The sequence below is a fragment of the Nelumbo lutea genome, chromosome 1 (genome assembly GCF_056320005.1).
Source record: "Nelumbo lutea isolate HS-2025 chromosome 1, American lotus-T2T, whole genome shotgun sequence".
Lineage (NCBI taxonomy): Eukaryota > Viridiplantae > Streptophyta > Magnoliopsida > Proteales > Nelumbonaceae > Nelumbo > Nelumbo lutea.
This window is the reverse complement of record NC_142684.1, coordinates 27,066,821-27,138,909: the sequence shown is the minus strand read 5'-3', so window position 1 is coordinate 27,138,909 and position 72,089 is coordinate 27,066,821. Positions and strand designations below refer to the sequence as shown.

Genomic DNA, 72,089 nt, shown 5'->3' with positions numbered 1-72,089 from the left:
GAAGAAGAAATTTTTTATGAATAGTTAAGGGAGGTTGTTGAAGAGTTTTCAAGAATGGTCGTTTGGTATCTTGGTATCAAGGGAAGGATGAATCTTCCCTTAAGAAAGTTTGTGATTTCAAAGTTGTAATTTGGTTAGTTTATTTTGAATTGTCTTTAAGAGAATTACAGTTCCTTAGTTTGCTTGGAAGTGTTGCCTTAACACTTGTCTAGGTTGTATCTTGTTTTTATTAATGAGTTTTATTCTATTATAATAAAAGATTCAAATGAAGTAGATATTTTTGTTTGGATAATCTTAGATTGATTTTAAGGCTTAGGTTGGTTTATTAGTTTAGTTTCTAAGCTAATTAGGTAAATTCATTGATTGTAAAAGTTTGGGTAAGATATTTGGAGTTAGATATTGAATTATAAGGGTTAGGTAAAAATAATCCAATTTCGGGTGAAAAGGGGATGATTTTGTTGCTTTCAAACACTCTCATTAAACTCTAGATATCCTAAAAACCCATCCACCAAATTTTAAACTCAAAATACCAATTTTGCCCCTCTTACGAGAGAGATTCCAAATTGACTACTATCGTCATATCATCATCCTCGAAATCATAGATCTCCCTTGTCACATCTCTTTCAAGACCTCCAAACCTTGCCATTACCTTTCTAGAGTCTTGATTAACCTCTCATCAAATTTTAGACCTAAAATCTCTATTTTACTCCTTTTACGAGAAAGATTCTGATTCGACCACTCTTATTGCCTACCACTCTCAAAATCATAGATCTTCATCATGGCACCCCTTTTAGGACACTTAGACCTTACCAATACCTTCTTAAACCTCCCCATCAACTATCAGCCACAATTATCCTAATTCAAGATCTTCATTGCAACATACCTCCAAAGACTCCCAAATTCTACCAATACCTTATTAAACATTTATACTGATCACCTACCAAATTTCAAACCCCAAAAATACTCATTTTATCCTCATATGAAAAGATTTAAAATCAACTATCTTCATTAGTCATCACTCTCCTAATTCAAGATCTTCATCTTGGTACACCTTCCATACATCAAAACACTACCAATACCTCCTTAAAATCCCTGATCAACCATCAAATGAATTTTAGATCCAAAAATGCCCATTTTGCCTATTGTATAAAAGGATTCTAAATCAGCTATCCTTATTAGCCATAATTCTCCAAATTCAAGATCTTCATCATGGTACACTTTCCAAGACTTCAAAACCCTACCAAAACCTTTCTAAACTTCCTAATCTACTACCCACCAAATTTCAGATCCAAAAATACCCTATTCATCCTTTATATAAAAAGATTCCAAATCGATCCCTTTCATTGACTACAAATTCAAGATCTTCATTGTAGGATACCTCCAAAGATTCCAATACACTACCATTACCTTCCCAAACCTCTTGATTAAACATCCACTAAATTTTAGACCCAAAACTATCCATTTTACCCTTTATACAAAAAAAGAATTAAATTGAGCCCTCTCATTGGTCGTAATTATCCAAATTTAAGACCTTCATCATGACATACTTACCAAGACATCAAAAGCTTATTAATACCTCCCTAAACATTCCAATTAATCATCCATCAAAATTTAAACCCTAAAATACCCATTGTACCCCACGAATACAAAGATTTCAAAATAAATACTCTCATTGGCCACAATTAACCTAATTCAATATCTTTATTGTAGCATAACTCCCAATACCTCCAAACCCTACCAACACCTATGTACACCTCCTAATCAACCATCCATCGGATTTTAGCACCTAAAAATACCTATTTTTCCCCTTGCACAAAATGATTCCAAATCAGTCATTCTCATTTCCTACAATTATTCTAATTCGAGATAATCATCGTAGCATAACCCCCAAGATATCTTGACCTCTCCCTCACCTTTCTAAACATCCTGATTAATCATCCATTAATTTTTAGACTCAAAATACCCATTGTACTCCATCAAGAAAGATTTTGAATTGATAGCTTTTGTTGCTTGCTAACCTTTAAATCATGATTTCTTGCCCTGACACACCACTTGAGATTGTCAAACCCCATTACAACCTCCTTTGGACCTCTTACAACCCCCACAAGAAATTTCATTGCACAATTTATCATTTCACCCCTCCATAAAAAAGATTCCAATTTGTGTAATTTCATTAGTGAAAACAAACCCTAGAATCTTAGGGGTATAATCCCAGCCATTACATCCTTCACATTACATCCTCCTGAACCTGGGCTTTCCTTGCAAAACTCCCTCCAAATTTTTATTCAAGTCCCTAGACATTTTTTAAATTATCCAAATCCCCTCAATAACCCTAAAATCAATCTTGGCCTTAGATTTGAATACCCACACCTCCTCCACTCTATGATTGTCCCTATCTCTAATTAACACTCCCTAAAACCCTAATAAAAAAACTTGCCACCCCTCTCTAAGAAGCCCTCCAAATTTTGGTCAAACCAATTTGAATTTCAAATTAAAATTTTAAATTAAAGCCTCCACTCTCCTAGGCCATTAATGTAGGAAATAAAAGAGAGAGATTTAAGGGTGTATAGAGATCATTAATTCAGTTAAAGAGGAAAACCAATGACAAAATAGGAAAAAAACAATAAGACCAAGAAAGGGAAAAAGACAAAAGCCTAGGAGCTTCCCATTTGGTTCTAACTAGAAACTAGAACAAAAATAAAGCAAAACCAAACAAGAGCCCCCATTCAATTCTAACAGAACAAAAATGATCCAAACTGAACTAAAAACCCCCTCCCACTTGATCTTGATAAAGAAAAACTTATAAAAAAATTAAAAGAAGAAAAATCCTAGCCTCTTCTTCCCAATGAATCAAGACTCCCATTCAAAAAACTTCTTCTCTTAGACTTTCCCAACCGAACCAGGTCCACTATCTCTACCTTCCTCCACCACTAGAGCTCCTTAATTAATCCACTATCTTCTACCTTTTCTCCATCTCTCCACCACTGGTGCCACTTCTCTCAAGCCATCTTCTTCGCATTGAAACCCTTACTGAACCCTAACTCACACTCTAATGACTTCTCTTGAGATCAAACCTAAATCACTCTCCCCATCACCCTTCTTCCTTGCTCTCCCTTAATCCAAGACTGAACCCTAGTCCCAACTCTCCATCAACACTCCCACACCTTGAACACAAACCTGCATAATCTTCTTCCTCACTCTCACTCCCTATCTGAAATGATCTCTTTCAGACACTCCTCCATGATTAAACCAACCTTAGCCTCCTTCTTCCTTCTTCCTTTTTCCTCCACCTCTCAAGCTCTTTCCTTTCTCAACCGAGCCATCACCAATACCTTCCTTCATGAGCAAAAACCATCTCCATCACTCTCCTCCTCCCACATTCTAAAATGAAAAAGTGGGAGCACCATTTAGCAGCCAAGAGAAGAAAGTAAATGAAAGGAGAAGAGAGAAGAAGAAAGCAGAAGACGAGAGATGAAGAAGAAAGAAGAAAAGGTTGTCACCCTATCCATTTTCGGCCAAGGTAAGGAAACAAACCTTCTCCCTCTCACTAACCCTCTTCTTCCTTCCAAGAACGCCGCTGAATCTCCCTCTTTCTCACCCTCTATCATCTTCTTCCTCCATCTCACTCTCAACTAAATAATCCATCCCACTCTCTTCTCCCCATTTCCTTCTTGACACCTTAAACATCAAACCCTCAAGCTTTTCTCTGTCACTCTCCCATTTCCCAACCACCAAACCAGTCCACCATCTTCTTACTCACACACACACATACACACCAATGGAACCTAATACCTCCATCACCACGCATTTTCTTCCTCCATCAACCAAAATCTTGTAGAATCCCTCCTCTCCTCCCTTTCTTCCACCTACATAGAAAAAAAATCCCTAAACCATCATCCTTCCATCTCCCAATAGAAACCCTAGGGACACCACCCCATTCGGCCATAAAAAAAAAGCAAGAAGAATAAGGAAGAATGAGAAAGAATGAGAGTTGAACTAAGCATGACCTTAGGGATGAAGACACATCAAGTTTGTTGGTGTTTTGCAGTAATAGTTTCTTTAGAGTGTCTTAATTTCCTTGACAAGCTAGATGAGAAATGCTAGCAAACAACACCCACCATCCTTCAAACGGTGGATGAGATGCTTACAACAAAAGATAAGAAGACTGTGGCATTGATCCAATAGAGATTTAATCTCATTAGACATTAACTTTCATGTTTTTTTTCCTTTTCTAAAACTTTCTTCTGCTTTCTCTCATATTCCCTAAATACGTTGGTACTTGTATATTGTCATTGATGGTACTTTGTGAAAAGGCAACTTTTGCCATTTTATAAACTGAGAGGCTAATTTAGACTTCAAACTATATAAGTTAAAAATGCTACTGTTAGCCCCAAAACCACGGTGTTAGTGACCTCGTTCACAATCTATTAAAGAATGAATAAAAGAATGAAATAATAGGAAATGCTAACATGGCATTGTTGAAACTCAAAAGACTGAAAATTTTAAAGTTGGTCCCACTAAATAAAATAAAAAATATTTAATGTATAATTAATAAATGTTGAAAATAATAGAAAAGCGGGTCCCACTGAATAAAATAAAATGTATTTATTGTATAAATTAATAAATGTTGAAGATAATATATAGTTGGGTCTCATTTGTAATTCCTTCTTTTAAGAGATAAATAATAGATGGCCCCACTTAAATTACAAGTGGGTCCCACTTGAAATTCTTCTTTTGAGAATAATAGGTGGGTCCCACTTAAAAATCTCTCTTCTTCTTCTTCTTCTTCTTCTTCTTCTTCTTCTTCTTCTTCCTCCTCCTCCTCCTTTTCCACAATGGCATGCTCACTGTCCACCAAAGGTTACCTTGCTACTACGGGCATCCAATAGATAAACACAATTACCTAAACCCACAGCTAGTGCATTATGTAAAGACCAATCCACAAGATTCAGATAGAAATCATCTTGCAATTGAGGAGCATCTAACACCAAGAGAACATCCCAAATTAACCTCAAATGAAGAAAAAACAAGTACACAGTCAAAGGTAGAACAACAAATCTAACAAAAATTTTACCATGTAAGGTGACCTAGGAGCCTTTCGTAGTCATGGCCAGGCTAGGATTTACCCCAGGTAGTGCATCGTCAAGCCCAAACAGAGTCTTCGTAGAGTCTTGGCGAATGTCGGGTTTCCTTCTTATATCTAAAGATATTCATACTTTGAGGGCTCAATGGCGAATGTGCCCCCACTGAATCCCCCTTGAGAGAAGTTAAAATTGGTTTGTCAATTCCAGCATGTCTCTCTTTGAGACAAGTTATTTATTTATTTTCTCCATTTTTTACATTTTTTTCTTATTTTCTTTTGTTTTAAAAATATAAAGTAGTAATCATTAACTATCTTTATTAGATTAATAAGGATGCACACTATTAGAGTAAGACCTTTGGGTTTTCCAAGGCTTCTTATTTTAGTGCATGTTATTATTACATTTAAGAGAAAGAGAGAGACCTTTGGTTTTTCCAAGGCCTCTTATCCTAATGCATGTTATTATGACATTTAAAATAGACAGAGAATAGTAATAATATAAATCAAGGTTTTTAAAACCAAACCGGACAACGCACCGTTCAGAGGTCCAGTTCTTGGGTCGAATGGTACGACTGTTTGAATTAATGGACAACCTGTTCTAACAAAAAAAAATATAGAAAATAGCCAAAACTGTTGGACGATTCAAACGGTTTGACCGCCTGGGTCAGCGGTTTGCTAACCAAATGAACAATTTTTGGCGAAATAACAGTTTTGGGGTAAAACAGACTAGTTCCTAGTTTTTCCTGTCTGGTTCGGTTTTGAAAACCTTGATATAAATCAAATAATATAAATAGGTTGACATTAAGCAATGAAAAAATTATTAATTTAAAAATCCACTAAACTTTCACTAAAAATAAATATTAACAAAAATTAGTAAATATAAAATATGTGTTTCAATTCCACTTAAAAATCCAACTTAATAAAGACTAATAAAAATAAGAAATTTAAATATAAACTATTAGTTGATAGTTTTAATAATATTATTAGATAACTTATGAGTTGAAACCTTAATAAACGCTACAAAAAATAGTAATTGATAGTTTTCAAAAACCAACAATATTAAAATACTAAAAATAATTAAAAAGACATTGAAAATTAACAATATTTTATAATAAAAAGGGTATTTACTGAAAATAATTAAAAATTATAATTAATAGTATTTTATTATTAAGAAATACCAAAAATTATTAAAAATCAAGCCAGAAATTATTGAAAGTAGCTGTATTTTTTATTAACTATGTTATTTATTTAGTTATTTAATTTTTTTTTACTGAAAGCAACTATAAATTAATTTTGTAGAGACTAATATGCAAAAATAAATGACAAAAATACTGAAAATTATTGAAAAATACTCATATGCAAAAAATAATTAAAAATCCGAAAATGATGAAAAACCTAAAACTTAATTAAGATACTAAAGCCAATTAAAAATTAAATTAATTGTATTTTATTACAAAAAATACTGGATAATAATGAAATAATAATGTATTTTAATTATTAAAAGTAATATAATTAACAATAATTATTTTTAAACTATAATTAACAGTAATTATAATTTAAGCTATAAATAGTAGAAAATTATATTTAATTACCAGAAAAGTACATTTAATTAGTTTTAGCCAAGAAATTAGCAATATTTTTGAAAATATGATCATTTCCAGAAATTACTATATTTTAAATAAATACAATAATTTAATAATTACATTATTTTAATAGCTAATAATATTTTAATAATTAATAATAATAAGTAACAAATCATTTATAACTTAATCTAACCCGATTAGATTTATAAATTTGTAAGCTCAAACAACTATTTTCTTTTGAGTTAGGAAAGCCCAAGCTCGAGCCCACAAGCCTAAAATTTTGTCCAAGCCTAAAAAATAACAAGTTAGGCTGGGTCGGGCTCTTTGGCTACCCAACTCATGAATAGGTCTAATTGTATATATAAACAATTGTATACATCAAAAATCATATGAAATAAAAATTTAAACATATTTTTCATTTTTTTTTAAATGGACCTTTCATAGCTTCTTGGCCCAATCCGCAACCTAGCATGGCCTAAGTCTCGGCCCAACATGACCCGATTTACACTTCTACTTGAACTTGCCCAATATTGGGGATGGGGCAAGGAAATTTGAGGATTCCCCATCTTTGATGAGGAGTGGGGTGCCTTGCCCCTAAACTCGCCCGACATTGAGGAGTGGTTGCCTTGCCTTGAATGGATAGAGTGTCTTGACTATGGGGCAGGAACAGGAATGGGGTGCCCCACCCTGAACCCACCCCATTGTCATTCCTATATAATTGTTTATTATTAGTGAATTTTTTTTTGAGCCCCAAAATTTACTCCTGGTGGAGGGGTGGCCACCGAAATTTTATTAATATGAAGAAAACTGTGGAGGGGGGGACGTGAAACCTTACCCCTCACCCTATACAAAGGGAGCCTGGCTCTTATAAACACTAAGCGTTCAGGCAACCTAAAATCAATGAATTCTCAAAAAAGGAAGACCTAAACCATCTGCTGTAATCAAGTGTTGTACATGGGAATGAAGTGTATGTGTGCAATCATAAACAGTTTTCTGAGACTCTAAGCAACCTAGCTTTGCAAGAGCATCCGTCGGTTGATTAACCTCTCTGTAAATATGGACACAAAAGAATTCCAATCTATTCCTAAGCTCCTAAACCTGAGACAATCAAAACCAAAGTTTCCAATGGGCTGTACAAGTACCATTGAGAATATCAATAAGAAGTTTGGAATCTGATTCCACCATTATCTTCTCTAAATTAAGAGCAACCGCCAATTGTAAGCGATCCAGCAAAGCCATAGCCTCTGCAACTAAATTGGAGTTTGAACCATAAGTATTAGAGAAAGCACTAATGAAACCATTTCTTCCATCTCTGGTGATACCCCTTCACCACATGGGCCAGGATTTCCTCTAGAAGCACTATCCACATTCAGCTTAAAGTAACCCTCCGGAACAGGTAATAAATGCACCACCTTGATGTACCTATTCTTAATTGGGTGAATTCACAACCCCAAACCCTATAAAGAGAGTTGTTGAGTAAAACTCACTCAATGGGTGAGATGTAGAGGGGATGATACCTCATGAATCCATCACACAATTACCCAAATCACCATATTAGAGCATTTGAATTTATCTTCCATTCTACGCCTGTTTCTTTCCTTCTAGATTTCCTAGACTGGAAAATAAGCAATCAACCCTATTGTAACAGCCCATTGGTTTTTTCCTGAGGCTGCTAAAAACCAAACAAAGAGGAGCTCATTAATACTCGCATTACCCCTGAAGGGAAGCCTAAACAATCAGCTAAAGAAAAGCCAAACTTTTCGAGCTAGACAGCCATGCACCAATAAATGATTAACATTCTTCTCTAAGTAATCATGGCAGCAGACACATCTAGATACAAAAGGGATCCCCATCTCCTTTATATCAGAGTCCACCCCTACCTTCCCCACCATAATTTTCCAGACAAAGAAACTAATCTTGGTGGGCACTAGAGCATTACAAACTGCCTTGTACCAATCCACCATAGGATGAGCATCCTTATAGAAGGACCAAGCTATTTTAATAGAGAACTCTCCTTTCGTTTCAGCAAGCCAAACTATCTTGTCTTGGCTGTTAGAGAGCTTCACACCTGACCTTTGAATCTGTCAGAGAGCCTCATCCTCAAGAAAACCCCTAACCTGATCCAGGCTCCAAATTCCTGCCTCATCAACAACATCACAAACTCTCAACTACAAATTAAGACCATCTAGCTGAATGGCTTTCTCAATTAAAGGACCATCCATGGTCCAATTATCCAACCAAAAGCTGATTTCGCCCCTTCCCACTAACCACCTCAAGAGAAGGAGTAAATCACCTCTTAGTTCCATGTTCACCTTCCAGGTATGAGAAGTATAGCATGAGGGATGGCTGTATAGAAATGACCACCCTTCAGCACCTTGGCTCTGAAAAATTCTGCCCACAATGAATTTTGGAACAGCACTCGCCATAGAGCTTTCAACCTGAGTGCTTTTTGGACATCAGATAAGCTTTTAATGTGCAGCCCACCTTCAAAAAAAAAGTCTCACAATTTTCCTCCAAGCTATCCAATGGTGATGACTACCTATCTCCGATTTAGGCCAAAGGAATCCTTTCATCAATTGATTCAGGTGTTTGATAACCTTCTTGGGAGTTGCAGTTGCCGACATCAAGTATATGGGAATATTGCTCAACACATGTCTAATTAAGACCAACTTACCTCCTGTTGAAATCATTTTCCCTTTCCAGCCCGAAATTTTTTATGCCACTTTCTGCACAATCCCATCAAATGCTTCTGCTTTCACTCGACCCTTATCAATGGGGATCCCAAGGTAGGTGAAGGGGAGCGACTTATGCACATAGCTCGTGACCGAAGTTATGATTTGGATTTTACTACAAGAGACTTTGTTGAAGTGAAAAAATAGCTCTTCGCCTTGTTCACCAATTGACCCGAACATTGCTCGTACCTTCGGATTATTGACATTACTTTCTCTAACACCTGCTTGGACCCTCTTGTGAAGATAATGGTGTCATCAGCATAGAAGCTATGGGTGATAGGAGGGCAGCCCCTGTAAGTCACATAAGCATTTTCAGGATACTGTACGCCCAACTTGGACAAGTTTCTATTAAGTACCTCTTCTGCAATGATAAACAAATGCAGTGAAAGGGGATCCCCTTGCCGCAAACCTCTGGTTGACTGAAAAAATCCTGTGACTCCTCCATTCCAAAGAACTGAAAACCAACAATTCACAACCATTTTTCTAATTAAATCAATCCAATGTTCACTAAAACCGAACCGTCTCAAGACTTTGAAGAGGAAGTCACAATTCAGCCGAACATAAGCTTTGGCCATATCCAGTTTCAACACAACGTTTCCCCCCACAACCTTTCTATCAATAGTTGTTATCATTTCCTGTACCAAAGCTACATTATCCATGATGTTCTGCCCCTGAATAAAAGCACCTTGCTCTAGTGAAATTAACTTAGGTAAAATACCCGCCAGCCTTTTAGTAAAGATCTTTGCAATAAGTTTGTAGCAAAAATTACCTAAGCTGATGGGAAGAAAACTTGTGAAACTCTCAAGGACCTTGCATATTGGTATCAAAGAAATAAAGGAGGAAGTGTAACTCACTGGAAGCTGGCCACCATTAAAAAAGAACTGGACAGCCCCTACCACATCTGCTCCAACAATGTCCTAGTACGAGACAAAAAAAATGTCCTGTAAAACCATCCATCCCCAATGCACTATCTCTGTCCATGGCATGGATCACCTCTTTAATTTCTGTCTCAGAAGGTACGACCAAAAGATTGGCATTGTCTTCCTGATTAACCACAAACAGAATGATATCCAACAAATCCTCATCACCAACTGCTCCTTCCTCTGAGAGAACACTACAAAAAAAATTTACAGCACCTTGTTTTAATTCTTTTGCGTCAGAAACCCAATCACCTGTGGAATTTTTAATCTTGCTAATTCTGCTCCGCATTCGGTTCAGCTTAACAGACATGAAAAAATTTTGAGTTTCTATCCCCCTCTTTCAACCATTTAATTCTTGATTTCCACCTCCAGAAAATTTCCTCCTGTTTGTGAACTTCATGAAGTTTCTTCATTTCCTCCCTTAACTCCGTGAGGCTAGTTGCAGAGTTCATCTATAAGTGATTCAATTCAGCCTGTTGGACCCTGTCTTCTGCCTCCTTGAAAGCCTAATGAACATTCCCAAAGACCTCCCAGTTCCATTGCTTGAGTTTACTCCTTAATTTATGTAGTTTGAGGAATAAACTCATCAATGGATTGGCGTGAACCTCCTCAATCGAACAATCCTTGACCATCATGTGAAAAGATTGATGAAAGAGCCACATCTATTGAAACCGAAAAGGTTTAGGACCTGTCTATCTTTCCTCCTCCACAGTAAAAACTAGAGGGCAGTGGTCTGAACAGGTGTGATTAAGATGAGTCTCAGGCTTCAAAGGGAAGGATTGTGCCCAGCTTGAGTTAATCAAAACTCAATCTAGACGAGCCCAAACACAATCCAAGCCCTCTCTGTTATTGCACCAAGTAAATCGGCTTCCAGAGAAACCCAAATCAACTAGTCCTACAACATTTCTTAGATCCACAAAATCCTCCATTCTATCCCAAAGAAACATTCTTTCCAACCGATCACATTTAGCATAAACCACAGAAAGAATGAAACTCTCATTGGCAGTGGTGATGACTTTCACCGATAGGATTTGATCACAGTCATTAATCAACTGTACAGAGAAAAGACTATTCCAAAAAATAACAATTTTGCTACTGATATTCAGAAACTACTACTACCCCTAACTTATGTAGTTTACAAACTTTTTTCAGACGAGTGATAGAGGGATCATTTGCAATCCCTTTAATATTCGAAAAAAGACCATTCATTGAGAACATTTAGAAGTAGTCATACCTTGGCCAGTCCACGATCTAGTAATTGGTTTGTTCTCACTCTGAACATATTTTTTCCGAGGCTTTTTTCTTGCGAACCACCTGTGTCCAGTTCGCTTCCACTTCTAGCCCGGCTTCATCCTCAGATAAGGCGCAAGAAGAATTTTGATCTCTCTTAGTAATTTTATCAAGCAACTCGGCATCAGAACTGAGGTCAGTGTTGTACCCCCTACGAGAAAGTCTCTCATCCAATTCCAACTTGGATTGTCGCAGCTCCTCTAGACTCCAGATCCTGTCAGGTTTCCTAGACGAGAAAGAAATTGTCTCTAGACTGATTGGCCGAACAGGCTTCCAATTGATATCATCTTTAAAAGCAAAAGACGTCCGCACCCCCTCTGCAAGTAATGTCAACTGTTCTGGGATTTCAGGTTGCTGATCTTGGATCTCTTTTGTATTTGTGTTTTCTATCACTACAGCTTCTGGTACCGGTGTTGGGGTTCTTCTAACCTCTTGGTAAACCTGTTTCTTAGTTTGTTTTTTTCTGGGTGCTTCAGGATTATCAGGAATTTTAGCTGAAGAGGGTTTAGACTTGGCGACTTCTCCCTCAGATTTTAAATTTCTCTTTAGTTTTAGTTTGCATTCCCCTTCAGCATGACCATTTTTGAAGCAGAAAGTACAATATTTGGGGAGGTTCTCATAAACAATTTTCTGCCAGAAACCTTCCTTGTCGAGCCCAACCCAAACACGACTAGGATTTTCTTTCAGCAGGTCCTCCACGCAAACCCTAGCCGTGGTTGTTCTAGTCAAATGAGCAGTAGTCGGATCAACTTTTAGCACCCTTCTTGCTAATTGTGCAATTGATCGCAAGTACTTGTCATTGTACAAATTAATCTGCAATATTGGTAGAGAAATCCAAAGAGGAACCACTGATGGTTCACAACCTAACTCCAACCTAGGCGTCCATTTCAAAAATCTTAGCAGAAAATCCTTGATGATAATAGCCTCTCTCAGCCAAACCCTAAGGTATTCCTCCTCACTTTCAAATCTACGAAGCACATGTCTTAGATCTAATGTAATGACCACAATGGCTTTTATTGAGTCTAAAAGTACCTACCAGAAATTCCTTGATCTCCGCTAGGGAAGGACGATCATACGAACATTTTCCAACCAAAGCAAATTGGAAAGGGGAGAAAGATCTTTCAATATCTTCTTCTGAGAACAGCAACGCTGGTTGTCCCCATTTGATCGAAGGTACCTTCAAAGGAATATCCACCACCGGTGGATCAAGAACAGCAGGAAAAGGATTCACGGCAGCAGCAACCACCGAGGCAAAGGAAGGAGCACCTCAAGAATCCCCGGGCGGCTCCCCCATTGGATGCTCCAAGTTGAATTATTAGTGAAATTAATAAAAATATTAGCTTTTGTAATTACTTTTATTTATTTAAAGTTCATAAAAATTTCAATTAGAAATAATAAAAATAACAACAATTATTAAAATTACTTTAAATTATTAATAAAACTAAATTTATTAAAAAATATTTGTTCATATTAAATTAACAATAATTATTTTTTTTTTGTAAATTAACATTAAATGAAAATACAATTATTAAAATTTTAGATATTAACAATAACTTTGAATACTTTTAGTTAATTAACAACAAAATTTGATTATTAATTTAATATTAATTAATTGTAACCAAAATTATTAAATCTTTCATATTTCCCCACGGGTGTCTCTGCTAGTTTTTCTCTTAAAAGAAGAAATTCAAATGGGACCCACCTATATATTACTTACAACATTGATTACTTTATACAACCGATAGTTTTTATTTTATCCAATGAGAACTACTTTTATATTATTCTCAATATCTATTAACATTAAATAGTTTTTATTTTATTTAGTGGGACCCACTTGCAATTTTTCATTTTTTTGAGTTTTAACAGTGCCACATCAGCGATTACTATTATTTTATTTATTAGTTAAGGGATTGTGAACAGTGTCACTAACACAGTGACTTTTGGGACTAACGGTGGCCTTTTTAGCTGTCTACGATCTAGATTGGTGCCCTCAGATTATAAAATGGTGAAAGTGGCATTTTCACAAAGTATAGGGTTGTTAGAGCCAAAAATCCTCAGTTTTTTGGATATGATGTTTATGCTATAATATTGTATATTAATATTAATAAATTTAGTTAATATGCATAATTTACAACATTATATATATATTAATATAAATAAATTTAGGTCCTTGCGGAGGTTATATAACTCTTATATCAGGTGCAATGCCTAGCCAATCCATGATCTTCCCAACTGTAACATCTAGTGAGTAAAGCGTAGGTAGCATCTTGTGAGCAATAGATCCAGACTCCGGTCAGTCACTGTTAAAAGGGTCTTGGTGAAGCCGTGAAGGGCTGGGCTGTCGTTGGTTTTACAGCCCCCACAACCGCATTGCTCGTTCAGTTTAGAATCAAAGAAATCCACAAACAGGATTTCCTACTCACTTTTTCTTGTCTATTCTCTACTCGTTGTGAATTGCAAAGTCAGATTTTCTGAGTCTAGATCTCTTGTTCACATTTGCCCACATAACATCGCAGCCACACATGGAGAATATCTATCCTCCTATATAGTATTATGCAAAGGGAGATGTTCCCAATACATGGGAGTAGTGTATTATAAGTAGACGTGGGCAGGAGATCCGGACTCAGATTTACTACTCACTTTTTTTATCCATTCTCTAATTGCAGTGAATTGCAGCCACAGACCTCTCGATTCATAATAGAGATGTGTGGCTGCAATTCATGGCGGTTAGAGAGTGGATAAGTAAAGTGAGTAGGAAATCCCCTTTGGTGAATTTCAGCCATACATCTCTATTATGAATTGAGAGATGTCTGGTTCAAAGCGGGTAGAGAGTGGATAAGAAAAGTGAGAAGGAAATCTGGGTTCTTTGAAGCAGCTACTATAAATAATCATCGTCAAATACTCACATATCACACTTATCCGCCGAATGACCCCTTTTCTTTCTTTAGCTGACTTCTGTCTATTTATTCCTTTACAAGGCATCGTAAGGCGTAGTTGGTGATTATTATTTGCATTGTAATATAACGAAGTGCTAACATTAATTTTAGATTAATAAAAATGGATCATTAATTTGTTTATTTGGATAAATTACTTAATTAGAAACAACAACAACAAAATTTTAAAACAAAATCATGCCAGTACTACACAACCCCTTGGTGAGCGAGGCCGATCTCAATCCACTCAACAATTGCATATCTTTAGACAGTCGGCGAAGAAAGTTGTGAAAGCTTCCAGTTTGGGCTTAGGCAGAGCCAACCCCACCTCAACCGCATCTTCTCCATCTCTACCATCAAAAACAGAAAAGTTTCTCTCACCCACTACTCCAAGCATTTCATATTTCTTTGGTTTTCCCCACCCAAAATCCATCTCATAAGCCCCAAACTTGGGTGATCCAGACACCCAAATCATTCCCTCTTTCTCTCGCCAAATCACTCTGATGGCCACTATTGGCGTGAGCTGTAAAACTAGGAGATATCCCTTGAATTCAGGAATAAATCTCATCCTAAGCTTGAATGTAACTAGGAAAGGTAGAACCAAAATTTATATATAACTAGGAGAGGTGTGTATTATGTATATATATATATATCTCATTCCCTGCAAAGGAAGAATGTAAGAAAAATGAAGAAGAGTTTCTCATTCTACTCGAGTTATCATGGTATCAGAGCATACCGATCCGTGATAAAGTCGATGACTTGATCGCTGCGAAATCCTGGTCGCCGGCAGTGGCTCTATCCACTACGAATCCTGGCCGCTACGAAATCTTGGTCATCGGGAGGTGACCGCTGCTATCTCCGTTGCAGGTCTTGATCGCTGCGAAATCTTGGTCGTTGGGAGGTGACCACTGCTATTACCGCCGCAAATCATGGTCATTGCGAAATCTTAGTCATCAGGAGGTGACCGCTGCAGGTCCTGATCGCTGCGAAATCTTGGTCGCTGGGAGGTGACCGCTGCTATTACCGCTGCAAGTCCAGCAGTGGCTCTATCCGCTGCTATTACCGTTGCAAGTTCGGCGGTGGCTCTATCCCCTGCCATTACCACTGCAACTCCAGTAGTAAATCTATCCAGAACTATCAACCCCACTGTGGACCCCGGTGGTTGGCTACTATTACTGTCGTTGCAAGACCGACAGGTGCTCTGTTGCAATCTCGCTGCCTCATCATGGTCACAGGTGGCTGACAATTGTTACTGCCGCTGCAATCCACCTGTCTCTTCGCGATCTGCAACGAATGAACACCGTTCCTCGACACTCAGCGTTGGGGGTGATTGCTGACTTCCTTCTACTACCATGACGCCATTGGCAAGAACACCCTTCGGCAGGCACAATCATGTCTGATTCGGAAACCTCATATCTGTTTGGAGAACAATGGCCTAATCCTCCTCTCACTGAATTGACCACCAGAATAACTAAACTCTTGCACAGACCAATCTAAACTGCAGAAACCTCCGCCGCTCAGATCGGTATTAAGTTGGACAGCACCAACTATGCCCTTTGGTCCCAAGTTGTTGAGATGTATACCTCTGGCAGAGACAAACTTGGATATATTAATGGCGAACTTCCTCAGCCTCCATAGACTGACCCAACCTTTCGAAGGTGGTGCACCGACAACGCTATTGTCAAAGGTTGGTTAATTAACTCCATGGACGTATCCCTAATTGGTAACTTTATTCGATTCCCTACAACAAAGATGGTGTGGGATTCTGTGGCTACTACGTACTTTGATGGCAGTGATACCTCGCAAGTATACGATCTCCGATGCCGTGTGACCCACTTGCTCTAGTCTGGAGGGCCTCTTGAAAAGTACTATAATGATCTCCAAGGATTGTGGAGAGAAATTGATTTTTGTCGTCCGAATCCGATGGAGTGTGCGGTGGATATTCAACAGTACAATACACTCCTTCAAGAGGAGAGAGTGTATATCTCCCTGGATGGCCTTGATGACAGATTAGACAAGATTTGGGTAGATGTACTCCAAATGCATCTGTTTCCCACTATTGAACAGGCTTACACACATGTTCGGAGAGAAGCTATCTGACAGAGGGTCATGATAACCGGCAACCATATTGAAACTCTAGGAGCAGTTTTGGCCTCTAAAGGTGTTAAGACTGGGCAAACTACGCCCTCTTCAACGGGCTCTCTGCCTGCAAGCAGTGAAAAATCTGGTACGTCCTCTAAATCTCGAGCATCTTCTAGTGGTACTAAATGTTCTCATTGTGGCAACTCAAAGCATACCCGGGAGAACTGCTTCAAGCTACATGGCTATCCCAACTGGTGGCATGAACTCCAAGCTCGAAAATGCCAAGACAAGGTTGAAACTATAGGTAAGGCTGCAATAGTTACAACAGAATCTCAACTCTCATTCACACCATAGGGAGAAGTTCACCTCTCGGATTCAGGTAACAATCTTCCCAACAAGACCATTGATAACAAAGCATGGATATTTGATTCAGGAGCTACTAACCACGTGACGTATGATGCTACTGACTTTTCAAAGACTTCACCACCAAGACGGACTACAATTGCTAATGCTAATGGGGCAATCTCTCAAGTCACAGGAGCAGGCACTGTGACCTTGTCACATGCGATATCCTTAAAAATCACCTTGCTTGTTCCCTCACTTTCCCCTAAATTACTATCTATTAGTCAAATCTCCTTTGATCTGAATTGTGTTGTGCTCATTTATCCCACTTTCTGTCTTCTTCAGGATATTCTCACCAAGGAGATAATTGGGCGTGGTACTAGGCGAGGGGGGCTCTACTACATGGATGATCTTAGCACGGGTCAAACGCATCATACACATCATCAAAGTAATACCAAGGAATAACAAATTTGGATTTGGCATCGCCGGTTAGGACATCCATCATTTAGTTATATGAGACATTTATTTCCAGAGTTATTTTTAGTTATACAGCCGCATGTTTTTCAATGTAACACTTGCATCCTAGCTAAGAGTCATAAAACCATTTATCCCTTAAGTATGAATAAAAGTCAAGTTCCATTTGCTTTGATTCACTTGGATGTGTGGGGGCCATCCCCAGTGACTACAGTTTCTGGATTCCGATGGTTTGTAATCTTTGTTGATGATTGCACTCGCATGACATGTTTATATCTGCTAAAATATAAAGATGAAGTGATAACTGTCTTTCAATCCTTCCACTTAATGGTGAAGACTCGGCTCAAATCACAGATCCAGGTACTCCGGTCTGATAATGGCGGGGAATACATGAATCAACGGTTCCAAGATTATTTTCGAGTCCATGGATTACATCATGAGACTTCATGCCCCCAAACTCCATAGCAGAATGGCATTGCTGAAAGGAAGAACCGACACATACTCGAAACTGCCCACGCCTTGTTACTTGGAGCACATGTACCTAACCGACATTGGGTTGATGCTGTTGCTACCGCCATGCACCTCCTTAACCGAATGCCATCACGGGTTTTACAGTTTAAAACACAATTACAAGCTCTTTCATCTCATGTCTCATTGCCCTCTATTTTGATGATTCCACCTCGAGTTTTTGGTTGTGTGGCGTTTGTGCATCTACATCCAAATCAACGTACAAAACTGGATCCACGGGCAGCTCGATGCATATTCTTGGGGTATGCGCTACACCAGAAAGGGTACCGGTGTTATGACCCAATCACCCACCGTACCTATGTTACCATGGATGTCACCTTTTTGGAATTCGAAGCCTTCTACTCTCCTTCCACAACCAATTCTTCTCTTCAGGGGGAGAGTCAGAGTGAAGAACAGAACTGGATTTTACCCGACTGGCCGAATACGAGTGCTTCAACAGAAATGGTGGTCAATGAAGCACCCGGTAAGACACCTACAGAAACTACACCAGAAATATCTACAGAGACCTCAATGTCGGCATCGCCTCTCCCAGTAGAAAAGTAGAGACCCCAACCTCACCAGTACTAGAAAGCCCACCTCCTGAGGATATCCTGGAAGCACGTGAGAGCATCCCTGAGGTAACCTCCCCTACCACACCTTCAAGCTCTAACGATACTTCGGTTGGCTACACCTTACCTTTTAGGCATAATTGTGGCAAACTGCCAAACAGATATTCTCCAAATGTTGAGGATAGGAGGACAAATTATCCAATTGCCAACTATGTATCAACGAAGAGACTCACCAAACCCCTAAAATCATTTGTGCAAGAATTGTCCTCTAATCATATTTCCACCAGTGTCTAAGAACCTTTGACAAACCCGAAATGGACTCGGGCCATACAAGAAGAGATGGAGACATTACTGAAGAACAAGACATGGACTCTAGTCACCTTGCCTGAAGGGAAAAGACTCGTAGGGTGTAAATGGGTATTTTCCGTCAAATACAAGGCAGACGGGATAATCGAGAGATACAAAGTAAGGCTGGTCGCAAAAGGATATACCCAGGCACTAGATGTAGATTATCAAGAGACTTTCTCCCCAGTAGCCAAACTGAATACGGTCAGAGTCTTATTATCTCTTGCAGCAAATCTTGATTGGCCACTACACCAGTTTGATGTGAAGAACGCCTTCCTCCATGGTGATCTTAAAGAGGAGGTATACATGAATATCCCACCTATTTATACAACGAACTCCAAGAACCAAATTGTGTATAAGCTACAACGAGTATTATATGGATTAAAACAATCTTCACGGGCATGGTTTGGGAGGTTCAGTCTTGCGATGAAAAAATATGGCTTCCAGCAAAGCAATTCAAATCATACACTATTTTTGAAGCACCAACAAGGAAAGGTGACAACCCTAATAATATACGTGGATGATATGATTATCATAGGGAATGATTCAAGAGAGATAGCAACACTACAGAAGCAATTGGCAACTGAGTTTGAGATGAAGAACTTAGGTGGTCTCAAGTACTTTCTAGGGATTGAAGTTGCTAGATCAAAGGAAGGCATATTTCTGTTCCAACGGAAATACACCTTGTACTTATTCTCCGAAATGGGACAGTTGGAGTGCAAACCGACAGACACACCAATTGTTCAGAACTATAGACTTGGAGAATACCCAAACCAAGTACCTACCAATAAGGAGAGATACCAAAGGCTGGTGGGTAAACTCATTTACCTTTCCCATACTTGTCCAGACATCTCCTACGCCGTCAGCGTAGTAAGTCAATTCATGCACTGCCCAAGCGAAGATCACATGAATGTTGTAATGCAAATTCTTCGATACTTGAAGTCCTCACCTGAAAAAGGACTCATGTTCTCAAAAAATGATCATCTAAAGATAGAAGACTACATAGATGCAGATTGGGCCGGAAATGTCTCAGATAGAAAATCCACCTCGGGATACTTTACATTCATTGGTGAAAATCTGGTCACATGGAGGAGTAAAAGACAGAAGGTTGTAGCCCTATCAAGTGCTGAAGCTGAGTTCCGAGCAATGGCTAAAGGGTTGTGCGAGCTACTTTGGCTGAGAAGACTGATGATTGAAATTGGTTTCCCCCCAACCTCTGCAATGGACCTATTCTGCGACAACAAGGCTGCCATTGACATCTCTCAGAATCCCGTCCAATATGATCGAACAAAGCATGTGGATGTGGACCGGCATTTCATCAAACAAAATATCGAAGACAGAACCATTCAATTTCCCTTTGTCAAATCTGAAGACCAACTGGCATATATACTTACAAAGGCTGTATCCAGTAAAAACTTCTACAGCTCACTTGGCAAGTTGGGCATCCAAGATCTGTATGCACCAACGTGAGGGGGAGTATTGGCGTGAGCTGTAAAACTAGGGGATATCCCTTGAATTCAGGGATAAATCTCATCCTAAGTTTGTATGTAACTAGGAGAGGTAGAACCAGAATTTACGTATAACTAGGAGAGGTGTGTAGTATGTATATATATATATCTCATTCCCTGCAAAGGAAGAATATAAGAAAAAGGAAGAAGAGTTTCTCATTCTACTCGAGTTATCAGCCACCTCTCTGCACCTCTCAATATTCCATCTTCCAACCTCTTTATTGCGTCTGCAATCGCCTTTGCTGCGATAACGATGCCATCTTTTCCTACTAAATCTATCTTCTTAGCATCCACGAAGCAAGGAGCAAGACAATTGCCAAAGTATGTAGGTTGCACCGGAGGATCCCTTAGGCGACCCCTACAGTCTACAAGAAGTAACAAGTGCTCCATCTCTTTACTAGGAGAACTTATAGTCACTCCTGCTTTAATCAAGCAAACCCACATGACAGCGCACGTTACAACGAATGCCGAGAAACGTAATGGTGGTTCAATCTGATCTTCGTCCTTCCTGTGTTGTGCCAAGACCCATTGCTTTAGTCGATTGATATCCCCTCGGCTCAACCCAAAAGTGGTTTTAAGAGCACTAGTATCAGTTGGGACGACTTCAGAACTTTGAGAGGAGTCCGTGGGATTGAATTTTTCAATCTCCTTGAGGTAAATTGCTTTTGTAAGACCCTCAGGTTCGTTAATTATTGTCCTGTCATAGAATGGAAGGGACCCAGATGACAAAGATGAATCCCCTCCTTGCCTACATATGGATGCTCACGAACTAATGAAATGAAAAGTGCTTTTTCCATCGGCAACTACATGGCTGGAGGTGATCCCAATGCTAAATCCGGAGTTGGGAAGCAAAGTTATTTGCAAGGCTGGAGTTGGACTACTTTGGAATCAGAGAATGATGGCAATTTAGGAACCAAAGGGCGGAATCGATTTTCATCACGAGGATGGTGGGCACAGAGATAATTAAAATCGTCATTAGACTCGGCGATGGTTAGCGAGACTACGTCACCATTGACATAACAGATCTCAGGTTCAGTGGATGGAGGCAGCCACGTTAGGTTTCCAGCAAGAATGTAGAAATGTTGGAGAGTGAGGGAGAGTGACATTTTGAGGTTTGGAAGGATGTTTTCTCTGAAGTGGGTAATGGGATGAGGGAATTCATAAAAGAAGATACTGGATGGAGGAGGAGTGTAAAGCCAACATATGTCTAAGAAGGTAAGATCAAGAGATTTTTTAGGTGATGGAGAGACTTGGCATTTCTCCAGCACCTTGATGGAGTTGATGGCAGGCATTTGAGAGAGAGAGAGAGAGAGAACTAGAACGAGAGGGAGTGAGAGAGAAACCACTAAGCTACTGGTTTCACGATGGACGTGTGGGATCCAGTATATTCACTACAACCCCAAAAAAGTTAAATTAAAATAAAAGCTTTTGAGGACGTTAATTAGAGCGGGATGAGATGGAAAACCACTTTTAGCAACGGTTCTTTACGGCCGTCCAATTTCCACTTTTTTTAGTAACCGTGGTAAGTATGCTGGTGATAGTATAATAATGTATACACAATTTTTTTATTTTTTTTTATTTTTTGCGTTTTTATTATTCAATTATAGCTTCATAGGTTCAGCCATTTGACCGGTATGGTTGAATTGTTTAGTTGCCGCAAGGATAGAAGGTTTTGTTTTTTGTTCTTTTTTTAAATATAAGTTATATATTATTAAAAATATTAGATATATATCTAATTATTATAATTTATTTGTGAGAATAAATGCTTTAAATAGAGAGAGAACAATATTTAATATCTTATATTGAAAAAAATGCTCACTGTGGTCTAAGAAAAATTAATGGAATAGCGGATATATGAAATCCTAACATTAATGTCAATGATGACGTATTTTGTATAGTAGGTTAAACTTTCTATCCTTGCCACTAAGGGTGTCAATGGACTGGTTTTGGATTGGACACCATCTAGTTTAAAATATGTAGAAATGTGAGATTCATCATATGGATGGATGAATCATGCAAGATGGTTGGGCGAAATTTCAAAACTTTCTTCCTTACTTCCATGAATCGCATTCCCAAGATTTAAAAAAATTGCATTTTTTGATGATCATTCTTGCACAAAAACCAGATCAGATTTAAACCAAACAAAAGAGAGAAGCATACTTGATACGGATTAATTCCACAAATGTAGCTCCCAAAGTGGTAGTTCACGCCCAAATTGAATCCCAAAACCTGCCTCCACTGAAGATGGCGTAGCTTTGAACGAAGCCAATTCAGTAACTTAGTTTTCAGCAAAACTACAATCCAACTCTTTTGATCAAACAAGGGAGGTGAGAATGAGATTTTTTTTGAAATTTTCTTGCAAAAATCAGAGAGAAAGAACTGATCTTTAATAGCCCAAAGTTGTAGTCGATTTGGGAGAAAACTAGGAGACAAAAAGGTGTAGAGAGGACCAAAAACTATAAAAATATGAAACTGTCTTAGACTAGTCTGCCCTTCTTCTTCTATAATCTCTTATGAAGCTATCTCCTAATCTAATTAGGAGATAATCCAGATCTAAATCAGATTTGGACTCTCTTTAGAGATAGACCGTATCTTCTTATAAGTTTATGTGCTCCATGCCTAGATTTGCCCCATGGCAGTTTTGTTTCCCATTAAAGAGAGTGTAGTCCCAATCATTAATTTTGTTCGACAAAGGGGTTGATTCTATCACTATGATCACCCAATTGAGTGAATTCTTAGACTACCCCAACATACACAGGTTTTGACCCCCAAAGTATCTCACTAAATGGCATATCAAAGACAACCCAATCCGATACCCAATGCCATACTGTAATCAAATCTAGGGGTTAAGTGTAACTTTCTAATTTTGCCCATCAGTCTTCAAGGTCTAGGGCATAACTGAAAATTGGTATGGGCTTTGCGTTTCAATCAAACACACACTACATGTGTTTCGGGTCTAACCCTAATAGTTGAGACAAGCTGCCCCAACTTCTTTGGCAACACATTAGTGTTAGCTTTGGCAGGATAAACTCCCAAAGTTTATCCAACGGCTAAGAACATTCTAAACTAATACGGGTCTCATAAGTGTCCAGTTTAAGGGATAATTATATAGAAACATACAAATCATAACATGAAACAATTATGTACTTTTATTCATTTACAATAAATGTATATGTACATCAACTGATTAGAACTAAGGTCATATATTGTCTAACAGCTCCCACTTGCACTTAGGTCCAATCGGGTATAAGCCTCTATGCCATAATGTCCATGTGTTTCTCAAACACTTTCTGTGTCAACGCCTTAGTGAATTGGTCTACCACATGTTCCGCTAATGCTACTTTCTGAATCTGGATGTCCCCTCTACCAACAATCTCCCATAGATGCAGTGTTGTCACACAACAATGGAATGGGTGACAGTAGATTCCAAATTTCAACACGAATTTCTTCATCCATACTATTAGGTAGCGTCACCTATGGCAATGTTCTTGGCCTCGGTCATGGACTATTTTTCTTACTACACAGGACCCCATCGTAAAGTTGTAACCAAATGTAAACTTTCTATCATATGGATCTGATTGGAAGTCAGCATCAGCATACCCGACCATCTGTAGTGAACAACATTCGGAGACAAGACAATAATCTTTAGTCCTCTGTAGGTATTTGAGTATGTTTTTCACAGTGGTCCAATGCTCTTGTCCTGGGTTTGATTGGTATCTACTTACCACACTCATAGCCTGAGCAATGTCTGGTTGAGTGCACATCATGGCATACATGATGCTCCCTACGATAGAAGCATAGGGAACCTCTCCCATGCCCTCAATCTCCTTAGGGGTCTTGGGACACAGACCCTTAAAGAGAGTGACTCTGTGTTTGAAAGGGACAAATCCCTTCTTGGATTTCTCCATGCTGTACATATTGACAATCTCATCAATGTAAGTAAATTGGGATAATCCTATTATCCTCTTTGAACTATTTCTATAGAGTCAAAGTCCCAAGATGTAGGAGGCTTCTCCAAAATTTTTCATGGAGAATTACTAGGAAAGCCATACCTTCACCGTAATCAACATTCCTACATCACTCCCAATGAGTAGAGTGTCATCTACATGTAGAATCAGAAATATAACTTTATCTCCCATTGTTTTCTTGTAAACACAGGGTTCATTCAGATTCAACTCAAAGCCAAACTGTTTGACTATAGAGTCAAATTGGATGTTCCAAATTCGGGAAGCTTGCTTTAATCCATAGATGGATCTATTAAATTTGCACACATGTTCCTGACCAGATGCAATAAAGCCTTACGACTATGGCATATTGACATCTTCAGTAAAATCTTCATTCAGGAATGCAATTTTGACATCCATATGCCAAATTTCATAGTCATAGTGTGGAGCTATAACTAACAGAATCCGTATGGATTTGAGCATGGCCATAGGCAAAAATGTTTCATCATAATCGATTCCTTTCTAGGTTACCCTTTTGCTACAAGATGAGCTTTATAGGTCTCAACCTTTCCAGCATGACCCTTCTTCCTCTTGTAGATCCATTTGCAACCAATTGCTTTCACCCCAAGGGGTGGGCTTACGAGAGTCCAGACTCTGATGGTTTTCATTGAGTCCATCTCGACTTTCATAGAATCTACCTACTTTAAGAATTTATATCCAATATAACTTCCATATAAGTCATGGGATCTTCCTCACTGTTCATGGCTTCCATTAGGGCTGGTAACGAGTTGAGCTATTCACGAGCTGTTCGAGTTCGGCTCGTGAAAAGCTCGACTCGACTCGGTTTTAGCCGAGCTCGAGCCTACTAGAGCTCGGCTTGTGAGGCTCGTGAGCCGGCTTGAATATATATAATATATATAATAATATATAATAAAATTATAGAAAATAATATATATATAAAATAAAAATATTATAATTATGAATTATTATAATTGTTAATTTTTAAACATAAAATAAATTTGTTTATATATAATTTTTTATTTTTATAATAAAATATATAATAACTATTTTTATAAAATATAAAATGAGCCGAGCTCGAGCTTATGAACTTTTGACTCGAGCCAAGCTCGAGCTTAAGGTTCTGGCTCGAGCCGAGCTCGAGCTCAAGCTCGAGCCGAGCTCGAGCTCAAGCTCGAGCCTTATAGAATAGTCTCAAGCCAAGCTCGAGCTTGAATCCACCCCTAGCTTCCATCAAGTAACTTTCTTAATCATAGCCATAATGAACTGGAGGCTTAGATACCCGAGTAGATCTTCTAAGTTGGGTGTTATCTAGAATCTATAGGACATCTCTAACTACTCTTGAGCTCTCTTTGTCAAGAACAATTGATGGTGTTCATTCAAGATGTAATCATATTCCAAGAAGTAGGCATTTCGACTAACAAATACCTTCCGTTCTTTTGGGTAATTGAAAAAGTACCGTACAAAACCCTTGGGGTAGCCTATAAATAGGCAACGACTGGTCTTAGATTCCAATTTGTCTACACTTGTTTTTTCAACATGTGTCGGACAACTCCAAATCATCAAGTGTCCCACACTTGGTTTCTTGCCAATCCATAGGTTATTTTTTTTATGATAAATGTATTTTCAATAATTATGTATAAATTTATTTTTGTTTTTGTTATTTAACAGAAAACTTTCAATAATTGTTGGGTCTAAGCTACTATTATTAAAATTTTTATATTTTCTTTATCAATACATTTACAATAATTATGTATTTTTGCTATAAATTTTTAATAATTATTGGAGATTAAACTATTGTTATTTATCAGAGATGAGACTATTGATTTAGCTAAAATTATGAGTGTTTATGAGTTGGTTCGGCTTTGTTGTAGGTTGTTTGGCTAACCAAATTGACATGGTCAAGTTGGGGAGTTGGTTAGTTGAAACCGATTGACCATTTGTGAAAACTAACCCACTCAGGTTGTATCGGTTTAGGTTGACTTTTTGGTTTGGTCAGTCAGTTCAAAAGATTTGAACTTAAAAATTAAATTTAAATTTTAAAAATTACAATACAATTGTTAAAAAATAAATTTATGATACAAAATGTTTTAGACTAAGAAATATGGAAAATTTCCCACTTTTCCATATTAACAATTATATTTAAAATATAAAATATTAATATATATCAGTGGTTAGGTCATCCGATTTTGGTTGGTTTATAAATGGCCAAAGCGAATCTGATCAAACTTGGTCGAGTTGAGAAATTTTTGAACCAAAGCCAACCTAAAATATTAGAAAACTGACCAACTCTAGTTGAGTTGATTAGGTTGGTCAGTTTGATCAGTTTGATGAATAAACCTAACTAAAATTAATTATTGTTATTTTTATATTATAAAAGATTTATTAAAAGTAGTATATAAAATATGAATAATTATTAATTATTTAAAAAAGTTGAGAATATAAAACAATTATATACTCTTATGTGTTTCTATTAGGGTCATTTAGTATAACATACCAAATAGTTTTCATTTTACTAAAATATCCCATATATTTTACAACTTATTTACTTAATCAACCTTTCATTAAGGAGTGTTTGTTTTGTCATTAGGCCCATGATATTTTATTCCAAAAATGCCTTTAACACCTTTTTGTACAGGAAAAAAAATTCACCAAATATAGCCAATAGAGTGGTTGTCTGTGTCTCATTAGGGGTAAAAATGGTATTTTTTTTATTAAACTTATTTAAATGAACATTATGGTTGATACTATCATCTAATGGAAGATTGATTATACCCATTGCAAATTAAAAGTGGTGTTTTAGTAAAATACAAATTATAGGGTAGATTTTAGTAAATCCATGAATCAATAGGGAGTGATTTAGTAAATGACATTTTCCATTATTTAGCTTTCGTTTAATAAATCCCATGCATTGCACGGGGGCCCTCCTAGTCCCTTTTAAAAAGGATTTGTTTAGGTTTTATCAAGTTGTTTACCTACCCTTTTAATAAGTTTCATGTTCTACATGAATGCTTTTCTAAGAACTACACATATTTTTATGGGTTAAGTACTCTAAAACAAACGGACAGCTAGAAATTAGAGCCATCAAAATCAAAATGTTGATTAAGATAACATAGGGAAATTAGGTGAGTTGAGATTTCCTATTCATTTTTTCTACCAATTCTCTACCCTTGGTGAATTGGAGTCGCACATTTCTCAATTCATAATAGAGATGCGTGGCTCTAATTCACGGCTGATAGAGAGTGGGTATGACCGAGTGAATTTATCTAGCAATAGAGTTTTGCTTGGGATTTGTTTTGCTGACTCGTGGGGGAGGGCTACCGGTCTAAGTGTTCCTTTATTTTCTTTTGCTCTTACTAGTTATCTCAATTATAGGGGAAAAAAAAAAGTTTTCTAAATAAACAACATGATAAAATTTAAGAACGGCCTCTACTTTTCCCTGCCATTGCCTTTTTTTTTTTTTTTTGCTTATATTTCCATCAGCATCAACAATAGTGCATTTGGTTGTTAGCTCGTGAAGCCTTCTTGACACTTCGGATCCACTGGTCATCACCGGCGATCGACTGAAGTTTTACTGTTATTTATGATTGACAAAAAATATTTTTAAATAGAAATTGATAAATATAAAAATTTTATAAAAAAAATCTAACTAAATATTGACAGAAAGCTCAAAACCCTCCTGTTCTCATACTTGAACCCCCCTCCCCCAACCATTAACGGGTAGACAAAACCTTTCTCGCGGTTGTGGCTTTGGATGTGCAAGATAAATCCTCACATTCTTAATCCAAATGCAACTCAAGCCTTGCTCCTCCAACCACTAATGGGAAGACAAACCTGGTTCTGGCTTTGGATTTGCAAGACACGAGACATCTTCTTCTTCCTCCATACTAAGCTTCTAAATTTAAAAACAATAGTTCCAATTCTCCAAAGATATTTTTTCAAGAAAAATACATCCAAGCAGTCACGCATAGGGTTTTTCTTCATGATAGGAAAAAAATTCTATTTTCAAAAGATTATATGGTTTCAGATTTTAATACGAAAAAGCGGTATTAGGGATTTTCAGACAAAGAAATGAGTACATTAACTTGGTCGGTGTTGATAACTTGCCAAAATGAATTAGAGCAAGGATCTTCAGTCTTGCAAAGGATTATTGGACACAAATCAGTGGGTTCATTATTTAACTTTTCGTTCTCAGCTTCTGCCTTCTGTATTTTGGGGTTTCATTCACGTTTGATGTTTGAAACTTTCCGTTAATACCATTGCTGTCATCCCTAAAATCTATGGTTGCAGTTTTATTGCAATTTGAAAACCATTGATAAGGCTTGTTGTTGTTACTGGTTGGGGGAGAAGGTTTGAGTCATAGGGCTTTGCAGAGACTGTTCTTCAAATCTTTTTGGCAAGTTGTCGAATGTAGATTTTTTTTATTTATTTTATCAATTTTTATTTAAGCTCCAACCGATTGTAAGTGATGGCCAATTAAGCCTGAAATGATGTGTTAAAATTTTAGTGGACTCCAACAGAAAATCCACTCGAGTCCAAATGCATTGAATCTGGACTGAGTTATCTTCCCATGTGGGCCTAAGGGAAAAGTCAAAAACACCATTCATTTTATATCATTTATATATATAGAGAGAAAATCTATGATGCAGAAAAGATATAATATAGAAAGAATTTTTATCGATCAAATCCTATCCATGAATTTTGATAAATAAAACCTGATTGGCTACCATGCTTATGAGTTTCTATAATATCTGAAAAAAAAACTTCTGACTAATCAACTAGAATCATAAGCATGAGATGTTATTTATCAAAATTCATGAATAGATTTTGATTGATCAAAACACTCCATACCATATCTTTTTCGCATCATAGATTTTCCCTATATATGTATATCTATGAATGGGTCCTCAGACAAATGTCTATGTCTACTGACCACTTGTCTCAAGCAGCTCCGTGTACCCATTGCATGTTAATGGCAACCGACTGTCTAAGAAGCTGCCTCCCAAGGTGTATTTTGCCCTGAACACTGAGACTCTTAGTCCGGCCAAAACACGCAGGAAACGAAATCTTACGGCGAATCTTCACGCTGTATGTCAGATTAATGAAGGAATGAATAAAAGGAAGAGATCTGGAGTCAACACCCGTGTAGTTAATGTCGAGTGACTGGTGCCGGGGAGCCTCATTGCGGGTGGCTTCGTTTTGGGCGTTCTCCACTCGCCAGAAGAGTTCACCGAGCGTCGGAGACGGTCCAGTGTTTTGGTGTCTCTCCCTCAATTCATTTAATTAATTACGTTATTCAACATGTACGAGCGTTCCAAGGTGGTGAGTGCGCGTGGTGACCTACGCCTCCTAATTAATTAATTTGATGTTTACATGTCTTCTTTCAATTCCTTTGTTGAGGGTTGTGAGGCGGTGTTGATTTAACGGGGAGTGGGGAAACCAAAATTCTTATTTTATATATCTTATATATAAAATAAGATATATAAATGATTCTTCATTAAAATTCTTAAATTACATGTAACAAACATAATTTATCTGCAATCTGATTTTCGTGTTGACGGTTCCACTGTTAGATTCAAATGGGTAGTTCGTTCTAACAACAAAAATTATAAGTTAAAAATTATGGAACTGTTCTAATAACCAGTTTTTGGATCGACGGTTCGAACAAGCGGTCCATTTTGACAATAAAAATTATAAATCGATTAAGCAATATCATACGTGTTATGTCATTCAAACATGTGACTCATATGATCCGAAAATAGAACCTTTCTAGCCATCGGTTTTCAGGTCAACGGTTCGACCGTTCAGTTTGAATGGATGGCCCCATTCTAACAACAAAAATAAAAATAAATAAATAAACTGCCAAAAACCATTAAACGGGTCAATGGGTCGATGGTTTGATAGCTCGGGTCAATGGGTCGTTGATCGATTTTGTGGTTTTTGGTTAGGGACAATGATTGGGGTAAAATAGAACTGGTTGCCCTGATGGTTCCTAATTAAAAAATAAAAAAAAAAATAGTGATTCAACCGTCCAGTTCAAACGGACGGTCCGTTCTGACAAAAAAATTATAGGAAAAAAATTGAGAGAGTGAGGTCCATTAAACAGTATCATATGTGTTATGTCATTCGAACGTGTGACTCATACAACCCAAAAATGGAATCGTTCTAGCCATCAGTTTTTAGGTTAGAGGTTCGATTGTCTGGTTCGAATGGATGTCCTATTTTGACAACAAAAATTAAAAATAAAAAAATAAAAAACAGTCTAAAACCATTGAATGAGTCAACGAGTAAACAGTTTGACTGCCCAGGTCAAGGGGTCGTTGATCGATTCAATAGTTTTATGCCACCGGTCGGGAATGGAATAAAATGGAACAGGTTGCCTGAACGATTATCAATTAAAAAACAAAAAAATGGCTAAAAACCATTGAACGGGTCAAGGGGTTAACGGTTCAACTACTTACGTCAATGAATCATTGACCGATTTAACGATTTTTGGCCAAAAACCGTAAAGAGCAACTTCTGCTATTCAAGACAATTCAAATAGCTCACATCAAGGGAATGCATTAACATGTTTATGTAAAGAATAAGATTTTTTTTAAGAAACATGTTAACCTTTCTTTAAATCCATATGTGCAGTGCTTTATTACACCATTTCCAAATATATAATTAATTTCTTTCAAAAACATATTACTATGATCGACAATTGATTACTCACTATTTCTATGACAAATACTCTTATATCAAAACACCTCTGCTATTGTTTATAAATTGTCATAACACCCCATACCATTGTCAAAGTTAACTATTATAGAGTATTTATACAGTGGGGAGTACATAAAAATCTCACACGCTTTAGAACTTTTTTTCTTACACTTATTAACCCCTGCAACGCAGGGGCCACCCTGCTAATTTTGAATTAAAGTAAAAGCCCATCTTACCTAAAAATAGTAAACAAATTATCATTGGTGCATACATCCATAAAACAAGTCCAATAGAAGTAGGGGTGCAAGTTGGTGTATCTAATTCAAGCCCAACAATTCAATCAAAGTTTTTCGTAAAGGTTGGGTTTGAGTTTTTGAACTTTAAAATGGGTTTGATCCCCCCCCCCAAAAAAAAATTTGGGCCAAAACTAAACTCAGATTGGGCTTAGGTTGAGGCCTTTGAGTACTTATCCGGTGCAATTTAAGTTTTCCCAACATTATATATATATATATATATATATATATATATATATATTATGAACCTATTCTATTTGGAAATTGAGTTATAGAGCTTAATATGCCCAAAACCAAGCCTAGCCCAAGCAGGGATGACAACAGAGTGGGTTTGGGGATGATTTTGTAAATTCTAGACTCTATCCGTCTAGTAGGTTGGATTTGAGAATCCAAACCCTCCCTACTCTGTTATCCTTTACATTTAATTCAAAATATTATTAAATTCACCACCTAGTACGTAAAGTATATATGCTTTCCAACAATATGTAGGTTGAGGGGGTCGGGTTTAACCTAATACCATACCTTACCCATAATGTATGGGTTGTAGAATCCCAAAACCCATCATTCAAACAAAAAAAACCCGCCCAATCAAGGTGGGTAGGGGTAGATACCCACCAGGTAGAAATTGCCATCCCTAAGCCCAAAATGTTTAGTTAAGGTTGAATTAAGCCTATGTTGGTAAGCTCAGGCTTAACCTTGAATTGAACTAAGCTTGAGCTTGAGGTTTGAGACTTAAGATTCAAATGATCCTCAACCCAACTCATCCCCCTCAAGTTGTACCTAGCAGGGACCTATGTGATGAACGAGCTTTGTTAAGTGAAAGCAAAACAATAAAAGCACATAAGTGGAAAAACTCCCATTTTCCTTAGTCTAAAATACTTTATATTGTAAATTTAATTTTTTTAATAATATCATTATAAATTTTAAATTCAATTTTTTAATTTTAAATCTTTTGAACCAACCAACCAAACCGAAAGTTGACCCAAACCAATATAACCCAAGTTGGCTGGTTTTCACTAATGGTTGGATGGTTTTGGGTGACCAACTCCCCAACCTGTCCAGGTCAACTTGGTTGACCAAATAACCTACAACTAAACTGAACCAACCCATGAGCACTCCTAATTTTAGCTAAACTAATAGTGTAATCCCTAATAAATAATAATAGTTTAGTCTTCAATAACTATTGAAAAATTTCTATTAAATAACAAAACAAAAATAGATTTATACATAATTATTGAAAATATATTTATCACAATAATACAACAAATAATTATTAAAAATACAATAAATATAAATTTTAGTATATATATAATAAATATAGATTAAGATTTTAAAATTATTATTAATAAAAGTCAAATTTCTAAAAGTTACTTTCTATAATTATTAATTGATATGAGATAAATAATGTTTTTATTATTAGTACATTAATAATTGCAATTATTATTATATATTTTTATATTTTTAAACATCTATGAAAAACATTTTTTTGAAAGTTATTACCACTTTTGTTATTTGAAAGTTTCAATACCTCTAGATTATTTAATATATTTTTCATTATTTCATTAATATATAAAATATTTTCAATTATTTATATTTCATATTCTTATAATCAAATATTATTAAATCTATTATAATTATTTTTGTGTTTTTGATAAAATGTTTATGGTGATTGAATAATTCTTTATTTTATTTAATCTATGGGGGCAGGTATGGACCTACAACCATAGCTATGAACCTACAACCATCATTTTGAAAATCTTACATAATGGGCGCTAGCCTAACACTTAGTTGGTAGCCCTATTGAAATCTAAATCTCTACTCAGGTCCTTTCTCTCCCCTCAACTTAGCCTTGTCAGCTACGTCAATCCTGTTCCACCATTCAGCTATGTTCAGTGCCATGTCAGTTAAGACCCTCCACTAATAATTGAGATAGCTACTCATTGTAGTTTTTGTTCTCATTCTATTTACCATCCTGAATTCATGGAAAAAAAGATCCAAACACAAACACATACTCCCACCTTAATTTACAACCACTTTTTTTAAATATTCAGAAGGTTTAAGGAAAAAGAATGGTGTCATAACATAGTTTCTATGCATTTTTTGCAAATTGAAGTAAAATCAACAAATTAGAGTCATAATTTTCCATGCATATAAGTATAATGCCAAAAATAAGCTTTTGGAGTCACGGACTGTGCATTGACTTAAATTTCATGAAATATGATATTCAATCTTAATCTTTGTGTTTTGTTGAGATTAGGAATTGATCAAGGGGAATAAATCTAATTTGTAAAATATCCATGATTCTAGCTATGAAATTAGCAATTTTATTAATAAATGATAAAGGAGATAATGTTAATCCCTTTGAGATGAACAATAACTCAAAAGAAAGAATAGTGAGAGGATATGAATCCACAATTTTCATCTCCCAGTGCACTTGCATGGAAAACAAGAAGAAATTAAAAAAGACCATGGAGAAAACAAGGGAATTTGGTTCAGATGGGCGAGGATGAGATTGACTCTTTAGATAGTAGCTACCACAATATTATAAGCATTAAGTGGTGGCAATGTAGGTGATGTGATTGGAGGGTAAGAACTCAATGAAAAATTGAAATTACTTATCACTACCTTTGTTAGAGACGAGTATCATCATCTATTGATCTTATGAAACTTTCAAAGTTATCAAATTACCCATGCCATTAACTTACTGGAATTTTAAATTTATTATAGCATCTATTTTAGTTTTCTTTTGTTTTTTTTTTTTGAAAACTTTTTAGTTTTTGTGCTTGAAAGTTGAAACTGGCAACCTGTTATTTGGATCTTATCTATTACTATCCATCAATAAGATGTGTACTGCTAACTCTATCAAGGGATGGGTGCGAGGATCACTTCATAACTTGTCCATATGCCAAATTTATTCAGGAAAAAGAAAAAGAGAGCTGGGAAACTACCATCCAAAAGAGTATGCATTGGCTTGGCAATTGTGGGAAGGGAAAGATAAGACCTACAGTTTTATGAAGGTAAGCATCATTGAAATTCACTGACCCCGAAACTACTTATGTTTAGATTTATTTCATTTTATTTGTGCCATTACTATGCACCAATAGGGGCCAATGGGCCATTGCATAGTGTAATGGTTAAATCTTGGGCTGCAAGAGGCCACCTTCTGCCAAAAACTGCCAAAGTTTAGGACTACAGCCTCATTTGATAACACTTTTCAGAGGTCTACTTGTTTTTTAGACACCAGACTCATTTGGTAGTATTGCGTTTAAAATTGAGAAGTGCATAAAAGATATAAATGCCCTAAAAAAAATTCTAGTATTACATGTTTTTGTTCTTCATTTAACTTGAATCGAACCATCACTGCGACTTACGAAGCTCCACCGCAGGTCCACCACCACCACCGCTGCACTCTATCTCTCTTCTGTATTTCGCCACTGCTGCTGCAATTTGTAGCGACAACGGTTCCTTCTTTCTCACTCTTGCTCTCTCTCTCTCCCCTTGTCTTACCGTCACCACCACTGGAGTTGCAGTGGTGGCGGTTCCGCCGCTCTCTCTCGCTCTTACTCTCTCTCTCTCTCACTCTCACTCTCTCACTCTCTCACTCTCTCTTCTCGCTCTCTCGCTCTCTCTCTCTCTCTCTCCCTCCCTCCTATCTTCTCACCACTGCCACCGCAGCTGCAAGTTGTAGTGCGGCCGCGACGGTTCTGCTGCGCTCTCTCTCTCTCACTCTCACTCTCTCTTCTCGCTCTATCTCTCTCTTCCTCCTATATTCTTGCCACCACCACCGCCGCTCCAATTGCAGCGTTGGCGGTTTCGCCACTCCCTATCGCTCTCACTCTCACTCTCGCTCTCACTCTCTCACTCTCTCGCTCTCTCTCTCTCTCTCTTACTCTCCCTCCTCACCACCACCACCGCCATTGCAAGTTGTAGTAGCGGCAATTCCGTCGCTCTCGCTCTCACTCTCACTCTCTCTCTTCTCTCTCTCTCTCTCATATCTTCTCACCACCACCACCGATGAGTAGAAATAATAATATTATTATTAATTATAAATTATTTTTATTTTTTATTAATTATTAATATTTAATAATTATTTTTTATTAAACATTACTAATATTAATTATTTTTATTAAATAATAATTTTTAATTATTTCATTAATTTTTAAAAATTATTTTATTTTTATTTATGTAAATTATTAATTATTAATTATTTTAATATTTTTATAGTTCTTAATTATTTTTTTAGTTTTCATCATTTCATTAATTAATTAGTAATTATTAATTTTTTATTTTTTATTTGTATTGTTTTAATGTTATTTTGATGTTGAAAATTATTTTTTATGAGATAATGCAAATTGAACTCAACATTTTCAAATAATATGTCGTAAAGGTAAAATAATAAAATCAGTAATTTTAGATGATAAAGGGTTGATATAACATAAACAAACTTATAAATTCAGAGCTTCTAAAAAAGTAGAAAAGCATCTATGCCTCTTTTCAGATTTTAAACACTTTTAATATCTTTTTAACTTTTCATATCTTAATTTTCAGATTTATCAAACGCCACCTACATCAAGTCTACCCTACCCAAGACCTTAGATATGTGGGACCAACATTGGGTATTGGCCTTCTACAATGCATCACTTTGAACAAATTAGATGTCAGAATTATTTATCTCTTGTGTGTGTTTGGCAGTATTATTCTTGTTTATGTTGATGTTGATGGGTGATCGTGTTGATTTGAAAATACAGTGGTTATATTTTCTACAACTATACAGTTATCAAATTCCTTATATTAATGTTTCTACTTGTGCTTTCCAAATAAATAATGCTCCTTTAACTCATCTTTGATGGCTATGATTAGGAATGCTAGCATGCTATGGCCCCACTTCAGAAGAAGTGTGTTCATTTGGCTTCTCCATATGTGGATGGAGAATCAAAGGCAAGTAGTGCCTGATTTAAAAACTGCCAATGTGTGAGAACAAACATAGCCTTGTCCAAGGCTATACAAGGCTATAACAACTGTATAGTAAAGAAAATTATCGGTTATGCATAAGGTCTCGAGGTGACCTTAGCAAGCATGTAGGAAAGAAAATGACTTAACCTAATGTTTTATCTAAATTCCTAAACTTCCTATTTATATCTAACCCAATGTTTCATTTACCAAAAGTATACTAATAAAAAACAAGAGTCCATAGTATATTTAATATAATTGAAACCCGTCCCTTAGCACGTGAACATGATCAAGAAAATGACGTTTTGTGCTTCTTCGTTGGGGACAACGAGAACAGTCCCTTCTTCTCTCTTATTGAAATAAGATGGGGTCTAGATTCTTCCATTTGTGCACTTAATAGAGCTAAATCCTGAAAGGTAAGAAGGAACTAACAAAACATTTCAAAGGTTTCAACTAGCTTAGGGACTGTTTGATAGTTGCTGAATTGATTGAACTGAATTACTTTTTATTTTTCCAGTTTTTTGAACTGAATTATTTATTGCTTTGTACTTTAGATGGTGAATGCTTGTTTCAAAGTAAAAGGGGTGGTGAACGAAGTTTTGACTGTGAAAGGGCCCAACATATATAACCGACACTATTGGATAGTGTACTATTAGAAACCTCCACTAAACTGTTGGATTGTCTACCTGAAACATTTTGGGTTGATCAATATAAATTGTTGTTTCTATCTTAAATGTCAATTGTCATGTTTCAACAAGTTCAATGATCAGTCTAACACATGCATTTTTCTATTTGAAGTGATTTTTCATATATGATGTGATGACACATTTCTCACTAATTTGTATTAATCAACCAAAATGTTTCAGGTAGAAATAGAAATGGTACCAAACACAACCTAAAATGGTCTAGAGGATGCTTTTGCTAACATGCTTAATGGTGATGTCAATTTATAGGGAAGTGTTTCATGATGCCTTGTATATATTCTGAGGACAGAGGAGTGGCCCATAGATAGGTTTGAGCCCCCATAATGTGCCACCTATCCCTTCTTTTGAGAAGAGGGACCAGCATTTCATGTTTATTCTTTAAATTCTAACAGATCTTCTTACTGGAAGGGTAAATTTGGAAATGGAGTTATACTTAGCTAGGATTGGATGGTAATAGGAAGCAACTTCTTCATATCTCTTTGTAGGGTTTGCATCTAGACAATATTCTTGTTGTTTTTTCTTGCCATATTCAATGCTTGCATTGTCATCACCAAATTTTGGAAGGATTGCATGGGGTGTTTTGGCATGATAATATTATAGTTGTTCTTTTAATCCAAGAGGCCATCAAGGTTTGCATTATATTTTGCATAAGTAAATATTTATTTTTTATACATATTTTTATCAATATCTCATTTACTTTACATTTTCTAATAACTTCTTTGTTATGATTTTCAGGTTTAATATTATGTTAAGTGGATTTTCATTGGAAAATGTGCTACATTATTCAATTGTCATGAGATTGATATTAAACATGTATTAAAGTGATGAATGTTGGAAGTAAAGTGTAGGTACAAAATATGAAGAAATTAACCTAGTATAAAAATAAAAATAAATATCAAAGCTGGTGGTCATCCAACTATTGGTTTAGCCATAAACAAGACTTAAGGCGAAGATCATATTAGGATCTAAGCCGGTGGTTTAGACAGCCACTTAAAACCCAAGCGGCATTTGACAAAACCTAAGGTGGCAGTCGTATGAGATCTAAGCCGGTGGTTTAGACCGCCACTTAAAACCCAAGTAGCATTTGATAAAACCTAAGGTGGTGGTCGTATGAGATCTAAGCCGGCGGTTTAGACCACCACCAAAAGATGTAAGCAATGTTTGACAAAACCTAAGGAGGTGGTCATATAGGATCTAAGCCGGCGGATTAAACTGTCACATAAAGATGCAATTGTTGTTTGACAAAACCTAAGGCAGCGGTCAAAAATGCCGCCTTTATTGGTGCTAAGCCGCCAGCCATCAAAGGCGGTAGTGGCTTCGGGGGGGGCGGATGCCTGACCGTCACCTTAGATCAAGGGCAGTGGTCTAAAGGCCTAAGCTAGCGGTCTTGAGACCGTCGACTTTGGCCATTTTTCTTGTAGTGTTAGTATGATGAATATATGACATTATAGATATGCCCTATTCTTTTCTATTCTAAACATTTTTATATTTTATTTATATATTTTAATTTTTTATTATTTAATTAATGTACCATTGGTTAATAAATTTAACTCAAATAATTGAATTGCTTATCTACCACCAGGAATGAAGAAAATGGTTTTTTAGGTTATTTTTCAAAATATTAATTTTTATACTATTAAAATGAATGTTATAGATTTAATTATGAGAAACAAATATACCCTCAATACATGATTTAATGAGAGAACTAGATTTAATTCCTTGCATATGGGATTTCTTGATAGAGAATTGGAAAATGGTTTAACTTTTAGTTGGTCCATTCCCATCATTAATATCAATATTTTTTATTAAACATAGATGTGCCCAAAATTTTCTTAATTTTTTTATATTTTTGTATTTTATTTATTTGTGAATTTTTATTGTTTAATTATGGCATTATGGGTGACCCATTTGACCCAAAATGGTTGAACTTTACTACACTTAGATGAAAAATTGGAAAAATCTAAGTTATTTTATATTAATAAAGTTATTGTGTAGTGATTTAATCATTGAAATATAGTGATGAAAAACAAAAATGACTTTTATAGCTCAATGAGAGAGATTGAGAGTTAATACCTTAAATGTAGGATTTAATAAATAAATGGATAGCATATATATAGGGTTAGTAAGGATTGGATTCTTTCGAATCATATAGGGGGTGCTTCAAATTTGATTTGATTTCTAACTGAATCCAATTATCCAATCCGATTCGGTCCAAATATCTATCAAGGGATATCCAAATCCAACAAAATATTTGAATTCGGATCGAATAATGATCCAATTCATTTCCCTAAATAGCATTTAAGGCTATGCTTGGTTGCAGTGCAATTTTATTTGCACTAGTACAAATGTATGGGAGTGCAAATGAAAAAATTACAAATTTTGGTTTAATTTTGTTTTGAATTTTATTTTATTATATTTTTGGTCCTATCTTACTTCATTTTTATTGCAACCAAACAAATCATTTGCACTACCATAATTTTGCATCAATGCAAACACAGCCTGAAATACATATTTTCCCTTAGAATAAAAAAAAAAAACCATATTTCTAAGAGATATTTTAATTGAGAAAAACTCCATAAACACAAGACTCTATCCATAATTTTTATAGTAGTATAGATATAAATATAAATATCATTAATCTATATTAATTTAAAAGGGAAAATCTATGGTGCAGAAAAGATATGATGTGAAAAGACTTTTGATCAATTAAAACTCACCTATAAATTTTGACAAATAACACCTTATTTGCTCTCACGTTTATGATTTCAATTTATTGGTCAGTTATAGTCGAACCCAATTTAAAAAAGGTTATTTCTGTGGTACCGGAAATGCATTGTACCTAAAAAATGTAACTAACCACAAGTCCATTTGAAGTTGATTCATTACCAGATGAACATTGGTGTTCATTGGTTACTAATTTGATGATACCGCGAGTTGATGTGCTTTAAATCGTTTTAATTCACACCTGCGCCCCAATAGGGGCGCCCCACAATGCCTCACAGCACATCTCCGCTTCATATTTGAGAACATCCACGGATAATGTGTCATCATCTCCATACTATTATCGGCAGATACTCCCAATACATAATGGAAATGTACTGTGGGGCCTTGTGGGGTGCCCCTTGCGAGGCGCAGATGTAAAGTCAAATCTTTATTGGAAAGATTCTTCATCAGTTTGTATTTATATAATATAAGTCATGGTCTTCGGATTGAGAAGTCTAATGAAAATTAGTATTCAAATACATGATCTGTATCTAGGAGAAACTGATGAAAAAAAAAAATTGTGGGGTGACCTTGTGGGGTGCCATGTGCTATGTGCCTGCCTAGTGGAATCCCCAGTCCCCACGCATTTAGATGTGTATACTACATTGTTGAAAAAAAAAATTTTGTGCCCTAATAAGAAAATAAATTCGAAACTTAACACTGAATATGAATGTATGTATAATGTAAGCTAAGTAGCTAACAAATCAATTACATTAATTTCTGGACCCTTTCACCGCTTTCATAATCTCCTTAACAGCTAATTATCTCCATTGAAAAGGAAAAAAAAAAAAACCTTTTAACTGAAATTTGTTTCGTGTTCAAAATAGCTGATCTTCCTTCGCGTGGGAAAAATCTATAATGCTAAAAAGACATGATATCAAAACGAATTTGAACGATCAAAACCCATAAATTTTAATGAAGACCCACCTGATTGATAACCATTTTGAAATGCAAAACAAGGGAATTTGGTTCAGATGGGCGAGAATGAGATTGACTCTTTAGAAAGTAGCTGCCACAATACTATAAGCATTAAGTGGTGGCAATGTTGGTGATGAGATTGGAGGGTAAGAACGCAATGAAAAACTGAAATTACTTATCACTACCTTTGTTAGAGATGCGTATCATGATCTATTGATCTTATGAAAGTTTCAAAGTTATCAAATTACCCATGACATTAACTTACAAGAATTTTAAAATTAATATAGCATCTATTTTAGTTTTTTTTTTTTGGAAAACTTTTTAGCTTTTGTGCTTGATCAAGAAAATTACTTTTTGTGCTTCTTCGTTGGGGACAATGAGAACAGTCCCATCTTTTCTCTTACTGGAATAAGATGGGGTCTAGTTTCTACCATTTGTACACTTAATAGATATTAGTTGTAGTGCGTATCTACATACATAAAAGCCGAAAGAGAACTAACAAAACATTTCAAAGGTTTCAACTGAAGGTGCCAACTAGCTTAGGGACTGTTTGATAGTTGCTGAATTGGTTGAACTGAATTACTTTTTTTTTTTTTTGTTTTTTGAACTGAATTATTTATTGCTTTGTACTTTAGGTGGTGAATGCTTGTTTCAAAGTAAAAAGGGTGGTGAATGAAGTTTTGACTGTGAAATAAAGGCCCAACATATAACAGAAACTGTTGGATAGTGTACTTTTAGAAACCTCCACTAAACTGTTGGATAGTCTACTTAAAACATTTTGGGTTGATCAATACAAATTGTTGTTTCTACCAATTTGTTAGAAACTGTTGAAATGTCAATTCATATGTTTCAACAAGTTCAATGATCAGTCTCACACATGCATTTTTCTATTTGAAGTGATTTTTCATATGTGATGTGATGACACATTTCTCACCAATTTTTATTAATCAAGCTAAATGTTTCAGGTAGAAAAAGCAATGCTACCAAACACAACCTGAAATGGTCTGGAGGATGCTTTTGCTGACATGCTCAATGGTGATGTCAATTTATAGGAAAGTGTTTCTCATATGTTTGCTCCTTACCTCGTGATGCCTTGTATATATTCTGAGGACAGAGGACTGGTCCATAAATAGGTTTGAGCCCCCATAATGTGCCACCTATCCCTTCTTTTGAGAAGAGGGACTTACATTTCATGTTTATTCTATAAATTCTAACAGATCTTATTACTGGAAGGGTAAATTTGGAAAAGGATTTATACTTAGCTAGGACTGGATGGTAATAGGAAGCAACTTCTTCATAATTTAATACTTGATGGGGTGTTTTGGCATGTCAATATTATAGTTGTTCTTTTAATCCTGGAGGCCATCAAGGATTGCATTATATTTTGCATAGATATTTTTTTATATATATTTTTATCAATATCTCATTTATTTTACATTTTCTATCAACTTATATGTAATGAATTGCGGGTTTAACATTAATTATGTTAAGTGGATTTGTATTGGAAGATGTGCTACATTATTTGACAAATTGAATCTTTTTTAAGTCCTTTCAATTGTCATGAGATTGGTATTAAACATGTATTAAAGTGATGAATGCTGGAAGTAAAGTGTAGGTACAAAAAATGATGAAATTAACCTAGTATAAAAATAAAAAAAAAAGAAATATCAAAGCTGACGGTCATCTAACCGTTGGTTTAGCTATAAACAAGACTTAAGACGGCAATCATATTAAGGTTATAAGCCGGTGGTTTAGATCGCCACCTAATACCCAAGCGGCATTTGACAAAACCTAAGGTGGCGGTCATATCAGATCTAAGCTGGTGGTTTAGACCACCACCAAAAGATGTAAGCAATGTTTGACAAAACCTAAGGTGGTGGTCATATAAGATCTAAGCTGGCGGGTTAGACCGTCACATAAGGATGCAAATGATGTTTGACAAAACCTAAGACAGCGGACGAAACCGCCGCCTTTATTGATGCTAAGCCACCGGCCATCAAAGGCGACAGTGGCTTAGGGGGCAGATGCTTGACTGCCGCCTTAGATCAAGGCAGCGATCTAAAGGCCTAAGTTGGTGGTCTTGAGACCATCGACTTTGGCCATTTTTCTTGTAGTGTTAGTATGATAAATATATAACATTATAGATATGCCCTATTCTTTTATATTATAAACATTTTTATATTTTAATTTTTTTATTATTTAATTATTGTACCATTGGTTAATCAATTTAATCCAAATAATTGAATTGTTTATCCACCACCAGGAATGAAGAAAATGGTTTTTTAGGTTATTTTTCAGAATATTAATTTTTATGCTCTTAAAATTAATGTTATAGATTTAGTTATGAGAAACAAATATACCTTCAATACAAGATTTAATGAGAGAGTTAGATTTACTTCCTTATGTAGGTTGGGTAGGGCTTGGATGGGAGCGGTCTCATTGAAAGACAGAGAGAGGTCGGTGAGTAGGGAGATTGACTTTATGGCTAAGTGTTAGGGATTGAGGTATGCTTGAGTACTAAGTATTGGGTATCGAATGCCGAATGATAAGTATGTCCCAATATGTGGAAGATCTCTATTTATAGGGGAGATCCTAAGATCCTAAAAGGTAGGAAATAAAGAAGCTTGTGACGTATCGAGAAAGGGAATATTGGATTTGTTGTCAATCATTAAGTGCGCCACTGAGTTTCGCCATGTGTCTCATGAGGATTTTCCTAATGATCGGCTTTCCTTCTCCTCAAGATCCCTCATGATTCATGTGTGCTACTACATTTCGTGCACTTTATTTTAATTGATGTGGCATTTAATGATGTCACCGCTTGGCGGGTGCTGTCTTGTTAGCCCTACATGGTATCTCGCCATATCTTTTGATGGTGTAGGTTCCACGTGCCTCTAGGCAGGTGCGGGCCTTGCCACGGGCTCAGCCCGGCCTTCTCTTGGTTTGGGTTGCAAGTGGGATCATAAGCCATGGGTTCATTGCACGTTTAGCGAGTCACCGATTTATCGCACATTAGAACAAGAGTGGGGCCCTGTCTTGGGTTCGGCCATGGTTTCCTTGGTTCAGGCATCAAGTGGGCTCTATGAACTACAGATTTATCACGGTTTTGCGACACGTGTTGTGAGTTGATCACAAAACATGTAGTGCATTGTGGATTCATCGTAGTAGGAAGGTTGATAATGCGTTGCTCGCATGCAACCTCATGGTGTTAGTTTTGGTGTTTGATGTTCTTTGAGATTTTGAGCAAACACGATAGGTTGGAACTTACCGATAAGCACTTTGTCCTCTCATCCTTGGGTTTGGGGATTAGCGAGAAGGAGAAGAGTGAATGGCTCTGTCGGTACTGGTTTGGTAGGGCGAGGCCCTTATTGTGTGATGGTTCGTAGACCATTTAATCGATTAGTGGATTTTGGATTGCTGACGTGTTATGTGAGTAATGGGGTTGGGGTTGTCATTGGACAGTGCCTACATGGCGGGCCTAATTAGCGATCTCTTCATTAATTGAACGGTAATTAATATGACCTGACCACTTGTGTGGCATTTTCATTACCCAATATTTAAAATGGGTGTAGAACACGTGGTGGTAGGTTTAAATAAATGCGCCATTTTATCCTGCCTTTTAAAGGGTATTTAAGTAAATTACTTGGATTACTATTCCACTAAGCATCATTTCGGGTCTTGTACAAGTGTCTCTTCATCTATTCCAGCGCTGTTTTGCACTTCGCACGTGTGGAGAAAGAAAATCTCTATAAGAATAGGGAAAGGGAACCACATCGGTTTTCCTTTTTCCTCTTGCTATTGTCTCTGTAGAGTTCCTTGTGCCCTAGGTTGCTCCAAAAAGCCTTTTTCTGTTCTTTTCCCTTGTCTCCCGTTTCTTTGTTATGCATCTGTTTCTTCCTTATCATGGTTGCTCATCAGGGAAAACCAAACTTCCTTTTTGCTGACTTCGTTAGGGAAGTCTATACTACTGAATTGTTAGTGGAAAGGGAGGTAGCCCTAGCAGTCGATGGTGGGAGAGGGTTTCTAGCCTCCCATGCCAGTGTCCAGGGGTAAGGGTGGCTCGTTTGATGTTGTCATTGGCGCAGAGCTAATGTGTCTCTGTGACCATCCGAAGTGTCTATGTCATACAAATGTCAAGAACCCTAAACTAATAGTTCGAAATCCCCTATTAGTTATACCGCTTGGATGCAATGCATTCTTAAGAACCCCATGTATTGTCATATGTTGCAAGATTCTGGGCTTCTCAGATTTGTGGGTTGTTACACAAATCTCACGGGTTGGGAGGGTGTTAAGTATGTTGGTCTTCTTTTGGGTCACTGGTGTTGATACATCCACACCTTCATGGGTGCATTTGGGGAATTTACTGTCACGATCGAGGATGTGGCAGCCCTATTGGCACTACTAGTTAGGGGTTCTGTGTCTGCGCAGCATTTGTATTACCTTTAATCCATTCCCGCAGATTTGAGGGGGTTATGCGAGGCACTGGTGGACCAATCCACCTCTCGGGGTAAAATGCCATTAGACCAGTGGTTAGAATACTGGTTTGAGTCTTGTGGCAGGAGGGATGTCATGGTGCGAGGTGCCGGCACACAGTGTCACCTTAAAGCCTATATTCTTTATATGGGCTCTCATTTCTTGTTCCCAGGAATTCCCGATTATGGTGTCTGCACAATATTGATCCCCCTGGCTGTCCTTGGTGCCTGTGGACATCAACTTCCATTGGCATCAACGTTTCTTGGATATCTATATGAGCAATTGGATGACACCATTCAGCAACTCAATGACCCTAGTTACAGGAGGCGCGTGAGCTATGTTTTTGCCCTATTCCTTTGGATGTTCCTCTGGGAGCGGTTTGAGCTCAGTGTGATGCCACAACGTTTGTCTCCACTTTGTGCCCAAGTTGCTACTCTCAATGGTGACGGAGTGGAGAAGGTTTTCGAAGTGTGTAGGGGGAAGCGCTAGCTCCAGGCCAATAGGCATAAGCACTTTAAGATGAATGAGGTCAGCGTGAAGTTGTCTTCCCTTGATGGCTTTATGTAGAGGCCATACGCCCGGATGGTGCACAACACCATGCCGTACTGTGTCGGTGTGCCTGTTCCAGAGGGTGGTGACAATCAAGGTGTTGTTGACATGATGAGTGCCACTATGGGTGTGGCTCGACTGGTCACTTGGCCTGGCGTCATCACCTGTAGAAAAGACTGCATCGGTCGTGGAGTCGGTGGATTTGCCAGTTGTGGTGCCCTCTCTTGGGGGTGCCATAGTCCAATTCTCAAGCATGTGAATGAAGAAGAAGAAGGCTTCCCCTCGCCCGAAGTGAGGTCCTACAGATAGTGTCAGTATGAGACTCTAGCTATTACATTTTATTCTTTTTTCGAATTTGTGTTATCGCGATGCAACTGGACTAACACTGTTTGCTTGTTGTTCTTGTAGTCTGTGGAGAGTGATGGAGCTCGCTAGACTCGAAGGTTCTAGTGGTTCCTCTTGATCAGTCAGCAGGAGTCCCAGTTAACTCCCCTGATAAGGTGAATTTGGTGAGTAGCTTAGTGCATATGTTTATTTTTGTATTGTTATGCTCATTGCGCCATGTGATGACTAACAGTTAAATAGTCTTTTGTTTTGAAGTGGGTGGACTTGGATGAGGTTCAACACAGCATGGATGTTTCGGGGGTCAGTGAACCGGATCAAGAAGTAGGCATTATTTGCCCTATCCATTTTACTGTCTTGCACATATCAAGGTCCATTGTAACTGACCAATTGCATCTAAGTTTATCATAGGCACCTTTTATTACATGTCCTTCCGGCGTGCCAGACACGCCTTTTTTTCGACGTATAACTGAGGAGCTGAGGTCATTGCAGCCCCCCCAATCCCAGTTCGAAGGTTGTTGAGGATGTTGGGGGAAGTAGCATTACTCTTGATACTGTAGTTCATGAGGTCGGTCAGGCGGGTCAGGCAGCTGCCGCCATGGGCACAGAGGTTTGTTGTGAAGAGCCTTCTGTTGTTGCTACTATCATCCCTGAAGCCCCCACAGATGCGAGATTAAGGGCATCGATTGAACCTACATCTCCCGTTGAGGAAGTTGGGGCCCCTGAAGATGTGGACAATCAATCTGGGGACACTGATGCAAAGCCTGAGGTTAACGTTTCCGTTGAGTCTGAGGCCCCAATTGAGGAGTATCGTGTTTCTAGTAATTTGGAGCATCAGTCAGCGGATGGAAAAGTGGAACCTGGGATCGTATTTCTGCCTGACAGGCTGACTTATGCCGAGGAGCTGGTTCAAATACAAGAAGTGCTTATGGAGTATTGCGATAATCATGACATCTCGTCTCTACACTACCCAGTTGTGGACCCTATTTCAGTTCAGGGCGATCATAAGGGCATCCAGTACGGCATATCTAGTTTAGTGGCACAATTTGCTTCGACCGCCATATGGACTGGGTGGTTGCGGGAGGGGAATCTGCATCCCGAAGTCGTGGGTCCTGCATTGAACACTATTGCCACGATGATGAGTCATGTGATGACCTGCCTAGCGGAGGAGCTGTCATGGTCCGATTTTGTCCGCTAGCTGAGGCTTGCTGAGGGTTTTCGTCGATGGGCTTCTTTATGACATAGATTGAAGAGTGTATTGTCATGATAGCCCATGCTTTTTGGAAGGTTGGTCAAGTATTGAAGTCTATCCTGCTCTGCTCGATGAAGGATGTGTGTCTTCGCCGGGAGGTGGTTATGACAAACATTATGAAGGTCTCGGGGAAGCTGGAGAATCTTATGGAGGAATGTGTGAGGCGTAAGAAGCTCCTTGTAGAGTATGAAGTAAAGCTAGAAGATTTGAGAAAATTTGAGGACAGTAGCCAAGTGTTGGAGAACATTATTGCTATGGGGGAGTAGTGGACCAAATGATTAGTACTTGTGCCAGATGTAAAATTTCCCTAGGTTGTAATGAATTCTTCTGGAATGATTTGTAATATAAGTGAATGTTCATGTGTTTGATCATTCTAATACTACAGTTTTAATTTTGATGTAATTGTCTGCTTAATTTCTTGTTTATTCGTTTTCGTGTATAACAAAATCTAATTTTGTTGTGAAAACAAGGAGAGTTAATTGTTGGCTTTTCACAAAAATAATTCAAGTTTAATGGGAATTTGAGATTTTGTGGTTGTATAGTACTTTGAAAAATTTATCGCGATTCTATGTGTCTTTAGTGAGGTTGTTAAGGAGAAGATTCGATCATGTCTGTTAAGTGTTTCACGAAATCACATCGCATTCGCGTACCTCAAGGGGGAACATGAACAGAAATTGCTCAAGATACGATCATCATAGTTTGCCAGGGTAAAGGGCTGACTATCATTGAGCCTTATCGTCTTGAAATATGCTATGTGTAGATTGTAGATGTGAGTGTCAAATGAGGCCTAAGGGATCGAATTCGTTGTGAGAATATGCTTCTACATGCTTTCTGTTGGTCATAGGTGAGGAGCATTTGGGGAAAAGGATGAATTTGGCCGCTATTTTATTCCTGTAAGACATATTGTTGAGTGCGATCAAGTTGTCTTGACATTATGTGAACAATTCATCGTATAAATAGTGGAGTGATGTTTGAGCGAAACATGATCCATGAATACTGAGCCTATCGCCTGTGTGAGATGTGCCTTGGGAAATATATGATTTTTATTGAACATGTATGTGACGTAGGTGTGCTCTGCCAAAGATTGTAGAAAATTTGGGAAGTTAATCTTAATTTAGTAACATCATAAGTGGAGTGAAAAGGGAGGATATTGCGAGTACCCCATAATTTTGGGTTTCTGTACAAGTGTGTTAGATGTCACTAGGGGAGACAGTGGCAAGTTTTTGCTAAGAATGTGTAGTGTCACATGCATTTTTTGTAAGAAACGTTTACGGGTTACGTCATTCGACTGTTTTTGGTTGAGCACTCGTTTTCCCTCATCGCAATTAAGTATCAGCACAGGTGTAGTAAGCTTCATCGCAGTGTGTTAGAGAAGTTGAGCGATGTGAGATTTGTCATATTAGAGTAAGCTAGCTCAGGTTGTGTGATGTAAATGAGTAGATGACTAGCATGCTCATAGGAAGGAGTTGTACAATTAAGCTTTTGTCATAGTATGAGTGATTGGGATAAGATAGGACTTCGTCGCAACCATGTTGCTTTTGTGAGTATGGTCATCGCATGAGAGGGTTGTATTAGCTTTTCTGGGGAAGTGAAATATTGATCGGTCGAAGTTATTGTTGTTCTTTAGCAAAGTGTTCATGCTAATGTATTAGGTAGGTGGGGTTTACTCCCCCTCTGATCATTGTATTCATGAATTATGCAAAGTGTCTACAGTTGTCGACTGGATAGGGATTATAACTGTTGTTGGCAAAGCCCTCCAAGGGTTGCCTAGAGGCCTAGAGGTGTGGATGCACTTGGGATTGCCAAGGGATATAAGTATGAGCTTGGGGTTGCCAGGTGATGAGTGAATGCCTGGGGTTACTACGTGATATGAGCGCACCTAGGGTTGCTAAAAAATTAGTGCGTCTAGGGTTGCCAGGCCTTCGCATGGAACATGCGACATCATGGAATCGGCCAGGGAATGAGAGTGTGCCTGGGGCTACCAGGGCTTACTCGGAGTTGTCGACGACTTCGCATGGAGCATGTGGCATCGTGGGATTGGCGACGACATCCTAGAACTGACTAGGGAATAAGAGTGTGCCTGGGGCTAGTAGGGCTTTCCTAGGGTTATAAAGGACTTCACATGGAGCATGCGGCATCGTGGAACCAGCCACGACATCCTGGAACCAACCAGGGAATGAGACTGTGCCTGTGTCTTTCAGGACTTACCTAGGGTTGTTGGGACATCGCATGGAGCATGTGGCATTGTGGAACCGACCATGACCTCCTGGAATTGACAAGGGAATGAGAGTGTGCCTGGGTCTACCAGGGCTTACTCAAAGTTGCTGGGAATGAGTACAGTCCTAGGAGTGCAAGGAGGTGTAAGCAAGTATGGAGAGCATATTTGTACAAGTTATAACATTGAGACCATTTGATTACTATTAAGGTATATAGATGCATATAGACTTTATCGTGGTCAGAAACTATGAAAAAGAAAAAACTTTTTCGCAAAAAGTGCAAGTTGTTGATACATGTGTTAGCAATAAAGTTAAATAAGAAAGTAGATATACTAAAACATTGTACATTTATTCATGGCATGGGTACATGTAGTAGTGGAATTACAGATATACATAATTACTCAAAGTAGGGTTTCAACCAATAGCCATTGATTGTTTCACCCTCTTCTTCAGTATCTATAGTTTTTAATACATAATAGCCCGAAATATGGTCTTCTTTTATTAGATATGGCCCCTCCCTTGTTGGAGCAAATTTTCCTACAGACTTGCCTTGGGTCTATAGTTTTTAATACATTTATCGTCGTTTTGAGTACCTTGTCTCCTTTGAAGTTTCAAGGTCTCAAGAGTTTGTTGAAATTTGTGGCTACGGCTTGTGTATACTTAGTCTGTTTTTGCAAGGTCGTGTTTCTGACTTCATCGACGAACTCAAGCTTGTCTATGAGTAAGTCGTCCATGTCCTATAGTCTGATTTTCTTGCCCATCGCAATGGCTACTTGGGTAGATACGGCCCATATTTCTATTGGTAGCATTGCTTCTTGACCATAAACTAGTGAGTAGGGCATTGCCTATGTACTCTTTCTGATAGAGGTGTGATAGGCCCAAAGGGTTTCTAACAACTTTTCTATCTAATCCTTTTGATTATCAGCCACTGTTTTACTTGACATCCTCAATAAAGTCTTGTTTGTGGCTTCTGCTTGACAATTTCCTTATAGGTAATATGTTGTTGATGTTCCTAATCTTGCACCGTATTGCCCTAGGAGGTCATGAACTTCTTGGTTTTGATAGGCTGTTTTCTATTAGTATCTGCATTGGGACTCCAAATCTATGAACTATATTTAGTCTTAGGAAATTGCTATGTTTTCTATGTAGACTCATCGCAAGGGCATGGCCTCTGCCCATTTGGTGAATTAGTTTATGGCCACTATGATGAAGCAGTACCCTCTAGAAGGCGGGTGTATCTTGCCTAAGAGGTCTACCCCCCAAGTGTGGAATGGCCAGGGCGTGACGACTGCGTAGAGACTGTTGGCAGGTTTGTGAATTCTTTCGTTGTAGATCTGGCACTTATGGCATTTGCGTACGTGTCTCTGCGTATCCTCCATTCTAGTAGAAACCTAAGTGTAGAATATAGTTATATAATGCCAATTGTCCTTGATGGGCCACAGGTTTAGAACTATGGGCTGCCTCTAGTACCTCGTCGATCTCATCACCAGCAAGGCATCACAAAGGCTTTCCTATGTGTGACTTTCTGTACAACATTCCATCCTGGAAGCCGTTTCCATCCTTAGTGTAGTGTCAGTGGATAGTGTGTGGTCTTTCAAGTAGTCTATATACATCCTCCTCTAGTCCTCCTCACAAACCATTGCCCATCTTAGTGGAGTCTCACTTCATCGCAGGTCAGTAATACCCTAACCTTTGTAGTTTTTGGAATAGGGTGCTTGTTATGTCCTTACAATGAGTTTTATGCACTTCGTTCAATATTACTTCGGCCTCTGCTTTCCCTAAGCATCTCGTTCTTACTCCATCTGACTGTCTAAGATACAATACCCCGTTCATAAGATGGAATTTTGTGATCAACTTACTGTCCTATGCCCCTATGGTCGGACTCTTCAACTTCTAAATTATTCCATGCATCAAATCATCTGTTGTTATCTCACCTTCCTCTTCTACCAGTCCCTCAACGTGATTGCTGATTGTTTATCGAATGAATGGATGGTGATCTTTATTAGCTTCAAGCTAGCTTGTATCTTGGACCCTAAGGTGGGTAGGGAATCAACGAAACTATTTTTGGCTCTATTTTGGTATTTGAATTTTACGTCTAGGTTGTGGATTAACTTTTGGATCAGGGTCCTATACGGAAAGATGGTCACCTCCTTCACCATTGTACTTCCATCAAGTTGCCCAATCACCAGTTTAGCATCACCAATGACCTTTATCTTCTTTGCACCAACTTCTATTACTTTGATTAGACCTAGGACTAGGGATTCATACTCAACAATATTGTGCAATCAGGGGAACCGGAGTTTGAAGGAGTAAGCAGTCATTTTCCCATCGAGTAATGTTAGTGTAACCCCTGCACCGGCAGAGGAGCTAGTGCTACTCCCGTCGAAGGTCAAGATCCACTCGTTACTTTCAGCCATGGCGATCATGGGTGTGTCTCTAGGTACTTCATCCGATATGGGAAACTCACTACCTGAGGGGAAAGTGGTTAACAGGTCTGCTGCTGCTTGACACTTGATAGCCCTTGGTTCGGTGTACTCTATCATGTATTCATTGAGCTACATCATCCACTTGACAAGTTTACTAGAAAGGGGAGGTCTGTCCATGAAGAACTTGATGGGTTCATTCCGTGCAATGAGTCTCAATCTTTGAGGTAGGATGTAGTGCCTAAATTTTTGTGTAGCAAAGATCAAAACTAGACAATACTTCTCCATGTGAGAGTAATTTTTCTCGGCTGGTTTGAGGGTTGTATTGGCATAGGTGTTAATGATTTCCTTATTTAAGGCTCTACAACAAAAATAAATTGGATTTAAGATCCACACCCTACATCTTCTTAGGCTACAACGTAAATCATCATGACTACAAGTGTTATGATCCTTCCAATGGGCGTTGGTATGTATCTCGTCATGTGCTATTCAATGAACATCACTTTCCCTTCAAAGAAAGGGCTTCACAAAGTAACGAACCCTCTACTACTCCTATTACCCCTTCACTTCCCATTCAATCAATCATTTTGCCAAAACCACCCAGCCACATTACACTATTTGTACTTGTGTCCTCACTTCTATAGAACCACTTACAACAACTTCCCCAACCCAATCAATCCCATCTATTGCCACTAAACCTATAACCTCACCACCACATCTAAGCCCATATCCTACTCATTCACCTCTCACTGAAATGTCCACCTCTCATCACCAACCATCTTCCTCTTCAACCATTCATACAGAGCCACCACCAACTAATGTTCATCCTATGACCACTCATGCTAAAAGTGTATCTTCAAGCCTAAATTATATATTGTTCCCAAATACCCACCTATTGAACCTATTTCTGAACCTTCCACCATCAAGTAAGCCCTTCAAGACGAGAATTGGTGCTTGGCCATGAAAGAAGAATTTGAAGCTTTGCAACGTAACCACACTTGGATTCTTATACCTCATCCCACTAACCATAATGTCATTGGATCCAAATGGGTTTTCCGTTTGAAATGTGGCTCTGATGGCAGCATACAATGGTACAAAGATCGTCTTGTAGCCAAGGGGTTTTTACAATAAGAGAGAGTAGATTATCATAAGACATTCAGTCCCGTTGTTAAGCCCCCACCATTAGACTCTTACTTTCTATTACTGTTTCCAAAGGTTGTCCCACCCATCAAGTTGATGTGCAAAATTCATTTTTACATGGAGATCTAGCTGAAATTGTCTATATGGAGCAACCTTTATGCCTTAAAGATGCTGCATAACCCAACCATGTTTGTAAACGTTTTACATGCACACATGTGGATTTGCCTACTCTCGAGCTGATTACTCATTGTTTTATAAACATGCTGATGGCAACTCTCTTTTCATACTTGTTTATGTTGATGATATTCTCATCACAATGACTAACATTGCTCTTGTCTCATCTTTTATCTCCTCCTTGAGCTCTCAGTTTGCTATCAAAGATCTTGGTGACATTCATTATTTTGTGGGTGTAGAAGCAACTCATCTTCCAAGTGGTCTTTTTCTTACACAGCATAAATACATTATTGAATTGTTCACACGTGCTGGCATGCTTGATGCCAAACCAGCTAGTACACCATTCTCCTCCACTTCTATGTTGTGTACTAAGGGCAAATGAATAATTTTCTGATGTCACTTAGTGCCGACGAATTGTGTGAGCTCTTCAGTATCTCTCGTTGACTAGACCAGACATAGCTTTCTCTATCAACAAGGCTTGTCAACATATGTATAACCCACCATTGCTCAATGGACTAATGTGAAACGCCTCCTTCGCTATCTAAAGGCCACCATGCATTATGGGCTCTATATAACTCCATCATCAATTGATGTCATTTGTGTTTGTTTTCCTATCGTGCTTCCGCTAACATGTTTCTTCATTTTCTATGAAAATTCAGCTCCAAATCATGTTTTGTGCAACTATTTCTATTCAGTTTTTAAAATTCTGACAATCTCCTTACCTTCTACTTGGAATTTATACAAAAATTCTTTTTCATTTTTCTTTGTGTATTGAAGCGATTGCGTGAATTTTGTTCCGATAAATAGGAGGCAATAGATATTTCTATGGTGCTCTGCTTCTCATTTTCTCGTTCTGTTTTTTTTTTCTCTTTGTTTTGCAAGAGTTGAGCTAATTGGTGGATGTCGCTAGAGGGTCCGGATGTAGTAGGCACGTTAGGTAAGCACAATAAGTGAACACGTAATAGCTGTGTGACACGTGTCCTAGTAAATGTGCATTTCATTTGATCTAAACGTCTTTGGTCCGTTAGATTGAAATTATCCATTATTTTATTATCTTTGTCAAAATAATTAAAAATAATAAACAATGAAAAGGAAAACATAAACGTGTTGGGAATTGAGACTCATTTATGTTTTCCTTTTTCATTGTTTACTATTTTTAATTATTTTGACAAAGATAATAATTTAATGGATAATTTCTATCTAACGGAGCAAAAATGTTTAGATTAAAGGCACATTAACTAGGACACGTGTCATACAACTATTACGTGCTCATTCGTTGTGCTTACCTAACGTGCCTACTACATCCAAACCCGTCTTCAGACTACATTTTGGAGTTCATTCTGGAATTTGATTTGTCACTTGGCTTCGCCACACACTCAGTTTGTTAGAATTTGGGTGAGTATGAAAAATGGCTCTACACCCTATAGCTACTACTCCAGCTTAGTTTGGATGAGTATAAATACAAATATGCAGAATGCAAAATCTTGTATTTTGTATGTATTTGTATTTGTATTCTTTTCAAACTAATCATTCTGTTCACACTAGTGAAACCACATGAAACCACAACTACTAATCTTCTGGTATCTTGACGAAATCCGACCAATCCACTATTGGAACTTAGTAAAGGATGAATCTGGCCTCGGAAGAATAGGTTATCTGCTACACACATTATCGCAGTCAAGGTAATCACTGAGAGTAAGCAGCGGTGGTTGACTTTGTTCTTGCAACCTTTGATGATTCCTATCGTAATGCCAATCTGGATAATGCCTGGGCCTCGTGATGTCTCTGATCCATCACTGTTAAATCATCGGACTGACCATCAAGTCGCAAAGAATGTTTTAAGAATTTTCGAAAATATATCAGTCACGTGATGTCATATGTGAAAGAGCGTGATAGAAAATTAATAGTAAAGGAGGTTTTAGACAATTGTCAAAAATAGTGAGGATACTTTAAGACTATATAAATAGTAAAGACAGGTTAATCAATTAACTAAACCAGTTTAAGAAATTTGTCCAATAATTTTTTCACAAAGTCACAATTAATCACATTAATTAAGATAAAAGGAATGAAAGATAATTGAACATAACTAGAGTGGTATCTAGTATTTATTATTTTATTTATTTATCCTTTATGATAATCATAGAAGACAATGCGCACACCGTGACGGTAGTACAAAGGAAATTTATTCATTGAAGTTATAGTACTCGTGCTTATATGCTTAATTTAATGATTGGTGCATGAAAGCTTTGCTATGGATAGGCCACAATGACTGACTGCAAAGCAAAGATGGGGGTTATTTGATATTTGGTATAGCCAGAAGCCTGAACGAGTTTTTCCCATTCTTTTTTAGTCCTCTCTTTCCCCGTAAGGTATACCATCATGTCCATATCTGTCATCAACTTTGCCCGGATTAACTCAGGATCCTTCTCAATATCCATTACTATGTCAATGATAATTACTTTCCCTCGCTCTTTGGGAATTGCCTCTCTGCACCGTTGAAGGATTCTCAAGCAGTCTTCATCACTCCAATCACGAAGGATCAGCTGTAAAATGAAGGAAATTAAGTTAGTTTGTAATATCAGAGTATTAGGTCTTTTAATTTATTTGATAGTTGGGAAACTATAAATGTTAAGATGGTAGACTATTAGCTGGGAGTGGAGTGGAGGTGGCTACACTGTCACTTAATTTTCTGATCAATGTCAAGGAGTTAGTAGAGTTCTCTCGTACAATGGACTCTTCACGCACAACCAGCCCATGCACGCCTAACATGTAACATGTCATGCACGGTTAAGATTTCTCGCTGATTACTGTTGTGTGGTTCTTTCATCAAAGGAGAATTGTAAGAGGGTCAACTCTCCTAAAGAGACTCTCATTGTACTGTATATATGTTTACCTATTGTTCTAAAGAAAGAGACGATCTTCTGTTCTTTCTTCAGATCTGTTTTTCATTCCCTGAGTGGTTTGAGTTCTTTCATGGTATCAGAGTATATGGTGTGGACAATCACTAGCTCTTCGTTCTCGGTCCTATGTATTCCTTCATTAGTTGCCATGTATTATGTCTTTTGTTGCTCTCCAACTAAAACATAACCATCTTCTGATGATCCATACACATTAGTGGTGAACCATGAATTTGTATTGTGGCAACAAGTTGTAGAGTGCATTAATTCTGAGTAGAGGTGTTCATGAAAAACTAAAAAATTGAATTGAATGGAGAAAATCCAACCATAAAATGCGGTTAATCGAACCGATCGATATATATATTTATATATTTATTTTATATATTTTTTTAAAATATTTATATTATATTATATATCATTTATTATTTATAATATAATATTATATATATATATATATATATATATATATTTATATAATACATATTATAAATATAAAAAACTGAAAAACCAAAGAACCGAACCAGTCAAAAACTGAAACCGGCGGACCAGTTAACCAGTAGTACCGGTTTGGTTTTGGTTTGGAGGAATGAAAAAACCTATACCACCAATTCAGTTTTTAAAATATGCCCATGTTTCCGTTAACCAAAACGTGGACACCCCTAATTCTGAGATCTCTCCTTTCTTCACTTATCAACTGAGTTTTAGCTCTACTTCTGCAAGAACTCTAATAATCTTCATATTCAGGCCTAATAATTTGGACCATACTTCTCTTCCACCTTGAATATGGTAAGACAATATAGGGGGCAACTTGCGTTGCAGCAAATGGAAATTCCAGAGGTTTTTTGTCCTTTCAATGAGAATGGAGGTAACCTTGTGTTGAAGAAGAAGCCCTTCTCTTGATGTTAGTACCAGAACTTTGATGCATCATGTAATTCGGAGGGAAGCTGCGCTATAGCCTGTATTGCCAGAGATGATTGAGGTACAATTTTTTATTTCAGAGTGTATGGCATTGGGGATACCAATATCAACGTTGCAGAGGCTTGGGCTGCTTGGGAAGGGTTAAATGTCACCATCAATTTCAATTGAAGGAGTATATATATATATATATATTCTGAGTCAACTCGTCCAACCAAAAAACTTTAGACCCCAGTAAATGTGAGTTTTGGAAATTAATTAAGGACCCTAGCTATCTGAAGAAAAACTAATGTACGTATAAAATTGCGAAAACAACTTGAAGATATAAATATAAAAGCCAAATTGTACCTTGAGCAAGACTGCATCTGCTGGAGGTATTGATTCAAACATGTCCCCTTCAACCCATTCCACCCCAGTTGACTCACTCGAGTTCGTGTTCCTTACCACGTGTGGGAGATCAAACACAGTGCACTTAATTCCGGGAAACTTCTTTGCTATCTCCACCATGGCCGTCCCATTCCCTCCTCCCACGTCCACCAACGACGAAATCCCTTCAAACAACCATGACCCACATTCTTGCATGAGCACAGGCAACAATAGTCTTGTATCGCCTGCCATAGACTCGTTGAACAGTCGACTCGCCTCCGGGTGACCAGCCACATAATCCCACATATCCATCCCATGATATCTTCGGAATGCCGTCGGACCTCCTTCCAAGCTTCTAGCCAAACAGTGCCATGGCCCTATGGTCCACTCTGTTACTAGCCCAAGAATAATGGCGGCCATTGTAGTATTCCCTTCTCCTAGCAAGTACTTAGAGCACCGAGTCAGCCCGTGCGAGCCATCCTTCTCATGCGTGAAGAGTCCCAATTGGACCCAGTACTTCATCAGCCTCTCCAGGTGCTCTGTGCTAACAGTAGGCAAGGGAAGAGCCTTCGCTAGCTCGGAGAGAGTTATGGGCTTGGCGTGTTTCTGGATGATGTCTGCAATTCCAAGCTCCACAGCACATTTCAACGCCATGGAGTCTGCATAACCATTCATGTAGTTTCTGATGCGCACCTGTGCTCTCAACTCTTCCATTTTCTCTTCCTTTGCCTTCTCCATTGCTTGGTCCATGAAGGGGTTTTGCAATTCTTGCTTGTACTCCATGTGAATCTGCCTTTTAAAGAGTTATTTAGAGGGACTTTAAGAGGTTGACTTCACCGTGGTAAATCTTTATTCAAAATCTATTCAGAAACCAGGATATGGATATCTATTTACATCTTCAAATTTGGAGGCCAGACTTCCATGAGGAGAAAATCTGCAAAGTGTCTTAATTTCCTCTTCTCAATCACAATCTACACTTAAGGTCCTTCTGATTTCATAGAATTCCCAAGCTGAGAGTAACTGATTGACTATTGAATGGAGTGGCGCACAAAAAAGTTTATATTGAATTTCAGTTTTCATCTCCTTCTCGAACATTTGACTTGGCTGAAGATGAATTTTTCAGTCTTGATCGAGTGTGTGGAGTTTTATTCAATCGTTTTCTTTTTGCAGGATCCATGCATTGAAGAACCATGAAAGGGGGCGAGAGGAATTGGCATACTCATAATCAGTACAGAAAGAGGGGAAATGAATTCCCTCAAGTGTGGCAGCTTGTGTGGAGATCTAAAGTCATACCCGGCCGATAGTTAGTCGTTGCCCAACTCAGTTGGAAAACGCTGGTTCATGTTGGAAACTAATTACGGGTCAACCTTCTACACAGATTTTTGAATAACATCTTCATTTCTTCAGTGGTAAGTAACCCACGCTTGCCACGTGCAACATGGACATGGTCTCTCTATTGGAGTAATCACAAGCGTGGTCCACATAGGATTCTACCTGCCCAAGATATGAAAAGTCTGAGAAGAAGAGTATTTCGTATGAATTACTTCTAGTGTGCCACGACAGCTGAGAGTGATGGTTTGAGGATGACTGTAACAGAAAATAGTAAAAATATATGATAGAAGGGAGAGAAAGAAAGTTAGTAGTTTGAGAGAAAGAATTAGTAGATGTATTCTATCATTTCTCTCAGATGTATCTAAGCATTACTGAAGGGAAATATTTATAATAGATGGAGTCGGTTGAAGGTGAAGGGACTTACATTGGACTTAGATTGACATTAACTTATCTTGGGAGAAAATCGACTAACTTTGGAAGATGCAACGAATCACCTTGGAATGAAACAAATATTGGAAGAGAGCTTAATTTTACTGTTCTTCGAGAGAACTTATTCAACCTTGGAATGAAACAAATATTGGAAGAGAGCTTAATTTTACTGTTCTTCGAGAGAACTGATTCAATGACTTCTAAAAATGTGTAGCAACATTTAATACTCCTCCTTGGTGCACATTTCAGCAACTCCAATCATGTCTCATAACAATTCAAACTTGCCTTTTGGTAGTGCCTTTGTGAATATGTCAGCTAACTGTTCTTCAGTTTTGCAATGTCTGAGTTATATTTCTTTGTTTCCTTCAACTTCTCTAATAAAGTGATACTTGATGCCAATATGTTTGGTTCTGTTGTGAAATATGAGATTCTTTGCCATTGCAATAGCTGATTTGCTATGGCAGTAGATTTCAGTAGCACCAACTTGTGGTTCTCCCATGTCATCAAATATCCTTTTGAGCCATATAGCTTGGCTCGTTGTTATTGCTGCTGCAATATATCCTGCTTCAGCTGATGATTGGGCAATTGTTGCTTACTTCTTTGAAGCCCAAGAAAATATGCCTGATCCAATTGTGAAAGCATAACCAGATGTATTTTTCATGTCATCTACCGTACCTTCCCAATCACTGTCTGTGTAGCCAATGAGCTTAGAGTCATGTGTGACTCTCTACCAAATTCTATAGCTCTTTGTACCTTGCAAATACCTTAGTATTTTTTTATCTACTCCATGGTGGACTTGACTTGGATTCTGCATGAATCTTGATATTGACTAACTGCATACATGATGCCTGGTCCTGTAGCAGTTAAATAGAGGGGACTTCCAATCATACTTCGAAATTGTGATTCATTTGCCTTTGGTGAGCCATCTTCCTTTTTCAATGCTTTAGTGTTGTCTAATGGGGTGGAGACTGTTTTGCATCCCTCCATTTTGAATTTCTTCAAAAGAGTTTCTATATACTTCTTTTGTGAGATGAATGTCCCTTCTTCTTCTTGTGTTATTTCAATTCCAAGAAAGTAGTGCATTAGGCCCAAATCGGTCATCTCAAAAGTCTTCATCATGTCTTCTTTAAACTTCTTGACCATTTTCTCATTATTTCTTGTATAAATGAGATCATCGACATATAGAGAAACAATGAGAGTGTCATTTGTACCTTGAGTCTTGATGTAGTGTTGGCTCACTATAGCTCCTCCTGAATCCTTACTCTAAGAAATGATTGAAGATTCTGTTGTACCAAGCTCGTGGAGCTTGTTTTAAGCCATATAATGCCTTCTTTAATCTGAGAACTTTGTCTTCTTGTCCTTACACCACGAACCCTTGAGGTTGTTCCACATAGATTTCCTCCTTAAGATAGTCATTGAGGAATGCTGATTTCATATCTAGTTGAAAAGTTTTTCATTCCTTCTGTGCAGTTAGTGCTATCAATGCCCTGATTGTGTCAAGGCGAGCAACTGGAGCAAATGTCTCATTGTAGTCGATACCATATTGTTGTGAGCATCCTTTGGCAACTAACCTTGCTTTAAGCTTTTGGATTGAGCCATTTGAGTTAAGCTTTGTCTTCTAAACCTACTTAACTCCAATAGTGTCTTTGTCTTGTGGATGATCTACAAGCTCCCAAGTCTCATTTTTTCGATCATTTTTATCTCTTCATTCATAGCTTTTCTCCATTTTTCTTCCTTAAAGGCTTCTTCAAAGCTTTCTGGTTCTATGATCATCAAGTTGCATGTTTCATATATTTCTGTTAAGGATTTAGTTCGCCTTGGTGGTGAGTCCGGAGTAGACTGTGAAGCTTGTTCCGGTTCTGATTGTGTTGGCGAACTAGTTTGATCATGACCTTCTTCAATTCCTTGACTTGGTAATAGGGGCAAGTTGATAGTCTTCCTTTCAACTTCTTTTGTCTCCCAATTGTATGCAGCATCCTCGTTGAAGCTTATGTCTCGACTGATTATGAGTTTTTCTTTTCTTAAGCTATAGACTCGATAGCCTTTTGATTGAGTGCTATAGCCTAAGAAGATTCCTTTCTCAGTCTTCTCGTCCTGTTTGCCTCTTTTCTCTTGTGGGACGTGTGTGTAGCATATGCACCCAAAAACTTTGAGATACTTTGCTGATGGCTTTTGCCCACTCCAATCTTCAATTGGTGTCCTATCTTGCACAGATTTAGTTGGACATCTGCTGAGCAGATAGACAGTAGTGCTTACTGCCTCTGCCCAAAAAGCTTTAGGAATACCCTTTTCCATGAGCATGACTCTTGCTGTCTCCATAATTGTTTTGTTTTTTCTTTCGGATACACCATTTTGTTCTGGAGCGTACCCAACTGTGAGTTGATGCTCCATGCCTCCATCTTCATAGAACTTGTTGAATTCATTAGAAGTATATTCTTTGCCTTTATCACTTCTTATGGTCTTGATGTTGTAACCACTTTGCTTCTCGACACGGGCTTTGAATTTTTTAAAAACATCAAAAACCTACAATTGTTCTCACAAAAAATAAACCTATGCCATTCTAGTATAATCATCAATGAAGAGAATGAAATATTTGTTTTAATTATTTGATGGAGTATGCATTGGACCACAAATATTTGTATGAATTAACTCTAATGGCTCTTTGGCTCTCCAAGCCTTGCCGGATGGGAAGGGATGTCAATGTTGTTTTCCGAGCATACACCCTTCACAAACATTATTGAACTCCTTGACAGCTGGTAGGTCACGCATCATGTTCTTTTACTGAATAATCTTTAACCTATGGAAATTAAAGTGTCTGAATCTTCTATGCCATAGCCACGACTCGTCCACTTGTGCTTGCATTGCTATATAACTTCCATCTCTCCATTGAATGGGAAAACATTTGTTTTTTGTCATTTTTGTTTTTGCAATTTTAAGGGACTTGTCTTGCTTGTCATAGATTGTGCAAGAGTTTCCCTCAAAATATAAAGAATAACCTTTTTCAATCATTTATCCCACATTGAGTAGATTTTGATCAATGTTGGGAACCAAAGGTATATCATTTATGTATTTCTTGCCTTGTTCGGTGTCAACGACAATGGTGCCTTTGCCAGTTGCTTCCATGAAGTCGCCATTACCAATTTTGACTTTTGACTTGATTTTATCAATACTATGAAATATGCTTTCTTTTTTAGTCATGTGGTTACTGCACCCACTGTCAAGATACCAAGTATCATTTTTTTTCTTCTATTGCAGAATGACAAGCATAAAAGAGATTATTTTCCTCATTTTTCTTTTCTGAAAAATTAGCTTGATGGGTTTTCTTCAATCTACAAGCTTTTTCAACATGGCCGAATTTTTTACAATTTTGGTATTGTGGTTTTCCTTTAAACCAGCAATCTTTCTCAAAGTGGTTTCTCTTCTTACAAATACCACACGAAGAATACTTCTCATTATTTTCTTTTAGTTTTCCTTGTGACTTTCTCCCATCAACTTTTGGTTTATGTGACCGCAAATTAACTTTAGACTGAAAGGCAGTCTCCATTGAAAATTGGAAGAGAAAGAGGAGAGCGATTGGCGTCAGCACACATAATGTTTAGAAGAAATCATGCCCAGAAAATAGATTGGACAAAGCTCTGATACCACTAATGGTTTGAGGATGACTGTAATAGAAAATAGTAAAAATATATGATAGAAGGGAGAGAAAGAAACTTAGTAGTTTGAGAGAAAGAATTAGTAGATGTATTTTGTCATTTCTCTCAGATGTATTGAAGCAGTACAGAAGGGAAATATTTATAATAGGTGGAGTCGGTTGAAGGTGAACAGACTTACATTGGACTTAGACTGACATTAACTTACCTTGGGAGAAGAATCAACTAACTTTGGAACTAACTAACTTTGGAAGATGCAACGACTCACTTTGAAATGAAACAAACATTGGAAGAGAGCTTAACTTTACTGTTCTTCGAGAGAACTGATTCAATGACTTCTAAAAATATGTAGCAACATTTAATAGAGAGCCCAAATAGACCATAGTGCACCAAGATGGACCGAACCACTCAAAGCACCAGCCCAGTTTGTTATAGTAAACACTAATGGAGCTTGGACCATTCTATTGTGGGAATCATAGATTAAGATGATGAAGGAAAATTCTTGGTTGGCCGGGTCAAGGTAAATTGTTCTTTTAAGGAAGCTGAAGCCTTGGCAGTTCTGGAGGGTTTCAAGTAGGGTCATAAATGGATTGGGTCAGATTAGGTTTGGTATAGAGTATATCCAATCCAATTTGATAAGAATTTAGACTAATCAGAATCAGATAAGAATTTGTTAGATTTTCAAGATTAGGAATAGGATTTGAATTCGAATGGTATTTGTTGCTGCCTAGGATGGGTTAAGGGCAAGGGTCAATAGGTGAGACCTGTAGAGAGAGTGAGAGAATGTTAGAGGCCTCGAGTTCTAACCCGAGGTGAAGACTCCAACGATTAAATTAGCATGGGTGTGACGAGAAGTGGACGAGGCTTGAGATTGGGATGCTCAAACGAGATCACAATAGAGGCAAGAAAGTTCTTAGCTGTCCAAAGTCTAGATGCTCACCTTAGGGGATCACCCCCTATTTATAATATTTGAGGCCGCTTGAAAGTAGGTGAACACGGGCGGCCAGAATGTGGTCCGGCCTTGAGGGCGCAGCCATCCAAGGCCGCCATGTACGACCACACTATTGGCCCCACATTGTGTGCCAGCCTTTGCTCTACACACACTCTCATTGGATCCGCTCCGCGTGCAACCTCTTGCCAACATCAATATTATAAATATCCAATTTAATTTGAATTGTAATAAATCTGGACAAATTGGAATATATGTCCAAGTCCAACTCTTACCAGATCGAATTTAGATTTAAATCCACTCTTATCTGTCTTATTTGCAGCCCTAGGTTGAAGTTGGCAATGGATTTGTCCTTGGAGTTTGTATGCACAAATAACTAATAGATGGAGTACACCAAAGTAGAGGTGTAAACCAGGTTGTGTCGTTCGTGGCTCAATATGGCCCAACACGAATTTGAACTGGTCTAACATTGCACGGCATGATAGTTCACGGGTCGTGCCAGGCCTGGCATGATATTTTGTGTTATGCTGGGCTTGGGGTTTTAGGTCCACGGGTCGGCACGGCATGATCGAGCGAGTCGTGCCGCTTGCGGCCCGCAGCACGGCCAATATATATTATTTATATATTTATATGTGTTTTAAATATATTTATATATGTTTTAAATATATTTTTATATATTTTATAAATATTTATATAATATTATATAAATAATAATTATATAAATATATAGTATATAATATATTAATAAAATAAATATTTTTTGTAATTTTATTATACTAATTTATTTAATTATTGTATATATAAGAAATTATATACAAAAAATTCATATAAAATTAAAATTTTAAGTTTTTTGTCAATTTTTTAAATAAATTGCTTTGGCCCAATGCATGGCCAGACTTGGCCCATGGGCAAGCCCGGCCTATAGCATGGCACGGGCCCGCACGGGCTTGGGTCATGGACCATGCCAGGTCAACCCCCAAAATTTTCACTGGGGAGGGTGGCACAGCCCAACATGGCCCATGGGCCGGCCTGACACGGCCCACTTTACACCTCTACACCGAAGGATAGAGCTACAAGTAAATAAAGTTTCAAGAAGGGTAAGTTGATCAATGGGATTTTGGATTTTATTGATCAAGAAATCCATACTCTTATTAGATATTTACATGGGGACCAAGGAAAATATATTTCTTGGGTACCACTTACCCAAACAAGTGATATCCATCTCCTAGATAAATAAATAATTTTTCCATTTGAGGAAAAATTGTCAATACTTGGATGAACAAAAATGTCTCTTTCAATCATGGTTTTTAAAAACAAACCGGTAAAGTGTCCAGATACCGGTTCGAATGGTCCGACCGTTTGACCCGAACGGCCAGCCTGTTCTGACAAAAAAATAAAAAAAAAATTAAAAATTGGAATTAACCAATCGGTTCAGCGGTTTGCTGACCAAAATCAACGATTTTGAAGGAAAAAACGATTTTAAAGAAAAACAAAACCGATCAAGTAACCGGTTCTCAATTTTTCCGGTCTGATTTTGAAAACAGAGCTTTCAATAATAGATTTTATGACTAAAATGATCATAGAAATGCACTTACCCGACGAAACATTTACTCGGATCACTCACTGAAAAGAAAAGGGACCTAAATTATCTACGATGTGTATAGCGACATGATTGTTACATTAGAGAATCGCTGGCTGAGTCTTGACAAAACTAATGCAAGTGCATATAATAAATTGTTAGACAAGCTGCTGGTTCCTAGCCGGATACGTAACTGGGCTCATGGTCAGGTTGTCTGGTTGTGTTGATATTTCATTAAATTAATCAAAACTTAAATGTTTATCGAATTAAAGATAATTAAGATTTGAGCACCGTTAATTAACAATTAATACAAATTTGTTTTCTTGTAAGACTTCTAAATTCACAATTAACAATAAACATTTAATACCTGATTTCCTTTTAACACCGAAATTTACTCTCGCTAGAGGGGTGACCACTGTTGATGTCTCAAAATTAGACCTGTCAATCAGGTCGGGTTGGATCAAGTTTGAGTGAAGTCAATGTATTCTTGGATTATTTAAGGTTGGGCTGCCTACCGGGTTGAGTCAGCAGAGGTTAGACCCTATCCTCAATATTCAAATTAGGGTTAACCCATAGGTCAGATGGATCAATGGTTCAATCAACTAGGTCAATTAGTCTTTGTATACTGAAAATACATGTTTAAGCATCTGGTTCGAATGGTTTGAATGATCCAACAATCTGGGTCAATACCAGTATGAAAACGTTGATTTGAAAATAAGTTGTCTGGTCAAGACATACCGCCTTCTAGTTCAGTTTAGGGGTGCTCATAGTTCAGTTAACCAAATTGTCGGTTTATTTTTCAAACCAAACTGGTAGTACTAGTTTTTGGAAAATCGGTAATCAAAACTGAACCAAAGTTAATCAGTCAACCAATTGATTGTTTGGATTAATCCCCAATTTGGTCCATCAGGTTTTTTATTGTTATAATATATTATAAATATATGAATATATAATAAATAAACTAGAAATACATATAAATATTATATTATAAATAACAAATAATATATTATATATTATAAATATATATAAAGCAAATATAATATACATAATGGAAAATATATATATAGTACTGGTCGGTTCATTTAACCCCGAATTTTTATATTGATTAATCAAAATAGAACCAATACCTTCAATTTTTCAAAAATGCCAAACCGATCAGTTCAATTAACTAAAATTTGTGGTTTGATCTCATCCATTCGGTTCAGATTTTCAGTTTTTCATGACCACACCCTAGTTCAGGTCACTATATAAGGGATCCTAACCCGCTTTGCTTGAGTTGATTTGAGTTTGTTGATTGGGTCAACTTCTACAAGTTCACTAAAAGTATAAAACCTAGAAGGGGGCATAAAAGCCTTAACCCTAAAAATAAAAACAAGATAATGCAACAACTCAAAAAATAATTAATTGTACCTGCCCATTAGAAAAAAGGCACTAAGTGACCCTTGTAATTAAGTGGAATTTGTAATTGATATTCAAAGATGACGTGACGAATATGCACATGAATACTCTTAGCTGTGTACAAAAGAGAAGATCTAGTCCTGCGACCATATTAGTAAAACCATCCGCAATCAGTTTGCCTTCCCCAAGAGTGTGAGTGTAAGATATCACTATGTTGATAGTTAGTTCCGTGATTTTTAGTTCATTCTAGTAAATGTGCACATTCGTTGTATGTCAAAATTTTAAATTATAGTAACAATTATTATTATTTTTATTATTGTTGTTGTTTTTAATATTTTGTTTAATTTTATATTCTATTTCCGTCAATAATAAAAATAATTTTTATCATAACAATCGTTTTATTTAATATTATGAATATATGACATTAGAGATGATGAGGGGTAATTTGGCCCGACCTTCTAGCATGCGGACACATGGAAGCAATCTGCTTACTGGACGATGATTCGACGTTCCCTGCCACCTTAGTGAGTCAAGTTAGTTCAAGTACTTCGAGCACCTCAATAGAGACCAAGGTCTAAGCAGCTCATGATGGCCCAACTTGCTAAGATGACATGCAGCCAGCTTCTAGAAGCTAGCCAGTAGTCTCCAACCTCTTTTAGGATCATGTCGCATGTCTATAAGCCTTATCCTTATCCCGCCCGGATTGGATGGACTCGATGAGCCTTATCTGCTCACATGAAGTCCACCTCCGATTGCGTGGGCCAGGAATCTTGGAGGTGTTATGTAAGACCTATGGAAGCTCACCTATATAAGGTTTTGAACCCCAATGCTACAAGGTACGTGCAAATATTGCTCACTAGCTCTTTGCTTACAAGCTCTTCAACTTGCAAAAAATAGTGCTCGCTTAAGCATTAGAGTGCTCACACCGTGTAAGCCACCCCGGGTCCTCTGAGTGTTCTTCTCTTTCAGTTTGACTGGCCAACCAAGCAGACCAACGTCGAAGCTACCATCCAACTAGGAGCATCCAGATTGTGCATCATCAATAGGTGTTCTCAAATGTTTTCAACAAAATTTTGTTTTTTCATTTTTTGTATTCTATCATTTTTAAATATTTATTATTCAATTATGACATCATAAGTTGATTCAAAAAGTTGAATCCTTGACCCACCATCTAAATAAAAAAATAGCTTTGCTTTCAAACCAGTTTTAAATTATATATTTCATCCACATTATATATATATATATATATATATATATATATATATACATATATATTTTCTATAATTTTCATATTTTTGTGATTCTTTGTACTTTTTCTTTTTACAAATAAAAAATATTATTTAACTACCACATCATTGATTAACCCAGTTGACCCAAACCAACAAACACCACCCAAAAAGGGAAAGGGTTTGATTTCTAAGTTGACTATAAATTTTATATTACATTTCCAACATTGATAAAATTAACTCTTATGTATAACACTTATTTTTTGTTCAATACAATACATGTATAATAGTAGAGATGTGCCCAATGTTTTATTTTTCTGTAAAATATATAACATCAGATGTATGCCCAAATTTTCTCTACTTTTTCTTTATTTTTGTGAAAAGTTTTATTATTTGACTATAACATCATTTCATTTCTAGGTTGAGTTTAGATTATGCATTCTATTATCATCATTAATAAAAATACTTCTTACATCTCATGGTTATTGTTGTTTAATATAATGAACATATAATACCGAAGATATACTTAATTCCTTTTATTTTTCTATATGTTTATATTTTATTTATTTATTGTCTAATTGGCATTATTGATTAACCCATTTGACTCAAATGGTTGAATTGCTTACCCACCACCAAGAGGGAAGAAAATGGATTTGTTTTCAAATTACTTTTCAACATATTTATTTTTTTATTGTTAAAATTAGTGTTGTAGATTTAATTAGTAAAATTTTAATATAAGAAAAAATATATCTTATACATAGGATTTAATGAGACTATGAGAAAATGTATACCTTAGATATGATACTGGAGAGAGAATAGAAAAATAGTTTTATTTGCAATTGGTTTTAAATTTTATATTCCATTTCCATCATTGATAAAAATATTTCTTATTTATCATACTTATTCTTGTTTAATATGACAAGTATATGAAATTAATGATGTTCTCAACTTTTTCTTTAAAGTCCATTTTTGTATTTTTGTCTATTTTTAAATTCCTATTGTTTGATTTTAACATGGATTGGCCGATTTAACCCAAAATGGTATAATTTTCTACCACTACCTAGATGAAAATATTGATTTTTCCAAATCAATTTTAAAAGTATAAGTTGTTGTGCCAATGGAATAATTATCATGTATGAATTTAATTAGTGGAATTTAGTGATGAAGAAACAAAAAACTGCCTTAAATATATGATACAATGAGGGTGAATGGGAGTTAATACCTTAAAAGGGAATTGAATGCAATTAATAATAGTATTCACATTACATTTTCTGCCCTCCCAACAAAGAGGGACCCTATTTCAAAAAAAAAAGGATATTTTAATCAAGAAAATTTTCAAAAGTCTTAAACCCTATTTGTACTTTTATCATGGTTTAAAAAACCAACCCAGAAACAGAATCATTTTGGCCACGGATTTCCAGGTTAGCAGTTCAACTGTCTAAGTCTCAGTCCATTCCCCCATCTCTTGATCTCATCTTTTTCTCTTTAATCCTCCCTTAAAAAATTAAATATTTTTTCATTAAACTGTGAACTACTATCCGGGCCAAATGGTTTAGCGGTTCAACAACCCAAGTCAGGAGATCATGTCCATCTTTACCTCCAATACATCTCAAAAAAAAAATGATAAAAGACTTAAGCATTCCCTGAGCTTTTAGAAATTGTCTTGAACATATTCAGAGGCTTTCAAAGAGACTTAAGTATACCTTATAGGCTGATTCTATTGAACTTAAATATACCCTCCATCTGTGAAATGTCACATGCAAATACATAAAAAATTTTTTAAATCCTATTTTACCTTTCTATATTCTCTTTAGGCTGCCTTTAGTAGAGGTGTAAATGAGAATCGGGGTAAACTTTACACCCTGGTTTGATTTCGTAGGCATTTGGTAGATGTGTTAATATACCTCATCAATCGCTGTAAAAGTTCATTCTTGTCAGAAAATTCATCGAAAATCAGTGAAAATTTTATATCACTAAAATCGATATAAAACTTTACCGATCTGTCCAACGGTTAAAGGGTAAAGTGTAAAACTCAATCCCATGATCTGTCCATTGCCCCTTCTGCCGGGGCAATGTTCTTTCGAGACATGGTTATCTATTCATCACCTTCCTCCGATGAGAACAGTGAGGTGGCGACAGCAGTGGTTGACCGTCGGAGGAAGATGATGGCGAGGCATAGCCCCTTCTGCCATGGTTGACCATCGGTGACAACAGTGGTTGCTGGGGCAAGAACCGATCTGTCAGTTGCCCCTTCTGTCGGGGCAAGGATTTTTTGAGACAGGATTATCTATTCATCATCTTCCTCCGACGAGAACAGAGAGGCGGCAACAGCAGTGGTTAACCGTTGGAGGAAGATGATGGCGGGGCGTAGCCCCTTCTACCGTGGTTGACCGTCGGCGACAGCAGTGGTTGTCTGGGCAAGAACCGGTTGGTCATGCTCTATACCCATCTCCTCTAAGGTTTCACTCCTCTTGACCTGAATATCCTTAGTCTCTCTCCTTCTTTACCACTTTTGTATTTGCCATGGTTCCCCAATTGACTACTGTGAGTAGCCATGGCATCGCCTTGGCTTTCTCGCCATTCATGGGGTTTCCAGATGCCGTGGCAAGTCAGTACCTAGGACTGTTCAATGAAACCAACAATGGAGACTTCTCCAATCATGTTTTCGCCGTAGAGCTACACACAATTCTTAGCCCCAAATTTGCTAATATATATGATAATCATGTTGAGATCGACATGAACAACCTTCAATCGATTGAATCAATTCTAGCGGCTTATTATTCAAGCAAAGAAGAGATCAACAAGCGCTTGCACCTCATAAGCGGAGATCCAATGCAAGTTTAGATAGAGTATGATGGTGTAGAAAAGCAACTGAATGTAACATTAGCTCCACTTTATTACCCCAAACCTGAGATTCCCCTATTGTCGACATCACTTGATCTTTCTTCGGTTTTCATGGACTCTGTGTATGTGGGTTTCTCTTCGTCCACTGGTGCAATTGCAAGCTCCCATTATATTCTTGGATGGAGATTCAACAGAAGCGGCCAAGCACAAGAACTACGCCTCTTGTTGCAACCCCCGGTCACCAGTTTCTGCGTATGATACGCCGCTCACCGCCACTTGTGGTGCTCTATTTCTTGGCTGACCGGCAAGGACTACAAGGAATTTTACCTCAATGATTTACCAAACGTGAAAAGTGTTAAATGGGACAAAGTTCCCATTTTACACTCTCATGAACCCATCAGTGTAATAATCCTCGGTGTAAATTTAGCTTTACACCGCGAATAAACGTAGCCTTAATTGATAAAACCTTGTTCTGAAACATGAGTTTATTTGGTCATGTTTACTAGGAAAACCTAGACACAGTTATCGTGATGATACACCTAGAATTTTTCTCTTCTAGGTGAACATACAACCTAATATGCCCCCCACCAAGGATAGAGTTTTATTAAATGTTGCTACACATTTTCAGAAGTCGTAAAGATAATCTATTTTCAATGTTTTTGTTTCATTCCAATGTAGCTCGTTGCATCTTCCAAATCTAGTTAATTCCCAAGGTCTGTCGATTCTTCATCCAAGGTAATTAATGTCAGCCCAAGTCCAATGTAAGTCGGTTCACCTTCAACCGACTTCATCTAGTATAAATAGACCTCTGTACTTGTTCGATAGACAAGAGAGAAAAATCAGAATACTACAAAACCTTTCTCTCGTTCAACCAAGTTCTACTCTGTTTTTTTTTTTTTTTCTATCTTATTTTTTTACAGTATTTGTTGTTACTATCATTATCAACCATCAGTGGTATCAGAGCACGTTCGATCAAATCTCTTGGGCCTGAGTTCTTCTAAACAATGTGTGCAGAAGCCAATCGTTCCACCCTTTCTCTTCCAATCTTCAATGGAGAAAACTATGACTTCTGGTCTATCAAAATGAAAACCTATTTTTGGTCACAAAGTTTATGGAGAATCGTTGAGGAAGGATTCTACATTGCTGAAGACACCTCTACTCTTTCAACAAGTCAAAAGAATATCTATGAAGAAAATCAACAAAATGATTGTCAAGCACTATTCTGCTTACAGCAAGCAATGGCTTAGGAGATATTTCCTCGAATCATGGGCGCATCAACTG

At 37.3% G+C, this 72,089-nt stretch overlaps 3 protein-coding genes across 3 annotated transcripts in view; 1 reads left to right on the top strand and 2 right to left on the bottom strand.

The window, feature by feature from the left end:
• Positions 1 to 20,521: 20,521 nt before the first annotated feature.
• On the bottom strand, positions 20,522 to 40,033 carry LOC148874059 (malonyl-coenzyme A:anthocyanin 3-O-glucoside-6''-O-malonyltransferase-like). The gene is made up of 2 exons (XM_088953973.1): positions 39,942 to 40,033; positions 20,522 to 21,113 (listed from the first exon to the last, which is right to left on the bottom strand). The coding sequence occupies exons 1-2, from the start codon at positions 40,031 to 40,033 to the stop codon at positions 20,522 to 20,524; spliced, it is 684 nt and encodes a 227-aa protein (XP_088810099.1).
• Positions 40,034 to 55,435: 15,402 nt separating this feature from the next.
• LOC148874058 ((RS)-norcoclaurine 6-O-methyltransferase-like) lies at positions 55,436 to 58,151 on the bottom strand. Its single transcript, XM_088980015.1, has 2 exons — positions 57,384 to 58,151; positions 55,436 to 55,766 (listed from the first exon to the last, which is right to left on the bottom strand). The coding sequence occupies exons 1-2, from the start codon at positions 58,149 to 58,151 to the stop codon at positions 55,473 to 55,475; spliced, it is 1,062 nt and encodes a 353-aa protein (XP_088836141.1). The 3' UTR covers positions 55,436 to 55,472.
• A 13,922-nt stretch (positions 58,152 to 72,073) lies between these two features.
• LOC148874057 (uncharacterized) overlaps positions 72,074 to 72,089 on the top strand; it is a 1,134-nt gene continuing 1,118 nt past the window's right edge. The window contains exon 1 of the mRNA XM_088953413.1: positions 72,074 to 72,089. This exon is cut by the window's right edge and continues 1,118 nt beyond it. Within this exon, the coding sequence (XP_088809539.1) occupies positions 72,074 to 72,089 (16 nt within the window).

Coding starts and splice junctions, on each gene's coding strand:
- LOC148874058 (XM_088980015.1), bottom strand. CDS start 58,151: ATGGACCAAGCAATGGAGAAGGCAAAGGAAGAGAAAATGGAAGAGTTG. Junction 55,767..57,383: donor CAGATGCAGTCTTGCTCAAG/GTACAATTTGGC, acceptor TTCATTTTACAG/CTGATCCTTCGTGATTGGAG.
- LOC148874059 (XM_088953973.1), bottom strand. CDS start 40,033: ATGGAGATGATGACACATTATCCGTGGATGTTCTCAAATATGAAGCGG. Junction 21,114..39,941: donor GCGCCCCTATTGGGGCGCAG/GTGTGAATTAAA, acceptor ATCCATATGTAG/GCAAGGAGGGGATTCATCTT.